At 45.1% G+C, this 72089-nt stretch overlaps 1 protein-coding gene and 1 pseudogene across 1 annotated transcript; one reads left to right on the top strand and one right to left on the bottom strand.

Moving 5' to 3' along the window:
* Positions 1–38119: 38119 nt before the first annotated feature.
* Positions 38120–45417, top strand: LOC136501055 (reticulon-like protein B21). Its single transcript, XM_066496544.1, has 13 exons — positions 38120–39212; positions 39323–39364; positions 39474–39545; positions 39664–39729; positions 39823–39894; positions 40002–40067; positions 40135–40244; positions 40294–40364; positions 40490–40564; positions 40679–40841; positions 41010–41079; positions 41348–41413; positions 44857–45417. The coding sequence occupies exons 1-13, from the start codon at positions 38534–38536 to the stop codon at positions 45237–45239; spliced, it is 1935 nt and encodes a 644-aa protein (XP_066352641.1). The 5' UTR covers positions 38120–38533; the 3' UTR covers positions 45240–45417.
* Positions 45418–46918: 1501 nt separating this feature from the next.
* LOC136501228 (protein ROOT INITIATION DEFECTIVE 3-like) lies at positions 46919–54928 on the bottom strand (annotated as a pseudogene).
* Between the last annotated feature and the right edge of the window lie 17161 nt (positions 54929–72089).

Raw genomic sequence — 72089 nt, 5'->3', positions numbered from 1 at the left:
TTCGATGACCCCGTAGAAGCTGACTCAAAGGGGTAACGGTTTTATTTGCTTATGGGCTTATAAATAGGGCTAGTGGCTGGCCTTGGCCACTCTCTTGACACTTCTAACTACTGCATACACCCTTTGAGAGCTAAGCACACCACTCCACTCACTTGCACACTTGATTTCATCATCTTGAGTGAGATTGGAGAGCCTCTAGTGCATTGCTTAGTGTTCTAGCATGTTATGGCACTAGTTGGACGATTTGGGCTGGTGTTCTTGTTACTCTTGGTGTTTGCCGACACCTAGATGACCCAGTGATTAGTGGATCATTGAGCGGCTATTGGTGATTGTTGCCGGCTCCAATCATCGATATTGTGAGGGGTTCTTGTGCCTTCCCCGTGGGCGATCACGAAAGGCAACTCTAGTGGATTGCGCGTGGCTTGTGTGATCCTTATCTTGTGTTGGTTGTGCAGCACCCTATTGAGGGTTTGGCGTATGATGCCAATTAGCGCGTGAACATCCAAGTGAGTGAATCACCACAACAAGGACTAGCTTGCTGGCAAGCAAGTGAATATCGGTAAAAAATCATTGTGTCATCATTTGATTCCGAGGTGATTGGTCTTCATTTGTATTCATTCTTGTAATTGATTAGCTCCTTTGGTGATTGGCTCATTTCTCTACACGGCGGTATAACACTCCATCCTTCCCTATGCATTTAAATGCCCTTTAGTGTAGCTAGTTTTGAGGGCAAGCAAGAGTTGTGTCTAGTGGTTAGTGAGGCTCTTTAGTTAGTCTTTGAGAGCTCACTAATTTAGTGGAGTGACATAGCCTTTGACTACTTATAGACAATAGCAACTAGAATTGTGGTAGGTGGCTTGCATTCTTAGTAGGCTAGCGCAACATTCGCTTCGCCTCATATTTGGCTAACCATTTTGCGTAGTGTTGTTGTAGAAATTTTTATAGACTATTCACCCCCTCTAGCCATTAGGACCTTTTAGCCGGTCTATCTCCTATGCTATGATGTCTATCTCGTATGCTATGGTGTCTATCTCAAGTGCTATGGTTATGTGTTGCTCCATGTCGTGTTCTGAGTCGATTCTTTGTGTGTTTGTGTTGTTGTCTGTGGACCGAGCCTTTGAGCCGGTCGAGTGATCGTACCTCATTCGAATGTTCTGGTCGTGGGTTCATCCCGCCATGGCCGTGATGCCGAGCGTAACTCGACCCCTTGTTTTTAGTTGACTTTGTAGTGCTGTGATCGTTGGCCCCTCCTATGGCTCTAGGACGTGGCCACCATGGACTCGATATCGGTGCGCTTCCTACCCGCACACGATGAGCCCATCATGACCATAGTCTAAAGGAGACGAACTAGGGGACGACCACTGTGGGACTTACGGAAGCCAACTCGTGTGGGTAAAGCTAATGGCTGCGAGTTGTCTCGCCATGACCATCGGGCTCTACCTCTTTTGCTCTTTTGCTCTCTTTTGCTCCTTGTTCTTCCTAACCATCTCATATGCTTGTGCCACATTGACTGTAGCATTTCTTTGGTTCTCGCGATGACAACCGTACTGCTATGAACCCTAGGAATAGCAAAGTGCTGATCTAATTGCACATAGGTCATGGTACCCTATAGGTGGTGTGGAGTGTTGTTGGTGAGTGTCTGTTGAGGTAACCCTCTTGTGCGTCGCTTCTTTCGATTCCCATCCATTACCATGATGGGCGGATCGAAAGGTAGTGTACTATTGAGGCATTTCTTTGGTTACCGCCTTTTGCCATGGCAAGTAAATCAAAGAGTGGTAGGCCTTGCACCCGTGCCTATCTTTTTGTTGGTCTAACTCTTTCAACCTCTGACCATTACCATGTCGAGCAGGTTGAAGGAATGTGAGACCGTTCTTTTATCTTCTCTTGTTCTCTCTTTCAATCCTCGTCGATCTAGTAAGATGTGGATTGAGCCCTCTTGTTCCAACTTCTTCGATTGATGTCTATCACCATGACATGTGGATCGAAGTATCATGGAACCAAGGTCCCTTTTCGCTTGTTTGCGTCCCTTAGTGTTCTTTTGTTGCGTTCTTGATTCCATTCCTTTGATTCCCGTCGATTGCTATGGCAAGTGGATCGAAGGAAGGTGGATCTCTCTCTTAACCCCTCCTTTGGCTCTTTCATGCCCGAGCCCCTTTTATGCTTGTACCTATTTTATACCTTAGCACCCTTAGGTTCTCGCAGTGACAACCACACCGCTAAGACCCCTAGGGATGTCTAGGTGCCATTTAGTGCACGTAGGTCTTGGTACCCTACGAGTGGATTTGGGTGTTTGTGTTATCTTGTGAGTCGTTCCTTTCCAATGCACCGTCTTTTGCCATGGCGTGTGGATTGGAAGAAGCGGGACCCTACTCCACTCTTTTCTCTTCCTGTTCCATCCTCTCTTCGGTTCTCATCAATTACGATGGCGTACGGATTGAGAGAGAGACCGGAACGGTTTCCCTTACTCCTTAGCCCGCTCTATTCGATCTCCGTCCTTAGCCATGACAATTGAATCAAAGACCAGACTATCACTTCTAGTTAGCGAGGTTAGCATCTATGTTATGTTCTTGGAACCTTGTGAGTCGACTCAATCGACCATTAGAGTGTCGTCTCTACCGAGGATGTGACATGGATGTGCCTAGCCGACTTTCTCCTTTTAAGCCCAAGGAAAACGGACTCGCTTCGTGAGGGCTAGCCTTGTTTTCCGTGATGTTTGCTTAAGTTGAGCTAGGGTCTAGGCCATTATTCTTGAAGCCGTACAGGTTGATATGATTGGCTCAGGAAGTACTAGCTAGGCTGTGACCTGAGCTTGCGCTTAGCAAATAACTACTTTTGCCTCTTTTTAGCCCAAGGGTCGGACGTCCTCCAGCGAGGGTTGAGCCCTTTTTCCTTTAGTGTTCTTCTGGTGTTATTCGATCTTTTGTTTCTTGCTGCCTTTTGGGAGTTATTGGATTTTGGTTAGGGATTGATTGCTTTTTGCCTTGTTTGTCGCTCTATCATAGTAGTTACATCGAGGATGACGTTGGTCGAACCAGAATCCGATGGAGGAGAAAGACACGAACGACAGCTGGACTATGAGAATGACTACAAGTCACTGAGGATCTCGGAGTCGATTAGTCAACAGGTGCCACGTCCCACCCAACCTCGTAGAATCCTATTAGACATGCAATAATGTAGCTGTTAGTGCTTTACTTTTTTGCAATTGAAATGTGATAGGTTGCATGGTAGATTTGCTTGAAGCCTTTACCTTGTCACAACCTTTTACCCCTGCACACTCACTGTTAGGCTAGACGTTCACTTACTACTTACTGCTTACTTCTACTACGCATTATATCTGTGATGTGATGCTTGGTGGAGGATTGTTTGTGAGTGGCTAAGGCACATGGTGCCGCTAAAACTAGTGATAACTTGGGGATATTTTGGCGTGTGTCTTGGGTGTGTGGTGAGGGTTGAGTTGACCGGATAGGATTCTACGATGAGTCATTGGACGAGTCTTGCCGGTGGGATGCGACCTAGGCATTACCTACGAGAGGTACCTATGGTGGGTACATGTGTGAGGAGTATATTCCGAGGCAACGACTCTTTGGGATGGAGGTGCCTGGCGAGGCATGGGGTGTTGGTTACCCCCTTTGAGAAGATATCATGTTCGGTCCCCCTAAGGAGTGGTATGTCGAGAGAACTGGATCATAGGACCCTACGTGCACACCACTCATTCATGAATGGGCAGGGGGTGGATGTTGACAAGCTAGGACAGTACCACTACTACTAGGTTGGAAGTGGATAGTGTAGGGAGGTATGGGCGTATGGCTCACCCTTGGGGCCCGATACTACGTCTCACAGTCTCAGTGTGCCGATGGACTCCGGGGTGGCCCAAGGCTGAGTGCTAGTGTGGCATCGCACTGATTGGAAGGTAGCCCGGTATCATCCTAGGCAGAGCACCACCGATGATGGTGATCTTGTGATTCTAGGTGTACAAGCTCTGCAGAGTTATCGATCTATACGTATAGCCAAGTCCTCGGATAGTGAGAGGGGGTCCTTTCTTCTTCCCCCCTAGGTTTGTTGGATTTTGGCTGTTTGCCGATAAGGCAAGGTACGAGAGGGAGTCGTCCTTGCCGCCTAGAGAGCGAGAGTGTGGTGAGATGTGTGTGATGGGAGGGAAAACATGTGTGGATGATATGAGTTAAAAATTGATGAATTTATTATAAAATATTGATGAACTTGCATAGGAAAACTATAGCCATATATAGGTCTTTTGCTCTACCCTTGCATTCCACTTACCACAAAGCAAACACAAACAAATGCAAAGCATAGGGTGGGAGCCAGTGGCCTGTACAAAGCGTACTGAAAGATATTTGGCAAGTTTGTATGTCATCTACGACGATGACAACAGAGGATAGAAGGATTAGGTGGTTTCATTCCTATGCTCAAGTTTGGTTGAGGAGATGAAGTCTACGCCTGTTGACTTTCTACACCGACTCTAATGATTGCCCGTGAAGGAGGAGCCTTCACCCGCCAACACGTCATGTCTACTCTGATGCTGTTCTGTGTGCATTTCCGCTAGTATACATTGTATTTAGGTGTGTTACCAAGTGTTGTATTACCTTGTAAACTTGTAATTCCGCGATGTATGAACTGTGGTATCAACTGAATAATGATAATGTGATGGCTTGGCCTTCCTGGACTATCACATTATGATGTAATATGTGGATTCCCTTCGAGGAAATCGTGGATCGTTTCAACTGGGATTTATGGAGAGCCCCAATTTGAGCTGAAGTACAAAACCTAGGAGTTGATGGAGTGGTTGAAGGATAAAGACAATGAGCAAATGCCAAGGTTGTGTGCGGGCGATTTCAATGAGATTCTCTATCATCATGAGAAGGAAGGGGGTGTTCCGAGGACACAATATTGTCTTGACCGTTTTAAAGGTGCTCTAGAGGTCTGCGAGTTGGATGATCTTGGCTTCTCTGGTGATATTTTCACTTGGAGGAACAAACAAACAACAGGCGACACACACATTAGGGAGAGGCTTGATCGGGTTGTGGCTAATGCAGGATGGCGCATGAAATTCCTGCTTATGCTTGTGAAGAATGGAGACTGCCTATCATTCAGATCATAGACCTATGGTGGTGTCAACTGAGATGTACCAAAGGAGCAGAGGAGGTGGGAGTGGTTTTAAATTCGAAGCTAATTGGATCCAGGAGGAGGGTTGTCATAAGGTGATTGAAGAAGATTGGGAGCTAAGAGATGGTGCTGGTTGTAGTTTGGGGGAGAGTCTTAGGGGAGTGGCGGCTAGTTTGAAGGATTGGAGTGTGAGTGTGTTGGGAGATTTGGAGAAAAGTTTGAAGAAGGCTTAGAAGGATATGGAGAGATGGAGAAGAGAACCGATCAGCGATGAGTCGGTTAGGAGGGAGGCGGCTTGGAGTTATAAAGTAGATAGGCTGGAGGAACAAATTGACCTATATTGGCACAGAGAGCCCATGTCAACTGGTTGTAGTTTGGTGATCGAAACACGTCTTACTTCCATAATGCTTGTTTAGCTAGAAGGAGGAAGAATAGAATTGGTAGTTTGCAGAGGGAGAATGGGAGTTGGGTGTCTGAGGAGGAGGAGAAGAAGGTGTTTATTTCTAACTATTTTTCCTAGCTTTTCAGGTCAAGTGTGGGAGGCGGCAGGGCACACTTGCAGCAACTCTTGGCTGCGGTGCAACCTGCTATCACACCAGATATGAATGCTATGCTAACCGCAGAAGTTTACTATGAAAGACATCAAGGGGGCGCTGGACACTATCGGTGATCTTAAAGTGCCTGGTCCAGATGGGATGCCGGCTGTATTTTTCAAGAAGTACTAGGATATTGTTGGTGAGCAGCTGACCAAGGAGGTGTTGACTGTCCTGACAGGGGGCCAAATGCACCAAGGCTAGAACGACACAATTATCTCGCTGATCCCAAAGGTTGAGAGGCCACAAAAGGTTACTGATCTAAGACCCATCAGTCTTTGCAATGTGGTTTACAAAGTTCTTTCAAAAGTTCTTGCCAATTGGTTATGGGGTGTTCTGCCTAATATTATTACTCCTAACCAAAGTGCTTTTGTACCGGGAAGACTGATATCCGACAATATCCTCATTGCTTATGAGCTAACCCACTTTTTGTTGAATAAAAGAGAAGGTAGTTTGGGTAATGCAGCTATCAAATTAGATATGAGCAAAGCTTATGACAGGGTTGAATGGTGTTTCCTGGTGAAAATGATGCAACGTTTGGGGTTTCATGAGCAGTGGATCTCTCTGATCATGGAGTGTGTCACTACTGTTAAGTATCGGGTTAAGGTGAATGATGATTTAACTGACAGCTTTACACCAGAGAGGCCTTCGACAGGGGGATCCCCTATCCCCCTACATATTTTTACTTTGTGCCAAAGCCTTCTCAGCTTTGCTGAAAAAAGGGGAAGCAGACAGATTGATAGCTGGAGTGATAATCTACAACAGCCACCACCACTCCGCTCATCTTCATGCCCCTTATTAGCTCGAGGAGCTCCTTCACCTATTCCATATTAGCACTGGTCAGTTTCTCCGACCATCTCCTTTGATTCTCTAGAATCTAGTCGACATCACATCGGATGGTAGGATCACTTTGCTTCATATAGAACCACTCGGTATTCCACCCCTTCAACAAGGTATTCAGCGGCACAAGAATGTATTCGCCTGCCATCCCATCGTGGAGCTATAGATACACACCGCCGACAACTTTGGAGCGGCCCCCTCCTTTCTTCTTCAACCAGAAAAAGTGTTAGAAGAGATTGAAATGGGGAAGAATGCCAAGATAAACCTTGTAGAAGTGGATAAACACATAAATGTGCAAAATAGTGTTCGGATGAAGATTACACAAGCTCACTCTCCAATACTCCAATAGATCCCACAAGAAAGGATGTACCGAAAGCCCTAATCCACGCCAGAAATAATCTTTGAATACAACGAGTTTGTCGGTGTGTGGCATCGGATAGGGCTCACCGTCGGCCAGACACCATCTAATGGTGACATGGTCAGGAAGAACGCCCGCCGCCACCATCTCATTGAGCTCTGTCTCCCCCATGAGTGATGGTACCCATTCCTTATCACGGCTCACCTCGGCAGCCGCCTTCTTCATGTTACCACCTCCCCTTTTCGGCGCCATCCCTCAGATCTGGAGTGCGTGTGAATGCAAATGGGGGAGCATGAGGACAAGCAGGAAGACAAAGTGGTAGAGTGGCAAAGGTGGGAGCACGGAGTGCGGTGATGCAGTTATAAAGACACCCTCCCTACTATTTGCATTCAAGGGTTTTTGGGAAACCACACCATGCTAATTTGCGCCCTTCCGAATTCCCCAAAGCTGGCGTGCTGGGCTATTATCTAGGCTTCTACGCAACTGCAGCCCATGTCGCCCATTTTTCGACGCAACTTGGTACTGCACACCAAATATTCACTGACCTCTCTGTAATACCATCAAGGCTCAGTAATTTCTACTGTACAGTCATTACTCTAGGTTTTTTCTCCACGATTTGAGTAATTAGCACTTCTTGATTTATCTGAGATTTTCACTTGTGGCTCGGGGACTACGTCATCATTATGATTTAGTTTCTCACCATACTGGGGACTTTTTTTGTTGCTGTTGTTTCTGACCCTGACACCACATGACCACATCACCTACTATCAGGCTCGGGTTCTAAGTGGGCACACTTCACCTTGTGGTGAATGTGCGCTTTTGATTTTAGGACTCAGCCCATGGACTAGTTTCCTGCTCGGCTAGTCTTCTGTCTTTCTTCTACTTTCTGGACCCTGGCACTATGTGACCACGTCACCTACTATCAGGCTCAGGGACTAAGTAGGGCACACTTCACCTTGCGGTGAGTGTGTTTTCTTTAATCTGGAAGACTCCGTGCCTCCTGAGGTAGAAGAAGATTATCTCCATTTCTCATGGTCGGACTCTAAGTGGGCACACTTAGTACATAGCGAGGAAATTTTCAATTTTGAACTTGAGCTCCTTACATCCTTCTGGCCCATGCTCGGCCGGACAGTTAAGCTGGTTGGTTACGGTCCACAACTGCTCCGCGACTCATTAGGTTGGTCGGACTATGAGCCTGACTACTCAGCTTTTGTTTACACCTACTTGGACAAGCTCAAGACAGCGTTGCACAATGGATACAAGGCACTCAGGGACTAGCTGTGGGGGGTATGACCCCAGATACCCATGGTAGACTACATGGGCTGCGCTGCCAGGGGTGATCCAGCCCACGAGACGAAGACTTACGGTGCACGGTGTAACAAAACCGACCAAATCATAAGAACATAAGTACAAAAACAATCACTAAAGTGATCAAATTCCTGTACTTGCTCCCATAATCCCGGTAGTCTGGAAATCACGAAGGATTTCAACCAACTTTCGACATACAAACCAAGACCGTAGTGATTCAACCCAACACATCATTCGTTACAACATTTCACAAGTAGCATTCGGATTACATCCATCAGAGTTCAAATAAAATATTACAAACCAAGTTCGAATGTGCGGAAGCAACATAGTTTAGTATATAACTTCATAGTTTTCAAATACATTGCCAAGTCTGAGTCATGTCCCACAAAAGCATCATTAGGTACGAGAACTAGTAGAGACCGTGCCCAACGGTCTAGTCTTCATCCCCAGCCGGGAGAAGGCAATACTTGTAGCAACCAAAGTAGAACTAGTCATCTGCAACAGGTGGGAGATAAACCCTGAGTACGAGAAGGTACTCAGCTAGACTTACCCATCAAAACTAGAATAAAAGACACCAAGGGTCATGCAAGGCTTATGAGGTGGGCTAGCTTGACACAATTGCATAAAAGAGCTTATGATTATAGTAACCAATTTAAACTTAGCATCAAGCTTATCATCATTTACCTGTCCACTAGATTAGCACCTGTACTAGAGCACTCACTTATTAGGAGCAAACAATATTAACCATAGCAGGTATAATAAGGTTGTCATCATCATATCATTATTTCTGAACCATTAGGTTATTTAGTGTATCTATATTGGAGATAAGCCCGTCAAGTTCTCACTAACCGGGAGAGACGGCGACTCGAATCGAATTACAACTCAGCTGAGGGGGTATTCCTAACTCTCACCCTAGCATACTTAGCAAGGGTAGCCGTGGGTCACCTTTGGAACATCTCAGGAACCAAATTCACGGGTTCGATCAGCGCCAGCACTCTCAAGGATTACCCTTCTGCTAGGACGATTGGGACTTTTAAATCACCTGCCCTTGGACTCACGCCTACGGCTCCCTTCCGAGGCGCACTTTATACTTATCGACTCCTGGCCTGAGGTGAGCTACTTAGCTTCGCAGTCGGTCTTCAGACATGGCCAACTAAGAGAGAGGCATGCGTTCAACATGAATAGGAAAGGCTCCAAGATTCAGTCCTTAATCGACACAGACGGAGTCACTACAAACCGGCAAGCCTCCGTCCGGTCTTCATTTCACATTAAAACTCGTTCTTTTCCACGATAGCAAATATAGCCAACCGTGCCATATGTATCTTCCTGTATCTCGCAGGTGACAGGAAATCACTTGACTTCTACCATGTTTAAGCAGGGCTAAGCACTACACGAGCCTAAGCTACATAGGATTCAGGGTAACAATATCTGGACAAGGATTGGATAACCAATGCAGCAAGTGTTTGCATCCAACACCTAAACTTAATGCAACAATATATATATGTAACAATAATACTTTAACTGCATTTCAGAAATTAGGAGGCTTAATATGCTCCGGGACTTGCCTTTCACAAAGTTGCACGGACGGTGATCCAGGCACTCAACGGTGACCTCGTCTGGCACTTCTCCTAAAGGCTGCACCTCCTGAACTTCCAGTGTTGGCTGCTGCTGCTCGCTCGTTTCCTCGAATTCCAGCAGTGTTACTCCCTCTGCTACACCTATTGCATGCCGATGCACAAGATAAATACCATGGATGCATAAGGAATGACATGATGCTCATGATGAATGAATCACAGTAAGTGTTTACGAAAGCATCACTGGACACTCGTTTACCGAGTAAGAATAGTTCTATTCAAATCACTTTAAAACAGGTATCTAACTTAACTTGAAAAACAAGATCAACTTACCTAACTTGCACAACCTAAGATAAAGATGCTCATCTTCAGTTAAAGGCCTAACACCTAGGAACATTACCACAAGTTTAGGAAATATTTAAGGCATACTTAAATCAAAGTTAAGGTTTTACATGCAACTGAGTGGTTCCTTAATTCAATCATAACCAGAGTTCTATAAATCCAAATGACTTGCATGAGGACATTCTGGAAAGCTTATGAAATTCTCTACAAATCATTTGTAAACATCAAAGCATGATTCTTACGTTAACCAAATCGAATTCCAGTAAACCTAGAATCTGTCCAGAATGACAGGGTTACTAACTTAATTATTTAATGATGATGCAAAAACATAATTGGACCAAACCAAGTTTACCAACATGTTTTGCATACTAGAGAAACATTAGAAAGTATAGTGCCAACTTCTAAATAAATTATTTAAAATCCTTTTCAAATTTATTTAGTTAATTAGGTGATTAAAGCAATATATAGTAAAACTATTCAAAAAAATCTACAAAAATTACAGTAGCTATGTCATGCTTCACATAGACTACCATAAAAATTTCAAAGCCATTGGGCAAGCAGAACTTGCTGTCCCCAAAATAACAAGTGGCATGTCTATTTTTAGCATAATTAGGAAACCCTATTGAAAAGTGTCAAGCAACAGATTTCCCATTTTTTCTAGCATCATTCTAGCATAAGAATAGCACTCACCAAATTTTACCCTTACTGGATCTATAGAAAAATTATGAAAATTCACACAAGATCCATCCATGCAAAAAAGATAATTTTCTATCTCCTACATACAGTGTCCAAAATATATAAAAATTTAACTACAAGCTACTCATGATATGAGCAATACACCATAAAAATTTCATGCCATTTGGAGCTACCTAGAAAAAGATATAATTACCCCTATTTCTTGCATGATTAAAAGAGATAAATAGAAACTCCCATTTTCATAACAGAACATGGCATGGATTATATTTTTAATAGAAACTAGACATTATCATGAACTCAACAAAATTGGAACCACATCATTTGGATCTACCATCTAAGAGCTACATATTTTTGAATATATACACAAATCAGTGAAAAGAATAAAACAAAACACAAATAAGAAAACCTATCTCAGCTACTGGGCCGGCCCAAAAGAACGGCGGCCCACAACACGCGCTGGCGCGGCCCAAAACGCGACGTAGCCAAGGCTGGCTCCTGCCTCCGGCCCGGTGACTGACGAGTGGACCCTACGCGACAGAGAGACAGACAGGGGAACGGAGGAACACGACGGCGCAACACGTCGCCGGTGGCTCCTTCGGCAAGGTCAGCAGTGCTACGGCGGTCACCTCACCCGTGCGCATCTAGTGGTGCCCTCAATTGAAGCTAGTGTTGCGGCTACAGGGGGTGGCGATGAGCATGGCGGCGCACGGCCACGGCATGGCCGGCTCCGGCGAGACTACAGCGTCCTGGCCCTATCGGTTGACCCTACGAGCATCAGTAGCGTCCACAGCACCTAGCGCAAGGCAGAGAAGGGATGGCAAGGGCGCGAGGACAGTTGGCCGCGTGGAGCACCAACTCCAGCGAGGTCAGCCATGGCGGCGGTGGAAGAATTGACGAACACCCGCTTACCAAGACTCGATTGAACGGTGGAGGTGGTAGAGGGGATCATGGTGAGGCTCTGGGCGAACTGGGCAACGTGTTTTTGCAACGGGGCGTGAGCTAGGCGAGGGTGAAGGCTCGGCCGGCAATGGCGGACGGCTGTGGCTCGGTGCTGCGCGCGGTGAAGGCGAGAGGGAAGCAAATGGAGCTGGCGAGTGCGTTGGGCAGGCGCTGGCCTTCTTCTAGAGCGCGGACGCGTGACGTGGTGGCGTCGGCAGAGCATGAACGCCACGCGGCGAGCAGCTCCTGCACTGGTCGGCCAAGGCAGCTCTGAACGTTCTCTGAATTTTTCGTTTCAGTGTTCAAAGACGATGACTGACAGCGCGACTTCAACGTGTTGGTACGGCTAAACGATTGATCCAATGCAAAAACTGTGTACATGAAAAATGTAGGTCTACCATCCATCTACAATTTCTTTTCAAGGACCATCATCTAATTCGCCATGGATCAGAAGTTACATCAAGCCAAAGGTGGCTCAATCAAACTGAAAATACAGTTAGGACTTAGAATCTTTTCCAAGTGTGAAATCAGCATGAAATTCTGACTTGTGGGCCATGTTTGAGCATGTTCTAGCCATTTTCATGAGATGATCATAAAACAACTTTTGTTCCTTAATAAATTAGCTACAACTTTGGTAAAGAGTGCACAGCCATGCAAAGTATCTATGTTGGTCTTTTGAATTAGTCAAACAGTGGCACTCTAGGGGTCATTTCAAGTCAAACCTCCACTCAAGGGCAATTTTGTCATTTTGACCTACATGAACAATGTCCAAACAATTACCCTAAGTGTAGTTAAGGTGTATTAGACCATGATCAACCACTTTACACAATCGTTATACCAATTTCTAATGATCACATGTGATGAAGCATAAAACAAGCAATTCACCCAAATGTTGCAATTCAATGTTTCACATGTTTCATGACTTTGTTGTTATTTTATACTTGTCACATTACTACCATGTTGCCATGTTTCAAGGTATGAGAAATCCATGTTGCATTCACATGTTGCACTACCACCATTCATAAGCAATAAAGTACGAAACAAACAGAATATGCGAATGTTGCATATGTATGTTTCGGTGATAATGGCATGGTGACATGGATGATGCATATGTTTATGAAATGAAATGCAATTATGTGGAAGCCAAACACCTAGGGTGTTATAGCCCTCCCCCCTTAGAAAAATCTCATCCTGAGATTTGGAAAACGTACCATTTAATATAGAAAGCCGGATAATTTTCCTTTAGATAATCTTCCCGCTCCCATGTTGCATCCCGTTCACTATGATTACTCCAAACTACCTTGTATAACTTAACTACTCACGTATGAGTCACTCTTTCTTGAGTATCCAGAACCTGCACTGACTTCTCCTCATAAGAAAGATCAGATTTCAAGTTGACTTTCCTTGTTGCTATTCTTTCCTCGGGAATACGGAGACACTTCTTCAGCTGGGACACATGGAATACCAGGAATATAGCTCCCATCTCACATGGTAGATCGAGTTTATATGCTAGTCTTCCACTTTTCTCGATAATGCGGTAAGGTCCAATATATCGAGGCTCAAGCTTCCTTTTAATTCCAAAATGTTTTACTCCTTTCATAGGGGATACCTTCAGATAAACATGGTCACCTACTTCAAACTCAATAGGTTTTCTTCTCTTGTCAGCGTAGCTCTTTTATCTAGCCTGAGCGGCAGTCATATTCTTCTGTATAGTTCGGACTTGCTCTTCGGCTTCTTTTACAAAATCAATACCATAGAATCTTCTTTCTCCAGGTTCCACCCAGTTCAAAGGAGTTCTACACTTGCGGCCATAAAGAGCTTCAAAAGGAGCCATTTTGATACTCTCTTGATAACTGTTGTTATAAGAGAATTCAGCGAGAGGCAACTAGTCCTCCCAAGAGCCTTTGCAAGAGATAAGACAAGCTCTAAGCATGTCTTCAAGAATTTGATTAACATGCTTAGTCTGTCCTGATGTTTGCGGATGATAGGCAGAACTGCGGATTAGATGAGTGCCAAGATTCTGATGTAAGCACTCCCAAAAGCGAGCCGTGAATTGCGGTCCTCTATCAGAAACAATGGATTTGGGTACCCCATGGAGACGTACCACTTGTTGAAAATAAATCTCAGCATAATTGTGAGGGTGATAGGTAGACTTGACCAGAATAAAGTGAGCGGATTTAGTTAGACGATCTATGATAACCCAGATGGAATCATAACCCTTTTTGGTAGTGGGTAATCCAACAATAAAATCCATGCTAATTTCTTCCTACATCCAGCCAGGAATAGAGAGTGGTTGCAATAATCCGGGCCTCATGTGAATAGCCTTAACTCTACAACAGTTATCACACCTTGCCACGTAAGCTGCGATTTCTTTCTTCATCTTGGTCCACCAATAATACAGCTTGAGATCTTGATACATTTTACTGCTACCAGGATGGATGGACAATTTAGAAGAATGGGCTTCAGCCATAATTTGATTTCTAAGTTCTTTGTCTTTGGGTACCACAAGCCTATCATTAAACCAGAGAATTCCTTTGTCATCGACCCTAAAGTGCTTGGTCCCCTGATCTTTCATCTTTCGCTTGATATGAAACACACCTACATCAGTCTTCTGGAGTTTGATAATTCGACTTCTAAGAGAGCAATCCACAGTGATATTGTGGAGTACTACAGGATGAAGGAGGTGTGCCAGATGAAAGTCTTCACTAACTAAGGAATTGCAATGGGCCTTTCTGCTTAAGGCATCAGCAACCACATTTGCCTTGCTAGGATGGTAGTGTACTTGAAGGTTGTAGTCTTTGATTAATTCTAACCATCGTCGTTGACGCATGTTCAACTTAGGTTGAGTAAAGATGTACTTGAGACTTTTATGGTCAGTATAGATGTTGCACACATTACCCAGCAAGTAATGTCTCCAAATCTTCAGGGCATGAACAACCGCGGCTAGCTCTAAGTCATGGGTAGGATAGTTGACTTCATGTTTTCAAAGCTGGCGCGAAGCATAAGCAATGACCCAGCCCTCCTGCATAAGAACACACCCCAAACCGGTGCCACATGCATCACAGTAGACATCAAAAGGCTTCTCGATGTCAGGTTGTGCCAATACAGGAGCAGAGGTTAATACAGGAGCAGAGGTTAATAAGGTCTGCAAAGTGTGGAAGGCCTCTTCACACTTCGGAGTCCACACAAACTTCTCATCCTTTTGAAGTAATCGAGTCATGGGCTTGGCAATTTTTGAGAAATTCGAGATAAAGCGACGATAGTAGCTAGCCAAACCCAGGAAACTTCAAACTTCTATGACCGTAGTAGGTGCCTTCCACTCAAGGACTTCTTGCACCTTAGTATGGTCAACCGAAATTCCATCACCAGATAACACATGACCTAGAAAAGGTATCTTGTTCAACCAGAATTCGCACTTGCTGAACTTAGCATAAAGCTGGTTGTCACGTAACCGAGTTAAAACAATTCTCAGATGTTCAGCATGCTCTTCTTCATTCTGAGAATATACAAGGATATCATCAATGAACACGACGACGAATTTGTCCAGTTCCGGCATGAATACCGAATTCATCAGGTACATAAAGTGTGTCCGGAGCATTTGTCAACCCAAAGGACATGACAAGATATTCGAACAAGCCATAACGAGTAGAGAAAGTTGTCTTAGGTATATCTTTAGGACAAATTTTGATCTGATGGTAACCAGACCTCAAATCGATCTTGGAGAATACCTTAGCTTTGGAGAGCTGATCAAACAGAATATCGATGCGAGGAAGAGGGTATTTGTTCTTGATGGTAACAGCATTAAGGGGGCGATAATCCACGCACATGCGTAGAGACTCGTCCTTCTTCTTCACAAATATAGCCGGACAACCCCAAGGAGAAGAACTAGGCTGAATCAAACCTTTCTTTAATAGCTCATTCAACTAATTCTTCAGCTCAGCCAACTCATTGGGCGGCATTCTATAGGGCCTTCGAGAAATAGGAGCCGTACCTAAAATGAGTTCTATCTTGAATTCTACATCACGGTCCGAAGGTAATCCAGGCAAGTCATCAGGGAAGACATCTGGAAACTCATCGACAACCGGTATATCTTCAATGGCTTTAGCTAGGGTAGCATTGGTTGTATTGTGGATAGAGATATCACGAGGTAACTGCACTAGAAAACCCTTCATATCCACAGGATCCCTCAACATTACCACACGGGTTGATGTATCGATCAACACTCCATTCCCGCTCATCCACTTCATTCCTAGGATTACATCGATTCCTACCCCTGGTAGAACTACAAGATCTGTAAGGAACTCTCGATCCCCAATCTCAATCTTTACATCTTTAACTACTTGGTTAGTCATGATATTATTTCCAACAGCACTAATACAATAACCACTCTTGACAATTGTAATTACATTCATCTTATGCATAGATGCAAAAGTAGAACTCACAAAGGAATGCGAAGCACCCAAATCAAAGAGCATAACTGCAGGGTGACCATTAACAAGGAACTTACCAGCGGTGACCACTTCACCAGCTAGGAATTTCCTCCACAGTAGTATAGTGAACACGCCCCTGGCTGGACGTTTCCCTGAGCATTCTGCTTGGAAGGATAGGGATACTTATTAGCCTAATGACCAGGCTGGTTACAGTTCCAGCACGGCCTGTTTGCTGGTGGAACATTGGAGCTGCCCTGCCTAGAGGTATTCTTTGGCAAGGAAATTGTGTACCCCTTGCGGAAACCAGTTTTAGCTTGATTCTTCTTCTGAGGTGGGTGGTATCGGACATTAGCATTGGGTGGACGATACTGGGTCTTGGATACCATTGGTGCTTTAGACTGAGAAGCACCTGCCTCAAAGTTTCTTTTACAGGTCTTGGAAGCAGCATATATCTTATCATTATTCTCCTGAGTCAGGGTGTCACTGATAAACTCATTGAAGGTGACACACTTGCAGTTGCCCATCGACTTCATTAGTTTAGGGGAAAGTCCCCTCTTGAAACTAGCTATTCTTTTAGCGTCAGTATCGATGAACTCGGGAGCATACCTTGCTAGGTTGTTGAATGCCTGGAGGTATTCATTAAGACTCTTGTTGCCTTGGGTTAGCTTCATAAACTTGGTATGCTTAATGGCCATGAGACTAGGAGGGATAAAGTGTCCCCAGAAAGCTGTCTAGAACTAGTCCCAAACTATCTCAACGTTTGCAGGGAAGGTGGTCCTATGATGGGTCCACCAGATGCTTGTAGGGCCTTGGAGCTAGGTGTCCTGCATACGAGGCCTTCATACCTTTAGTCAAACAGGAGCAATCCAAACCTTTGCTCTATCGTGCTCAACCATTCATCAGCTTGTAATGGCTCTTCTGCCTCACGAAAGATAGGAGGCTTTGTGTCCATGAAGTCCTTAAAGCTGCTGTACTAGTTCGGCTCGGGTCCCTGGCGGACATGTCGATCATCGTGGTTAGCCATATGGCGCATAGCCTCAGCTAGCATGCGCTGACTTTCAACAACTGTCTGCATTAGCTCAGCTGGTGTGGGCGGTGGAGGAGGTGGTTGTTCCTCATCTCCCATGCTACGACCACGACTGAAGGTTATAAGTCATCTGCAAAATGTATAGCCAATGAGCACTGACGATGTGGAAATTTTTGTAGATGAATTGTATAATTATGCCAAACTGAGTCCATTGGAGAGAATGCATTTATATAATCAATAGAGGCACAATCATTCATCACAACCACACAACTCATCAAGTGCGTCAATTGACACAGTAATGCGATGAACTTAACCAACAATGAGATCTATAGACCGTAAAGACGGAATTCATCAAAAGCTCCCATACGTGGAGCATAACACTGTTTGATAGGTTACATCCAAGCCATAGAGGTTCCAAACTGACCTCCAAAATAACCTAGGGTTCGATATTACATCCCAACGATTAACCTGATACAAAGCTACTCGTTCATGCATGAGGATCAACAAAAGACTAGCTCTAGCGCATTAGCTAAGTAGTGAGCTAAACTACACATCGTCCTTGGAGTCTATGTCAAAGATCTCTCCTCCATCTTCATCACTAGCAGGCTCTAACTCCTCATCTTCCTCCTCATCAGGTGGAACGTCCTCAGGTCCATTGACCTCAATGCCATCATCACCTTCAGCCATGATGACACCAGAGCCCATCTCATCCTCATCATCAGGCGGCAGGAGAGGGTGAAGTTGATTGTGTAACAGGTGAACCTCCTCATGGAGATGGTCATTGTACTCTTTGGCAACTGCCAACTGCTGCTCTAGCTCCACCTGTCGTGCTCTCAACACATTCTCTTCGTGCCAGGCTTCATTCTGTTGGTTCATCACAGTGAATCAACATACGTTCACAGTTGCGGTGAGCAACTGTCAACCTCTGAACCTCCAGATTCTCTTTGTCCCGTTCCTGTGTTACTTGCTCCAAATGGTGCTGAGCTGCATTCCTCTCAGCAGTCACCCGGGCCAGCTCTATCCTCAACCTTTCTGCCTCAGTAGGCTCAGGACGGGGCTCACGAGGAGCTAACCGGTGACGAGGTGCCCTGCCTCCAGCAGACTTGCGAGCAGTGAGTTTCGTGCGCACCATCTGTAGCAAAAAGTCACAACATAAGGGGAGAATCATTTAAGGGATACAAAATTTAATTAGTCGGGACCATCAATTTTAAAGGAGGGAGTAATGCAAGAAATGCCATGTATGCTTGAACATGATGCATGCACGATCTGTACGTCCTCACAAACCTAGAAAAATTTAAAGGCTAGCGAAATATACGGTGGCATACATACGTTCTCTTATATACGGTAGCTAGTCGATCTACAACGATACGTTGTTAGTGTACCTACAGAAAATTTCATTTTAGCCCAATAATTTCCCAAAATGCATGTAAAGTAAGCAGTAAACTAAATACTTTCATACATACATCCCCCGATGTATATATTCTAGTATCACAGCTACCCATCAGAGATACCCACATTTAAGTACTCTCATAGATACATGATCGAACATGTAAGTATGTGAGCAACCACAACTACTCTCCCCTAGACCGACGGTTGGACGGTCATGCTCTCACAACTCCCACTTACCAGAGCGTAGAGGTATTTTGATCCATACATTACCACCCAAGCGGATGGCATCCATACAATAGCACGCCGTATGGACGACGAAATAGAAACAAGCAGGAACCCCCAAGTTAGTACTTTAATAAGCCACCTAAGAGTCCTTATTTGGGCATAAGGGATATGACCACTGGCAATACTTAGTATTTAATTTAGGATTTTTACAAATATTTTTGTTTTAAATACACAAATGACATGTTTAGTGTCGAATCTTGCTCTGATGCCAGCTGTAACAGAACCGACCAAATCATAAGAACGTAAGTACAAAAACAATCACCGAAGTGATCAAATTCCTGTACTTAAGCTCCCATAATCCCGGTAGTCCGGAAATCACGAAGGATTTCAACCAACTTTCGGCATACAAACCAAGACCGTAGTGATTAAACCCAACACATCATTCGTTACAACATTTCACAAGTAGCATTCGGATTACATCCATCAGAGTTCAAATAAAATATTACAAACCAAGTTCGAATGTGCGGAAGCAACATAGTTTAGTATATAACTTCATAGTTTTCAAATACATTGCCAAGTCTGAGTCATGTCCCACAAAAGCATCATTAGGTACGAGAACTAGTAGAGACCGTGCCCAACGGTCTAGTCTTCATCCCCAGCCGAGAGAAGGCAATACTTGCAGCAACCAAAGTAGAACTAGTCATCTGCAACAGGTGGGAGATAAACCCTGAGTATGAGAAGGTACTCAGCTAGACTTACCCGTCAAAACTAGAATAAAAGACACCAAGGGTCATGCAAGGCTTATGAGGTGGGCTAGCTTGACACAGTTGCATAAAAGAGCTTATGATTATAGTAACCAATTTAAACTTAGCATCAAGCTTATCATCATTTACCTGTCCACTAGATTAGCACCTGTACTAGAGCACTCACTTATTAGGAGCAAACAATATTAACCATAGCAGGTATAATAAGGCTGTCATCATCATATCATCATTTCCAAACCATTAGGTTATTTAGTGTATCTACATTGGAGATAAGCCAGTCAAGTTCTCACTAACCGGGAGAGACGGCGACTCAAATCGAATTACAACTCAGCTGAGGGGGTATTCCTAACTCTCACCCTAGCATACTTAGCAAGGGTAGCCCTGGGTCACCTTTGGAACATCTCAGGAACCAAATTCGTGGGTTCGATCAGCGCCAGCACTCTCAGGGATTACCCTTCTGCCAGGATGATCAGGACTTTTAAATCACCTGCCCTTGGACTCACGCCTACGGCTCCCTTCTGAGGCGCACTTTATACTTATTAACTCCCGGCCTGAGGTGAGCTACTCGGCTTCACGGTCGGTCTTTAGACATGGCCAACTAAGAGAGAGGCATACGTTCAACATGAACAGGAAAGGCTCCAAGATTCAGTCCTTAATCGACATAGACAGAGTCACTGCATACCGGCAAGCGTCCGTCCGGTCTTCATTTCACATTAAGACTGATTCTTTTCCACGATAGCAAATATAGCCAACCTGTGCCATATGTATCTTCCTATATCTCGCAGGTGACAGGAAATCACCTGACTTCTACCATGTTTAAGCAGGGCTAAGCACTACACGAGCCTAAGCTACATAGATTCAGGGTAACAATATCTGGACAAGGATTGGATAACCAATGCAGCAAGTGTTTGCATCCAACACCTAAACTTAATGCAACAATATATATATGTAACAATAATACTTTAACTGCATTTCGGAAATTAGGAGGCTTAATATGCTCCAGGGCTTGCCTTTCACAAAGTTGCACGGACGGTGATCTGGGCACTCAACGGCGACCTCGTCTGGCACTTCTCCTGAAGGCTGCACCTCCTGAACTTCCGGTGTCGGCTGCTGCTGCTCGCTCGTTTCCTCGAATTCCAGTAGTGTTACTCCCTCTGGTACACCTATTGCATGCTGATGCACAAGATAAATACCATGGATGCATAAGGAATGACATGATGCTCATGATGAATGAATCACAGTAAGTGTTTACGAAAGCATCACTGGACACTCGTTTACCGAGTAAGAATAGTTCTATTCAAATCACTTTAAAACATGTATCTAACTTAACTTGAAAAACAAGATCAACTTACCTAACTTGCACAACCTAAGATAAAGATGCTCATCTTCAGTTAAAGGCCTAACACCTAGGAACATTACCACAAGTTTAGGAAATATTTAAGGCATACTTAAATCAAAGTTAAGGTTTTACATGCAACGAGTGGTTCCTTAATTCAATCATAACCAGAGTTCTATAAATCCAAATAACTTGCCTGAGGACATTCTAGAAAGCTTATGAAATTCTCTACAAATCATTTGTAAACATCAAAGCATGATTCTTACGTTAACCAAATCGAATTCCAGTAAACCTAGAATCTGTCCAGAATGACAGGGTTACTAACTTAATTATTTAATGATGATGCAAAAACATAATTGGACCAAACCAAGTTTACCAACATGTTTTGCATACTAGAGAAACATTAGAAAGTATAGTGCCAACTTCTAAATAAATTATTTAAAATCCTTTTCAAATTTATTTAGTTAATTAGGTGATTAAAGCAATATATAGTAAAACTATTCAAAAAAATCTACAAAAATTACAGTAGCTATGTCATGCTTCACATAGACTACCATAAAAATTTCAAAGCCATTGGGCAAGCAGAACTTGCTGTCCCCAAAATAACAAGTGGCATGTCTATTTTTAGCATAATTAGGAAACCCTATTGAAAAGTGTCAAGCAACAGATTTCCCATTTTTCCTAGCATCATTCTAGCATAAGAATAGCACTCACCAAATTTTACCCTTACTGGATCTATAGAAAAATTATGAAAATTCACACAAGATCCATCCATACAAAAAAGATAATTTTCTATCTCCTACATACAGTGTCCAAAATATATAAAAATTTAACTACAAGCTACTCATGATATGAGCAATAGACCATAAAAAATTCATGCCATTTGGAGCTACCTAGAAAAAGATATAATTACCCCTATTTCTTGCATGATTAAAAGAGATAAATAGAAACTCCCATTTTCATAACAGAACATGGCATGGATTATATTTTTAATAGAAACTAGACATTATCATGAACACAACAAAATTGGAACCACATCATTTGGATCTACCATCTAAGAGCTACATATTTTTGAATATATACACAAATCAGTGAAAAGAATAAAACAAAACACAAATAAGAAAACCTATCTCAGCTACTGGGCTGGCCCGAAAGAACGGCAGCCCACAACACGCGCTGGCGTGGCCCAAAACGCGGCACAGCCCAGGCTGGCTCCCGCCTCCGGCCCGGCGACTGACGAGTGGACCCTACGCGACAGAGAGACAGACAGGGGAACAGAGGAAGACGACGGCGCAACAAGTCGCCGGTGGCTCCTCCGGCAAGGTCAGCGGTGCTTTGGCGGTCACCTCACCCATGCGCATCTAGTGGTGCCCTCAATTGAAGCTAGTGTTGCGGCTACAGGGGGTGGCAACGAGCATGGCGGCGCACGGCCACGGCATGGCCGGCTCCGGCGAGACTACAGCGTCCTGGCCTTATCAGTTGACCCTACGAGCATCAGTAGCATGCACAGCACCTAGCGCAAGGCAGAGAAGGGATGGCAAGGGCGCGAGGACAGTTGGCCGTGTGGAGCACCAACTCCGGCGAGGTCAGCCATGGCGGCGGTGGAAGAATTGACGAACACCCGCTTACCAAGACTCGATTGAACGGTGGAGGTGGTAGAGGGGATCACGACGAGGCTCTCGGCGAACTGGGCAACGCGTTTTTGCAACAGGGTGTGAGCTAGGCAAGGGCGAAGGCTCGGCCGGCAATGGTGGACGGCTGTGGCTCGGCGCTGCACGCGGTGAAGGCGAGAGGGAAGCAAATGGAGCTAGCGAGTGCATCGGGCAGGCGCTGGCCTTCTTCTAGAGCGCGGACGTGCGACGTGGTGGCGTCGGCAGAGCATGAACGCCATGCGGCGAGCAGCCCCTGCGCCGGTCGGCCACGGCAACTCTAAACGTTCTCTGAATTTTTCGTTTCAGTGTTCAAAGACGATGACTGACAGCGCGACTTCAATGTGTTGGTACGGCTAAACGATTGATCCAATGCAAAAACTATGTACATGAAAAATGTAGGTCTACCATCCATCTACAATTTCTTTTCAAGGACCATCATCTAATTCGCCATGGATCAGAAGTTACATCAAGCCAAAGGTGGCTCAATCAAACTGAAATTCAGTTAGGACTTAGAATCTTTTCCAAGTGTGAAATCAGCATGAAATTCTGACTTGTGGGCCATGTTTGAGCATGTTCTAGCCATTTTCATGAGATGATCATAAACAACTTTTGTTCCTTGATAAATTAGTTATAACTTTGGTAAAGAGTGCATAGCCATGCAAAGTCTCTATGTTGGTCTTTTGAATCAGTCAAACAGTGGCACTCTAGGGGTCATTTCAAGTCAAACCTCCACTCAAGGGCAATTTTGTCATTTTGACCTACATGAACAATGTCCAAACAATTACCCTAAGTGTAGTTAAGGTGTATTAGACCATGATCAACCACTTTACACAATCGTTATACCAATTTCTAATGATCACATGTGATGAAGCATAAAACAAGCAATTCACCCAACTATTGCAATTCAATGTTTCACATGTTTCATGACTTTGTTGTTATTTTATACTTGTCGCATTACTACCATGTTGCCATGTTTCAAGGTATGAGAAATCCATGTTGCATTCACATGTTGCACTACCACCATTCATAAGCAATAAAGTACGAAACAAACAGAATATGCGAATGTTGCATATGTATGTTTCAGTGATAATGGCATGGTGACATGGATGATGCATATGTTTATGAAATGAAATACAATTATGTGGAAGCCAAACACCTAGGGTGTTACACATGGTACTACTCGGCATGTACCATAAGACGTCAAGGGCGATATCCTAAAGATGCTACTAGATCTGTTAGGATATGTTCAATCCCATTATTCATGTAATCTATCGTTACTTACTAGTTATCTCCTAGATCTAACCAACTTGTAACCCTACCCCCCAGCTATATAAGGCAGGTAGGGGACCATCTCAAAACACATGCAATATCATACGATAGCCAATACAAACCAACAGACCATAGGAGTAGGGTATTACGATGTGTAGACGGCCCGAACCTGTCTAACTCTTGTGTCTCTGTTGCCTTCTTGTTCTTGATTATGCGCACCACTGCTGATCAATCTACCTTCGCAGGATACCCCTCGGAGGACTGCTAACGATATTCTATTGACACTTTCTTAGGTCACATCTTATCTAAAGATGGAAGTATAAGAGGTCATGGATTGGAAGGCCCCGACTTCGGTTCTTGAAGTTCAGAGTTTTCTAGGGTTAGCATACTACTATCATCGTTTCATTCCTACTTTCTCCAAGATAGCTAAGCCCATGACCAGACTACTTCAGAAGGATGCAAAGTTCAGTTGGACACCACAGTGTGAAGCCATTTTTCACACCCTAAGAACCTTGTTAACTATAGCTCCTATTTTAGCACAACCCGACATTGAAAAGCCTTTCGATGTGTTTCGTGATGCATCGGGTATAGGTTTGGGTGTGTGCTCATGCAAGAAGGAAGAGTTATTGCCTATGCTTCTCAGCAGTTGATGAAGCATGGAGTCAATTATCCTACGCATGATTTAGAGCTTGCAGCAGTTGTTCATGCGCTAAAGATATGGAGACACTACTCGTTGGGAAATGTATGTGACATATATACTGATCACAAAAGCATCAAATACATCTTCACTCAACCTGAGCTGAACATGAGACAGCGAAGATAGTTAGAGCTAATCAAGGACTACAATTTGGAAGGCACTACCATCCAGGAAAGGCCAATGTTGTAGCAGATGCACTTAGTAAAAAATCTCATTGCAACACTTTGGAAGCCTTGTTGGAAGATGGATTTAATTTGTTACATCCTATTGTGCTGCACAATATCACTGTCAGTTGCTCACTTGAGAGCAAAATCATAGAATTGTAGAAGACAGATGTAGGTGTGATAATTGCAGTAGAGTAAAGGCCATTCATTTGAAATCTATGGGATTTCTTCAGCCATTGCCTATTCCAGGCTGGAAATGGGAGAAAATAAGTATGGATTTTATTACAGGCCTCCCTCTAACACAACAAGGTCATGATTCCATATGGGTCATTATAGACCGCCTTACTAAGTCAGCACATTTTATACCAGTTAACACAAGGTATCTAGCTGGGAAATACGCTGAGCTGTATGTTTCTCATATCGTGGGACTACATGGAGTACCAAGGACCATAATCTCAGATCGAGGACCATAGTTTATAGCTTGTTTTTTGGAACACTTGCACTAGGCCTTGGGAACTAAACTAATCCAAATTCAGCATATCATCCACAAACTTTGGAACAGACCGAGCGAGTGAACCAGATCTTAGAAGATATGTTGAGAGCTTGTGTTATATCTTCCAAGGGCTCATGGGAGATGTGGTTACCTTTAGCCGAGTTTTCCTACAACAACAGTTATCAAGCAAGCATCAAGATGGCTCCTTTTAAAGCCTTGTACGGTCAGAAATGTAGAACTCCCTTGAATTGGATTGAGCCCAGAGAAAGGAGATATTTTGGCATTGACTTTGTCACCAAAGCAGAAGAACAGGTACGTATTATCCAATAGCATATGAAAGCAGCTCAATCAAGACAAAAGAGTTATGCTAATAAAAGAAGAAGACCGCTAACTTTTGAAGTGGGAGACCATGTATACTTAAAAGTGTCAACCATGAAAGGAGTGTAGAGATTTGGAGTAAAAAGAAAGCTTGCACCTAGATATATAGAGCCATACAAGATTATTAAACGGAAAGGAAATGTTGCCTACAAGTTACAACTTCCTCTGATGCACGTGGGAGGTTGTGTTATCTTCTTTGGGTATGGCAGATGTCGGCGCCTGCTACACTATTGATACCTAGAGGCATGCAAGGGGTTTTACCATGTTCGCCTGGTACGGTAAATGTCGGCGCCCACAACGCTGTCGATGCCTAGAGGCATGTGGGGGAGCCTTACCGTATGGGAGTTAATGGCGCTCACAATACTATAGGGGAAAAAGTTGGCGCCTACAACACTACTTGGGTTCTGTCATGCCAGGGAGGTCACAGAGTACTGTTTCTACAGGTGTACAGAGTACGGTCCTCGGTATTGTGGTTTGACATGTGCGCCCTGCCTTACTTTTCTCTGTCCGTTCCCTGGTCCTTCTGATCGGAGAGGTCGTCCGAAGGCGAGCTAGAGACCGAAGCGAGTGCTTCGGTCAGAGAGGTGGGCCGAAGTCAGAAATGGGCGTGGTTCCTCCTCGGCCAGGCCTTCTGGTCGGTGATTGGATTGCCCTTCTGGCCTGTCATTTAGGTACTTGGGTCAGCCCATGAGTTGTGCATTGTTTGCAATATTGCCTGCTAGGCCGAGCCTCTGTTGGGAAGCCGGTTCATGAGGGACCCCTGGTTTATGAACCCAACAGGAGCCCCCCGAGCCCCTGGGTGATTCGGGTAGAATCATCTGGGGGATTTTTGTTTTCACGGTGGGTGCGCGTGAGCGCACCCGTGGGTGTAGCCCCCAAGCCCCCGGGTGATTCAGGTAGAATTGTCTGGGGGGGTTTGTGTTGCTAGTGGGGGAAGTATTGCTTCATCAGTGGGTGTGCGGGCAGAATCGTCTGGGGGGGTTTTGTTAGCGGGCACGTGTGCATGTTTTTTAGTTGAGATGGAGTCATTAACCAAGGTGTCACTGCGCGCCAGTGGGATCGGGCGAGTTGGAGTCATGGATCCTGTCGTCGATGCGTGCTGTGGGATTGGGTGAGTTGGAGTCGTGGATCCTGGCATCAGTGCGCGTCGTGGGATCGAGTGATTTGGAGTCATGGATCCTGCCATCGGTGCATGCCGTGGGATCGAGGCAGTTAGTTTAGGGATCAAGCGAGATGGAGCTCACAGATCCTAATGGGGCGAGTTTGGGGTCGTAGACCCAGGCATTTGGTGTGCAGTCGAGGTGTAGCCGAGGGATGGGGCGAGTTCGGGGTCGTAGACCTAGGCGTTTGGCGTGCAGTCGAGGCATAGCCGAGGGATGGGGCGAGTTCGGGGTCGTAGACCCAGGCATTTTGGGTGTCTTGAGCCCTCGAGCCCTGTTGGGCTTTGGTAGGAGTTGGTTTGAATTGTGTGCATTACCCCATCCTCGGTTTCTCACAACCGAAGGGGCTGAGCTTTGTCGCTTGCCTCGATCGCTCGAGCTTGAGTGGCGCACTCAGTGAGCTCGCTAACGGGTATGATTGAGTGGAATCTGGGTCCATCGTTCATGATGGGGTCGGCATAGCCTCTTGTGACATTCCACTGCTCCTTTACCTGCAACCCAACAGATGACTGGGTGATTCTGAAGATCGACCCAGGGTGGCCTACTAGCCTCCCCTCGATGGAGATTCTATGGGCTTGGCGAGAGGTTTAGAATCGAATGAGATGGTTGAGATGACCTTGTCTGCTTTGGGGCAGACTGGGCAAGGGCCACACGGGGCTCATCTACGTTTTCTCCTCTAGCTCTGTTTGACATGGGGTGGCCTCGAGCCCTTCGTGGGCCAGCCTTTAAACCCCGATCGGTTGCTACTCATGTTGAATGAGGCAACTGTCGCTTTGTGATGCAACACGAAGCATTGTGATGCATTTCGCTGTATGTGCGATGCTTTAGTTCTCGAGCCCCTGGGCGATTCAGGGCCCGAATCGTCTAGGTGGGCACGGGCGTATGGAATGAATGCGTGTATGAATGATTATATAAAGAAATAGCTTTACCGGGATGGAGCCATCTGCGAGGCCTTCCTCAGGATGGAGCCACACACTGGACTTCTTCTGGTGGATGTTCTCTAGGCGAGCTTTGCCTATGGGGAATCCGCCCGAGGCCACGTCAGTGGGGGGCTTTGCCCTGCAGATAAAACCGAGCATGGGGGGCTCGTATCCCGTGTACATCCCCTACGACTCCAACTGAGGGTGGCATGGGGAGTGGTTTTATATCAGGAACCCGGTGGAGGCGTCGTTCCCGGTGTTCACCTGGTGGGAGGCTGGAGAGGTGGGATAGTTGGTCGTGGAGCCCTTCCTGTCGGGAGAAGAAGAAGGTGGAGATCATCGAGAAGGAGCTCCAGAAGCTCATGTGGCATGGCCTTGATGGGGTGCGGGTGTTACACACCCTCTACCACCGCCGGTTTGCTCCATTGGCGGAGAGGGTGCGATCGATGTGGAGGTACGGCGGCCCATCGGACCCCGATCGCGCGTCGCCAGAGGAGCTACCGGATGACGTGGTCTAGATTCACCTCGATCAGGTGCTGTAGCTGAAGCCTAAAGAGAAGGTCGATGGAAAGCCCGAACCTCTCAATGCCTCGATGGTGTCCAATTTGGTATACTCCCTTCTCCTTACTCCGTGTTCTTTTCCCCTTTGCTTTTCTATTTTTTTTCTTTTGAGTCACCTATTTTGTAGGGACTTGATGCTTACAAGTCCCGGCCGCACCTCCCAAAGGGGCCAGAGGGTGCGGCTCGGCAGGTTCGCCCAGAAGGAGGCGGCAGAAGCCAAGAAGAAGAAGAAAACTGAGGTGGGTCGGTGGAAGTATGAGAAGGAGAAGGAGATCGCCCGGCGCATGAAGGCCAAGGAAAATAAGAGCGACGTCGAGTCAGAGCTCGAATCGGAGGATCCCACAGAGGTGGATGACATGATTTTCTCTGAGGAGGAGGAAAGCCAGGAGGTCGTTGTGACCTCGGCGGAGTGTCGAGACCCTACGGCGATGTCTGCTGGCGATGAGCGGGAGGCGGAGAGGTGCGCCATGGTTCCCATGCTAAGGAAGCGTGCGGCGAGTGCAGACACCACCGGTGAATGGGAGGCGAAGCGGACGCGGTCACCACGGCCCTCAGTGGCGTTGCCGATCTCATCCCTGCCTGCCACGAGCACGGCTGAGCAAGCCAGGCGGTCAGAGGAGCGGGCTTGCACCCATGCGTCACTAGAACTGGTGCCAGCGCATGACTCATAGTGGGAGGATGCCGCACCTGCTGCTTCGGTCAGGGCATCCTGAGCTGAAGGTCGCGGTGACCCACAGGCCAGGCAGGAGCCAGTTGGGACGACTCCACCCCTGGCTAAAGTGAGGGGGCGTGGGTCGCAGCCTAGGAGCAATGCTCGCCCTATAGGCCCATCGATGTCGGGTCTTGGTTTTAGAGTCATGCCGCTTACCTCCTGGTGTGTTTTTCTTTGTTTCTTTTTTATCTTGCTGTTGAGTCTTTTTAGAGTATGGCTGACCTATACTTTTTGTCAGTGGCTAGACAATGATGGGGTTGAGCATCGCCCCAACTCTCATGTAAGAGGTTTGGAGGCCCACCCTGCAGTGTGCCATGGCGAGCGATGGGGGAACAGGGTGGCGGTGATGAGCCCTTCCCTTCTAGGGGTGGTGCTCCCTAGGTCAGTTGCTAGTACGGCGGTAGCAGCGGTGACGGTGCTGGCGGCGATCCTGGTGGTGATGGCAGGGGCTTCACCGGAGGTGTCCCTTGTGGCCCCTCCTCCACCAGCTGCGGTGGAAGAGGAGAGGGAGACCGAGCTCCCTGCCTCGCTGAGCAGAGGGTTGCACGACTCACCTTCGTGGTCGGAGCTAAAGGCACTGGAGGGAGACGCAGCTAGGATGGAGTCCAAATGCCCGTCGGTGGCCAGTGAAACCGAGGTGGTGGAGATCCCTTCCAACGATGAAGTAGATGACGTGGTGGAGCTGCCAACGCCGTCGTGGGAACCGGCGGTGGTTCGATCGGTGGCTAGGCCTTTCGATAGGCTGGAGGAGGGTGACCTGGAGTGGCCCTGTCCTGAGGACCCATCAAAGGTTCGGTTCGTCCTTCGGGATTCCCAGGAGTGTCAGCTCTAGGACATCCTTGGGGGGAAAAGACTCGCCATGGAGTCCGATCTCTCCAAGCTATCAGTGAAGCTTGAAGACGCCCAGGAGCGGGTTAAATCCGCCCAGCAGTTGGTCAAGGTTGACCTATAGCTCAGTCATGGAGGTGAGTTTCCCAAGTTTGTCCTTAACCTCTTAGTCTCTTGTTTGTTGCCTCAGCATGCTTGCTTCTCGTTTTCGTAGGGTCTACAGGAGATGTCATCCCGCAAGTCTCGTTTCCTCTGGATGGAGCATTCCTAGATGGTTGAGCTTGAGCGTCAGCTAGAGTCCACCCACCGCGAGTCCCAGGACCGAGCGGCCGAGGTGACTGCAATGTGGGCGGAGGAGCAGCGTGCGGCGGAGCAGGCGACCGCCGCTAAGCGGGGGCTTAAGGCGGCAAAGGCCCACCAGGTGGAGACCAAGGTGGGGCTATAGAAATCCCTAGTAGACACCGAAGTGGCACTCCAAAAATCCCTAGAGACCCTTGAGTCAGGGGCGGAGCGCCCTAGAGTCAGAGCGAAACACCCTGGAGTCGGTGCGAAAGGCCCGGTCGGAGGCAGACCAGGAAGTGCTCGCGCTTCAGGGCTGGGTGATGGGGACAAAGGAGGCGAATGCCCAGCTGCATGAGCAGGTGGCCCGATAGGTGGAGGGACTCTCCGCCCTCGAGAACTTCCGCCTCGGTATGTAACTTTTCTGTTTTTCGTCGTGTTGGTTTCTTCCTTTGGCTAGTTTCTAAGCTTGTCGCCCTTCTTCTAGAGCTGGGTGGAAAGGTGAAGTCATTGGAGCGGGACCTAGAGATGGCCAAGGCGACTTTTGGTCAGAATGTAGAGGCGCTGGCCAAGTCACTTGAAGAGCGATGTGCTCTCGAGGGGAAACATGACCAGATCTACAATGTTGCCTAGCTTGTTGTCTCAGAGGTCTTCGGGTAGGCGCCAAGTACTAGCGCGCCTACCATCCAACTGGCGGAGGTTCCGGATGAGGTCCGGGCCCTCATCACACATGGGCTGTTCTATGGAGCGTCAGGGGTGTTGACTTCGGTGGTGACGTACCACCCGAACCTAGACTTCACTATCTATAGCGGGTATGCCGATGGCCTGAGCACGGAGGACATCTAATCGCTCGCTGTGAGGACATGGTTGGAAGCGTGCGTTAGGGGGACGTCACCCAGCCTAGCGGATGGCACGGAGCCTAGGTCAGAAGTGGACATCGCTCCTCCTTCAACTGAGCCGAATGTCATCCTAGCCGGGGAGTGAGCAGCCTGTGCCTTCGCCGGTTGCATCGACAGCAGATGCCATCGGACCGCCCCAATAGCTTGTAAAGTATAAGTAGTTTAGTAGATGCAAAAAGTTTAAGTTTATGGGGGAGCCCCCGTGTAAACATTCTTGTGTCCTCAATGACTACAATCGGTTTCGTTTTTTGTGATGGAGTCACTCCTGTTCGGGGAAGCTTGTCCCTTTTGTTCCTTAGTTTTAACTTAGCATAATTTTGTTTTTTATTCTTTCTTTTTCAAACTTGCCCGTTCGTCCCATAGGCTACAACCTTAGGAGCCTAGGGGTGGCCTGCGAGGCTCAACTGCTCGTAACCGTAAGTAGAGGCGGGGTGCGATCGGTCAGGATATTTTAAAGCAAAGCTACGTAAGGCAATTTAAAGGAATGAACTACCCTTTTGTTTGGGTAGGAAGGAGTTTCACCATATGATAGTAAACAAAAAGAGAGGTAGTAGTGCATCCCTCGTGGAGCCCCCAAGCGACCCAGGGCGAAAGTGTTCGGATCAGGGCGCTTTTATAGGAGCAAACGTTAAGTAAACAATGGTAAGACTGAATTTTAGGGGAAGAAACGACATAGCTATTCCAAGCGCTGATGAGAACATTGTCGTTGTTGTCCTTCAGTCAGTAGGCGTCCGGTCAGATCACCTCGACCTTTAGTCGTCCGGATACTTGCCCACTACGCCCCCTTTCTTGGCCGCTGCTTCTTCGCCTTTTCTTCCTTCAGCCCACCGGCCTATCGCAGAAGGCGCTTGAGGAGCTCATAGTCCTTGTAGAGGTGTTTGACGGGGTAGGCATGGTTGGTGCATGGTCTCTCCATGAGCTCGTGGAAGTGGCCTGAAAGGTCCTGCTAGGGCTGCTTGCCCGTGTGATCACCCGTGGCAACCAGCGCAGAGTTGGTCGGTCGGCTGGCAAACTTTTTTGTTCTTTTCCCCCTCTACATTGAGGGGCCCTCATCCTAATCCTGGCGCTTAGCCTTGCCTTTGCCTCGGCCTCCGTTGGAGCGCTACGGGAGTGGCGCTCTCTAGATGCGTCGGACAAAGGCCCGTGGTCTCGGGCCATCCGGGCTAGGACTTCGGGTGCTGATGACGCTATGAGCATCTGGGTTCGGCCTGAGCCACTTATGTATAGGCGATCAATGTGGAGCGGTTGCTAAATCAAGACAAGGCACAGATGAGGCCTCCTGTACTATGCTCGGCGGCTGTAGCGGTGAGCGGGTGGAGCGATTCGTCTGGTGCGTCCCCACGGATGGCGCCAACACTAGCGGGTGGAGCGATTCATCTGGTGCGTCCCCACTCCCCTAGTGGAGAGAGAGGCCACGAGTCGGTGTCATGATACGGAGCTCTCTGCCTATTGAACGGCGACGGTCTCCACTAGTGCCTGGAGGTTTCGGTGGATCACCTGTTCCCAGGGGGTCATTCGGCTCAGGAAGGCCGCACAGAAGCATCGCCGCAGCGGTGATGTTTTGATTGGCCCAAGCAAAGTATGGGGAATCGTTCCCCCAGTCCATGGTGTTGCGCTGGACCCGACGGGTGTGACCCCGGGCGTCACTCGCCGGTTTATGCGCTCGGAGTGCAGTGTGGGGTGGCGAGCGTGCTGGCGTAGTCAATGGCTGGTTCAGCCACTGTTGTCGTAGCTCCTCGCCGTGCTCCCGTGTGAGCATGGGGGTCTCTGCATGAGGGTCCAGAGGGGTGTGAGTCTGTAAGGACTCCATTACCACCGGTGGCTGTCCCAGAGCGTCCGCCATAGCGCACTCCTAGGATGGACGGTGGCTAGGCGCCACATCGCTAATGCTGGAGCCGTCAGTCTCAACATCGTCATCTATGAGGTCGAGGAAATAGGTGGGAGCATAGCTCGCCATCCCTAGAAATTTGGACATGACAGGGGGCAGCGCCGGCATCCTTCAGAGCCCCTGGGCATACGCGTCCGCTGGAGACACGAGGCCATAGGGGAACCGATCGCATGGCGGTCGTGGCGGGGACAACGGGGTCCCTTCGGATAATCGATGGAAGATAGAGAATAGCAAGTAAATAACAGCATGTACATTACTTATTGCTGGGGTTTGAGTAGAGAGTTTGCTCGGAATGAAGCGTAGATGCCTCATCATTGAAGTCATCGTGCGTCCCGGAGCTAATGGAGGGTGCCCCTCTAACGGGTGCCAGAACGAGTGCCTCCTCACGGAGTGTAGTATGCCGAGCCGGTCGACGGTGAAGTCCAGGCTTCCAAAGAGGAAGGCCTAGGACAGCTCGGAGACGGGTGGAACCCACATCCCAATAGGTGGGAGTGTGGGAAACTCCAGTGAACTGAAACGAGTCGTATCGCCTGAGCCCGCCATGGTGAAGGTGGTAGAAAAGTGGGTCATCTGATGACCAAAAAGTATTGAACGTACATCGTCCTCCCCACGGACGGTGCCAACTGTCGGTGCAGAAAGTGACCAACACGTAAATATTTGTAGTTTTGCCGTACGTTGTGATCGGAGGTAGCCTAGCACTAAATGACACAGGGTTTATACTAGTTTAGGCAACGTGCTCTACGTCCAATTTGAGTCGGTCGGTGACTTTATTCCTGAGCCTAGGTGCTCGAAGTTTGTAGTGGGGTTACAAACGAGAAGGAGAAAGATGGGGGTACAGAGGTCCGGTCAGACTTCGGTCGGAAGGGCCAAGAGCGACAGGAGCTCCGCTATGAGCTAAGTGTACGAGCGTGTGCTCGTGGTTTGAACCTAGTGGTTCTGTTGTTGTATACTAGAGAACTTGATCGATCTAATGAACTTATTTGTTGGGAGAGAGCGCATCCCCTTTTATAGATGAAGGGGATGGCCTTACAAGTGAGAGGGAGAGAGTACGTATGCTACTAAACCTTGTTGCCCATGCCAACGGGTATAGGACGATGATAGGCGCCCACAATACTGTTGAATGTCAGATGCACATGGGAGATTGTGTTGTCTTCTTTGGGTATGGCAGACGTCGGTGCCTACTACACTATTGATACCTAGAGGTATGCAAGGGGTTTTACCATGTTTGTCTGGTACGATAAATGTCAGCGCCCACAACACGGTCGATGCCCAGAGGCATGTGGGGGAGCCTTACCGTATGGGAGTTAATGGCGCCCACAGTACTATAGGGGAAAAAGTCAGCGCCTACAACACTGCTTGGGTTCTGTCGTGCCAGGGAGGTCATAAAGTACTATTTTTGTAGGTGTACAAAGTACGGTCTCGGTATTATGGTTTGACTTGTGCGTCATGCCTTACTTTTCTCCGTTCGTTCCCTGATCCTTACCGAGCGAGCGTCCCCGGTCGGTTAGTCCCAGTCGGCTCTGAATGCGTCAGTTGGAGAAGAGCAGTGAGCAGGGGTTTGGTGCATCCCCAGTCGGAGACGTGGGTCAGAGTCGGAAGTAGTGCTTTGGCCAGGCCTTCCGATCGGAGAGGCCGTCCAGAGGTGGACTGGAGACCGAAGCGAGCGCTCCGGTCGGAGAGGTGGGTCGGAGTCAAAAATGGGCGTCGTTCCTCCTCGGCCAGGCCATCTGGTCGGTGATTGGATCGCCCTTCTGGCCTATCGTTTAGGTACTTGGGCTGGCCCATGAGTTACGCGTTGTTTGCAACGTTGCCTGCTGGGCCGATTCTCTGTTGAGAAGCCGATTCGTGAGGGACCCTGGGTTTATAAACCCGACACTAACTATACTAAATCACTAACTATTCTAACTATCCTAAATCACTAACTATCCTAAATCAATAACAATCATAAAACCCTAACTATCCTAAATCACTAACTATCCTAAATCACTAACCTAACTATCCTAAATCAATAACAATCATAATAACATGAAATCGAGAGGGAGCTACCTTGATATGAGTGGGCGGGCAGCGGCCGTGACGCATCGGCGTTCGTGGCGCGTCCGGCGTGGACGCTACACGGCGGGAGTGGGCGGGCGCGGTGGGCGCTACATAGCGGAAGAGATTGTTTCATACGTTCTTTTTACTTTCCACAAGACCCTTGTATATCTCACTCAGGATCTCATCTAAGACCTGGACTTATGGCACATGCTCATCATATGAGTAACAACCACCCGCATTTGTGTGTCCAATGATGGTATTAAATCTGAATCCAATACATATTAGAACACGATCCTTATGTAAATCTTCGAGCCACAAGTCTTCAAGCGATCACGCACCAAGGTGTATGGTTTGTTGCAACGCACGAACATATTTACTATAATATATAAATATGTAATAAAGTATGCTCTAGTGCGAGTGAGCGAGTCATGAGTCCGAGGCAATTCCCTAATCCCCATATAATGTATAACATTTGTGGATGACGAAAAATCATAAAAATAACATATAATAAATATTTCAATAATTAAATATATCAAGAATCAATTAAACTATAAATAATATTTATCAATAAATAGTTTTAAATATATAAAATAATTTCATTAATACATGAATGAATTACAAAAGTCCTTAGGCCTCCTTTGGAACATAGGAATTTTAGAGGATTTAAATCCTATAGGAAAGTTTTCTATACACCTCTTTGGAACAAAGGATTGGTATGAAATTCCTTAGGATTGCTATAGGATGCATGAAAACATAGAAATTTTGGAGGAAAACTAACGTGAGGATGGACCTCATGGAAAATTTTCTTTGTCTATCTCTTTCTTCTTGTTCCTATATTTTTCTTGTGTTCTATCCAAAGGCTACATTAAAAAATTTCCAGCATTATAAATTCCTATAGGATTGCAAGTTTCGTGCATCTCTAATCCTGTGTGTTTTCCTATTCATGTGTTTTGAGAATCATGTGTTTCAAAGGAGGCCTTAAAATTAGTATGATTAGCCATATTAAAACTAACCTTTATATGCGGTTAATAATTAGAATAATAACTCACAATAATAATAATAATAAATAATAATATATAATGTTATTAGCAACTTAGATAAGTTTTAAACAGTTTAAATGATGCATGTCACTTGCTATATTAAAATTGATATCATTTACATTGTTAATATTTAATCAATCATAGACTTAAAATTTAGATGGTTCTACAAGCTACTTTGTTATTTGTGGATACGAATAATATTGCATATTCTAAATTTTTTTCAAGAACGCGGATAGAAAGAAATTATAGAAAAAGAATACAGATACATCCACACATAGTATCTTTATTAAAATCGAATATAGATATGGATATCTATATTGACACTAAAACGAATACCGCCATATTAAAACTAACCTTTATATGCGGTTAATAATAATAATAATAATAATAATAATAATAATAATAATAATAATAATAATAATAATAATAATAATAATAATAATAATAATAATAATAATAATATTAATAAAATCATATATAATGTTATTAGCAACATAGATAAGTTGATGCATATCATTTGCTATATTAAAATTAATATCATTTACATTGTTAATATTTAATCAATCATAGATTTAAATTTTAGATGGTTCTACACGCTACTTTGTTACTTGTGGATACGAATAATATTGCATATTCTAAAAAAAATTCGAGTACGCAGATAGAAAGAAATGATAGAAAACGAATGCAGATACATCCACCCATAGTATCTTTATTAAAATCGAATACAGATATGGATATCAATATTGACACAAACGAATACCCATCCTTAAGATGTTTTAACATCCACATCCAACCATAGCTGCTGGGCGAGTGCATCGGCAGTTCGGCACGCACGACATACCTGCCCCAACTGACTGACGGCCGCGATCCCTGCCTGCATCTGCAGCCGCAGCGGCTGATGGAAGGCTACTGGGTGCCTGGCTGCTAGGCCGCTGGCTGCTGGCTCCTGGCTGCCAGAGTCCGGAAAGGCGCGCACAGGGGCATCTCCGCTGCGCTCCCAGCCGCGGCGTGACTGGTGTCACACCACACGCCGAGACTCAGGCAGGACGCTGGAACTAGAAAGCAGCGCACGTAAACAAACGCAGCCACCGCCAATAGCGCGTGACTGTTTCTCATATCAGCCTGCGCACATTTTCACCGAAAACCAAAAACCGAAGACCGAAACCGAAACCGACCCGTCGGTTTTTCGGTTCGGTTTCGGTTTTCTGCTTGATGAACTTCGGTCTTCGGCTTCGGCTTCGGTTCTTAGCTCCAACCAAACCTATCCACCGAAGAACCAATGTTTAGTTCGCAAGGTGAAGAAGTCCTGCAGTCAGCAGCGTCGCAAGCCGGCCCACCAGTTACGGCCCACCAATACACCTAGTCCCCGCCGGCCTCACGCATGTATGCACCACTCCCAGGTCCCAGCCGCACCCTAACCCTATCCTTCGCCCTTCGGAGTTCGAGGCGGCACCGCCGAGGCAGGCCAGCAGCGGCGGGCCGGCGCGGCCACGCGGGTGTTCGAGAGGACGCCAGTTGGAGGCAGCAAGGCGGCTGTGTGCGGCGCGGTGGCGCGTCTACAGATCCGTCCAGGGAGCGGCTGCAGCGGATGAACGCGCTCGTAGACTTATGTGAATGCTTGCTACTCTCTCTGCTTGCTTGCTTCTTCCTGGTGTGAATGCTTGTTGCCTGATAAAGTGAACTGTTCATGCGCCGATTTGCTCATTTGCTTCTCCCTGTCGTCAACTCTGATTCGCTGATTCACATGTTTCTCAAGTTGTGTCATCTTCCATCGGTTTATTCGGTTATAACCGAAAAAAAAAAACGAAACCGAACTCGTCGGTTCTTGAGTTTTTGGCCAACCGATCGGTTGCTAGTTTCTACAAACCGAAGTTTTTGACAACCGAATTAACCGAACCTAAACGTCGGTTAAAACCGATTGCCCAGGCTGACTGACATACCAAGGTCCGAGGGGCGAAGGGAGGCGGCAAGGCCGGTCTGTTCGCTTGCTCGTAAATGATCGTAAATTTTCAGTCGGAAACCGTGTTTTTCTCTCACACCAAATCAGCCAGCAGTAAATAATCCACGATACGATACGGGCTCCCGAACATGCTAATACCAAGGGAGGCCAGCCAAAGATCCCGAAGCGACACCTGCCCCGAGTCGCTGTTCCAGGTACCACCCCAGCACCGGACGTCCAGAGTCCAGATCAGATCAGATCAGAGAAGGAGCCTGCGCTCAGCTCTGCGCGCCGATCCACCAAACCAAAAGCGCCCAAAGCTTACCTATCCTCCGGTTCTCCCTCGGTCCCTCCTTCCCCTCCATCCCCACCCTCCCTCCTCCACCTCCACCTCCACCTCCACCTCCTCCTCCGCAAAGAGAAAATAAAGGGTAAAGGACCCCCTCGGATTCACAACGGTAAAGCCTGCGGCACCCTGCTCTCCCACTCACTCACTCTCGCCCCAACTCCGAGATTGAGTGCAGCAGAAGGCAGAGCAGGGAAGGAATTTCAGGAGGGGACAGCCCGCAGCGCCACCAGAAGGGAAGGAGCACCCGGACCAGGAGCCTCCAAGCGCAAGCAACCAAGCGCAGAGCACAACCACGGCGCCCAGCAGCAAGGCCAAGGCATAAAGCAATGCAGACGGGGGGCACGGTTTCCAGTACCGCCACTGGTGGACGGAGGCGCGTGTCGGTGCAGTCCACCAGGAGCGCCGCCGGCGCCACATTGGCGTCGTCGGTGTGGGAGGCGCGGATGAAGATGGACGAGGTCAAGGGCGGCGTCAAGGTCTTCAGCGCCGGCGCCGCCGACGAGCCAGCGGACGAGGAGGGCATGCGGGTCTACCGCCGCCTGCGCCGCAACCAGAGCGAGGGCAACGGCGCCGGTGCCGCGGCAGCCGCCACCGCCGCGGCCGCCAAGAAGAGGCGCAGCTGGAAGGCTTCTGAGCCGGTCACCGCGATCGGGGACCTCCGCAAGTCACGCTCCGACGCTGCCGCCGCAGCCGCCTCCGTGACGACGGCCACCACCACCACTGCGGTGGTTGCCAGGCGGGCCGTGGCGCGGGTATCCACGCCCGAGAAGAAGGTGGCGCCCGCGGCGGCCACCGGCGAGGTCAAGGAGGTGGTGGTCGTGGAAGTGCACAAGGCCGCGGCGGCAGACGCCAAGAACGTGGTGCAACAACCAGATGAGGAGTTGGACGACGACGAGGAGGAGGATGAATTATTGGACGATGAGTTGGAGACAGAGGAGGAGGAGAAGGAGATGCTGGATCAGGATCACATGGCCATTGACGACGAACAAACTGCTCTGGACCAAGGCAAGAATCCTTAGTTACTTCCCCCACTGTCGTAGTGTCTTTGCCAGATTCACTTGTCGATGAACTCACTAATAATGTCACTGTGCTCTTCAATTGCTGCCGTATTGCAGTGGAGGACGACGACGAGCAAGATCTTGAGCCACCGACAAAAGGTGCCTCTGCCAATTTTGTCCCTATTTTCTCCTCCACATTTTCTTTGCTTTTCTTTTCATTTCCTGACTGTTGTGTTCTTGCCTCCCAACTGCATCACCGCGAATGTAGCAGGTATTAAGCCCACGCCGTCGGTAGAAGAAGAGAGAGCGACCAACTCAGAGCCGGTGAAACCGCCTCCAGGTGAATTTTAGTCCTTCGATCACTTCGCCCTTTTTTGCGTTTTTGGCTGAGATGGATTCGATCCATATATGAACGACCCGCGAATGCGGTCTTAATTTTCTATTCGTGGATGGTCCAGGGAAGAAATTAGCCTCGGCGGTCGATCTCCGAGCAATCAACCCGGAACCCATGACCCCTCCACCAGGTGAATTTCTATTCCACCAAATGCAAAACTCACGCTAATTCAGTTCAATCTCTGTCTCACATCACTCGCTGCTCCGATCCACCCGGAATGCAGTCGAGAAGAAGGCGACACCGATAGTCGTTCACCGCATGACCAACTTCGAGCCGGCAAAACCTGCTTCTCCAGGTAACTTTGATTCTGAAAAGTCAGCCTAGATGTAATTTTAGCATCACCTAGTTTGTGGGCTCTCCAGTTATGCAATCTATTTATATTACTTATATATATATATCCAGAGAAGAAAGCTTTGCCGGCGGTTGGCCGCAGGATTCCGAAGACAGAGCCTGCCAGCAGTCCTCCTGGTGAATAGCATTTACCTGTTTGTCGTCAAGTTTTATTATTTTTTCGATTAATTGTCTTGGTTTGAAGTTGAAGAGTATGAGGAGATTCAAGGAAGACCATCTCAACCCAGCAGAAGTCAAGCAAGAATGCAGAATATTGGTAATGTCAGCCTCCATGACACCAATCGATATGCTTTTGTTCCCAACAACACAAAGAATCTGATATGCTAGTTCAAGAATCAGTCAGGGTCTGATGGCTCTTGTTCCATTTCCTTTCTTGCTCATCTCTTCCTCCTACGCCAAAGACCTAAATTTCAAGTAACTCGCTGTTCAACATTTGCTGCACCTGTAACTCTGAAGTTACCAGAATCTAAAAGCGTTGACAGTAACAAAACTGACAGCAATTACCTAACCTTCCCCGCCAAACTTTGTGCATTCTGCAGCACAATCACGGCAGCGTCATATGCAGGCCTAATCTACCTTGGTCTACGGTTCTTGCGGAAGTCCATACTGAACAGGTAAAAGGCTAATCTCCTCAGAGGACCAGCATAATCACGCGCAAGCAAATTCAAAGTAAATCGCTTGTTGTGTCATTAACCATGGTAACTTTTCACTGCTGGGTAAAAATGCAGGGGTGAAAATGTGGAGTGTGACGATGAAGGCATTGGCGAGAGGTGCTACCTGGTTGGGGAGGAGGAGGCCATCTGGCTGCTGAGGCTGGTGCTGCCATACATCAATGAGGTGCTCCTGAATCTGAGGTCTCTCTTCTCCGGTGAGCCTGCGACCACCATGAAGGTAGGTAAAAACAGAGAAAAGTGCTGTGTGTTCATGTGAATATTAGGCAAAAAGAAGAAGAAAACACTGTACTATCTGGTAGTATCTGGCATAGATGCCTGCAATGCATAGACGACGCGCATCTCTGGATTTGTACTGACAAGTAGACACATGTGCTCTGGTCTGCAGCTGGCACTGCTACTGTTTGCGATGGCCCGGTGTGGCAATTTTGTCACCCTCTGGACACTGGCTAAACTGGGTAAGTAGTAGTACCTCCTACATCTGATAATACATGCATTTCAACAAGAAACCGAAAGATCCGAACTCAGAGCCAAGCCATGGGACGGGTATTTTTAGCCTTTCAGGAAGAGTTTTGTTACAGTCATGATGCAGTAACTTTAGCTTTAACCATAGGAAATGTATGTTGGAACCAGGAGCGTGAGCAACTTTACATGTACAGATAAAGGTACAGGGAGAGGTACTGCAGTCACTGACTTTTCGTGCCTTTGTTCTGGCTGCGTTTGCAGTGTTCTTTGGGGTCTTCATCATCCCGAAGGTGTGCTCCTCTTACTCCACGCAGTTGGCACGATACGGTAAGTACTCCTTTGTCCATGAAACAATGAAATTATAGGATCCGTGCCGACGAAATTAACTCGAGTTTGATCAAAGGTTACAATAAATAATATTAATATTTATATTTCTGAATAAATTTATTTTAAAATATATTCACTAGTTTGATCAAAGGTATCAAGAATCTTAGTAATTTTGTATATAACTTAAGTCAAAGTCTAAATTGTTTAACTCCTCGAAATACGAGAATTGCATTCTTTTAAGGACGAAGGTAGTAAGTGATAAAGCTCTCAACTTCTGCCACATAGTATGGATTTAAATTTGACACAAGATTCAAGAGAGTTGTCATATGCAATAAAACTAGGGCAGGAAACAGAAGATCAAGATAAAATTTTATTGTTAGTACACTAGAATATTGGCCCTGTTTGGATATTGTAGTATTAAGAAATCATAGTATCAAAAAACTGTGGTTTTAAAACCATTGATGTGTGAAACCGTGGTTTTTAAAAAAAAGTCTAGAGTAGAGTTTTTAAAACTTCAAAAAGACTACTGTTTCAGCAATACCATAAAGTTTATTGCACCCAAACACTTTATGGCACTTTAAAAACAAAGTATTTCATAAAATTATGGTATTTTTCTAAAACTCCAAAAATGCTTCGTATCCAAACCAGGCCTTATCCTCATGCAGACAACAAGATGATGTATAAACGAAGAATGATTTTGGAGCTACACTTTAATGTTTACCATCTCCAAAGAGAATCATTACTTGTTTGCATTCTTCAACCTAGGTTAGCTAATAAACTAGTAGAAGTGACAGTGTAGGCGTGTTGTTGGTAAGAGTAAATGATCACTTATTCGGATTCGAGGCAAAGCAAAAGTTATATTAGCCCAAGTAACTTCCCGTAGTAGGAGGGGGGGGGGGGGGGGGGGGGGGGGGGGCGTGCTCGGTTATTCCTCCTACCTTTTGCACATGCGAGCGTTTTTCGACTGGTAAGGAGAGGTTGATTGTCATTTTACGCTGTGGCCCATGCTCGAACGGTATGAAACTGATGGATGCTGTCCCTAGTGAGCCCACACCTCCTTGTGTCCTTTCCTTTTCGTATTCTTTCGTTCAATGGGGGCAAAAAAGGAAGAGAATCTTTCCAAACGACTACAGTAGTATTACTTTCATTCTCATCTCATCGCTGGTGTCATGCACTACAAACCTTGTTTACTCTTTGGATTAGTTTAGTAACCAAACCATGTTAGGTTAGTTTTAAAATTACTTTTCACCTTATTTGGATGCGCATATATTCATCCTCAATCCGCGTGTCTTGAAATGGATTGAAGTAGAATTAAACTAAATTCCATTCTAATCCACTTCAACACATGTGGATTAAAATAGATACACGTGCATCAAACAAGGCCTTATGTGGATAGCACAATATTAGCTACATGTAAAACAGGTGTGGGTTACATTTAAGATTAAATTTAAGATTGATTGATTACAATCTTCTTGGTTGGTTAGGAGTAGCTAAGAAAATTTAACTTATTTAATCAGACACTCGCATCACTAAGGGCAACTACAATATATGTGGACTTAGTTCATATACATAAGACCCACGTGAACAGTAGTGTAGGTTCCCTCAGATAAATAAAAACTCTTCCACCCTTCCAGCCAGGGAGAGAGAGGAGTAGCAAACAATAATATTTTTTATTGCTTAAGGGTAGTTTTTGTTATGCACTACTCTGTTGGTAAGGAATATTTTAGTCGTATGAACTGTTATTATTGCTACAATATTTTAGTCGTATGAACTGTTATTATTGGCTGAAACTGGCTGAAAAATACTGTTCTGGCTAAATTGTTGTGAGAGAAAAATACTGTTTTGGCTGAAAAAACAAGTCGAACAGACCGTTTCTGGTTAAGCCGAACGGGGAGTTCAGGATTCTTTCACCCACAGGGCATGATATTTACTGCCAGTGCTGATCCTTCCTAGCTTTGCCCTTTTGAAGTTGTAGCGCAGTCTCCAGGAAACACACTACTAGTCATTTCACATCCTAGATCTGGTCTCCCATCCTTGCTAGCTGTCCCCTCTGTTTGTAGGGTCATCTGTTTTGGTGTTTGCTCACCAACCCATCAGCATTTGGGCCTTATTTAGTTTGCAAATTTTTTAGCGAAATAGGACTGTAGCATTTTTGTTGTTATTTGACAATTAGTGTCCAATCATAGTCTAATTAGGCTTAAAAGATTCGTCTCGTGAATTTCGTCTAAACTGTGTAATTAATTTTATTTTTTATTTATATTTAATGCTTCATACATGCGTCCAAAGATTCGATTTGATGGGGAATCTTGAAATTTTTTGCAAAATGAAGTGGAACTAAACGGTACCTTGTCCACAAAAAGATATAAACAACAATTAGGCTCGTGAGTCGTGCGTGACATACTTGTTGCCTGCCATCTCAACAACCACATGTCTAGATGTTTCCCCGTTCCCGTGTGATGTTGTTGGGCTACCATGTCTGCCACTTGCCCACTTCGATTCTTTATTTAGCGTCTGGCGATGCCCTTTAATTTGAGCGATAATTTTGAGGAAAACCTTGAGTCATCTTTACTAATTAGATCAGCCATGATCAGCCATAATAAAGTGGAAGCATCAACATGTGATTAAGAACGAAGCTGATTGTGACAAAGAATTCCGTTAAGTCCGCCACTAGTCATCTATCAGAGTCATCAATCGCGTCAGTGAGTGAAGATGGTAGATGGCTCGTCACTGTCCAAAGACTTACAGCGCGTTCGGCTGGGCTGGCCAGCGCACTCAAAAATCACTGTTCACATGAATTTTTCCTCACAATAATTAGCCGGAACAATATTTTGGCTTATTTTTCAGCCCCTGCCGAATAGCCTTTTAACTTGTTTTTTTTCACAAATCCCACTTCTATATATTGAACCGAATCCTTTGAAATTCTTAAGGATTCCCTCTTTCCCCATCAAAGTTGTTTAAAAGTTGATGATAATGTAGCTTATAGAAGTACTGCCTACATTCTTGTGCCATATTATCGGTGTTACTGATGATTGTAGAAAGAGGACAAGTTCAGTAAAAGAAATGATGCAGTGAACTTTATGCTTGGTTCCCTTCCATGCATGTATGTAAACTTTTTCATGATACCAGGGCACTAGCACTTAAACTAGACCCTACTGCTTTCACATGTCCGGACTTAATAATCTAGCTGCATGATAGCATGTGCAAAGGCGAAAAGCACATATGGCACCTCACCTGACCATCCATGAAAGGGAAAAATGCCACCATAATGGCTCGTCTAGTACTCAATTTCTCTAAAAAGTACAGCAATGTTTTCCGCTAAGAAAAAAAATAGAGTAACGTAAACGTGGGAGGACATATATACGGACATATTTTTTTCCCCGGCCCGTTTCAAACTAGGCACTGATTTCGACTGCTTATTGGTTGATGATTTCCTTGTCGTGCAGGCAAGTTTTGGCTAGAGAGGGTGAGGGACGCCTGGGAGTCGTGCTCCCACAAGAAGGCTGTGGTGGCAGCCGTCTTCACCCTGGTCTGGAACGTCTCGTCCACGGTGGCGCGCGGCTGGGCGGTGTTCATGCTGGTGGTGGCCATGAAGTGCTATCAGCAGCGCATGGTGGAGTTCGGCTGGAGCAGCAGCACGGTGGAGGACGCACAGGAATCAGCAGCCGACGAAGCAATTGGCGAGGAGCCGCCGGCGAAACATAGGGCCCAGGACGAACCGCAGCAGGAGTTTGGGGCGCCGGTGGTGCCGCGACACAGGCGAGCGCCGGTCTCCGGCGAGTTCGCCAGGGAAAGGCTGAGGGTCAGGGGCGGCATCCAGCCTAGGTGACGGGTACGGATTGGATTTAGGGGCTAGCTGAGGGTGACTGGCTTTGTTCTCCTGTTTTCCTGTTGCCGGTGATCACGTCCTGCGATTGGCAGGCAATAACAAGGGAACACATAGCGTGCTCATGCAGAGCTCCGGATCCCTTGAATTTACCATAAATAGCTTTAGGCCTTCTTTGGCATGCTTCAAATGGCTTTGGCTTTGGCTTTGGCTTTGGCGGATGCTACACATGGAGGGTTAGAGCCATTGAAGCAAAAAAATATAATTATAACATTGGCGTAGTCTATTTTGGAAGAAAAGTGTCCAGAGGCAGTAAAGCAAAAAAAAAGTGACTTTAACATAGTTTATTTTAGGAGAAAAGAGAAACATCTTGCTACAGTGCGCAAGAACCCATAGTAGAAGCTACCCGGTGCTCTATTAAACGCCTCAACCAAACCACTTAAGCCAGGTTGATTTTGTGTAGCGGGGAAGGCTGATGATTTTTTTAATACAAACCTAAACCATCCACCGCTAACTTGGGTGTGCTCTTAATATTGAGCCACAGATTAAGTTGATCGATTAACTTGGGTGTTCTAATGGACTTGCGATCGGCCAATTGAGGTTCCACCAGGCATACGAATGCTAGCAGGTCGCATAATTCGCACTGTACAGTATTATTTCAGTGTGTTTGGTTGGAGAACGAGTAAAAAAATGGAATGTTTGCATCTTTGCTTTTAGGACGGAATGGTTCAAGAATGAAGTGATTCTATTTTCATGTTTGTCTAGGGATGGTATAGACGAGATAGCAGATGACCCGTTAACTATGCGACTTGTCATACAAACATGTGTTTTTTGCCCTTTAACTATGGGGCCCACATATATATCATATAATAAATCGTGGACACGCTCGCATCCGCGTGCTGGCCCGTGACCACGTCACGTCCGTGACACTGCCATGGCAGATGCTCACACTACCACAGTACCACCGCCCATCCCTGCCGTGCCCTCGACCTGCCCGCCACCGCCCAGCCATACTACTCACTTGTCCAAGCCCGTCTCTGCAGCCCACCTGTGCCCATGCCATACGCTCACCACCCCCCTGCCGCGGCCCCGCTTGCCGCAGACCGCGCCACTGGTCGTGTGTCCTTGCCAGCTCTAACCCCACTCGCTAGGTTGGGGAATTTTTGCCATCGTTCGGGACGATGTCATCGCAAGTGGCAACGATGACAAATATTTAAATTTCCCACGAGGAAGATGGCATTAGGTACGAGACGAGCTCGTTCGATTTGTTTTTTTTTTTGAGCAATCTCGTCCTAAAATCTTGAGGAATATTCCACTCAGGACCGCTGTAACCTCTTGCTCCTCAACCAAACAGCACCTAAGGTTATTGTACTTCATAATTGGCCACTCTCTGCACCATTTCACTGTTCCAGTTTATACTCTACCACATCTCAGCATTTTATACTTTAGCATGGTTCCAAATTCTCGTAGAAACATTTCAAATCCATATTCTCATAGAAAAGTTTCAAATCACTTGAGAACTAGAATCAAAATCACATTATTTAGCTAGCTCGCTAGGTTGTTGAAATTAGAACTACAATAAAAAGAAACCAGGTTTTTGGTGTTTCTCTAGACTAGTACAAAACTAAGAATCAGTTAAGTGATTTTTGGCAGCGATTCTAGTGATTTTACTGAAAATCTGAAACTGAAACATTCCTCGCAGCCAGCCAAAGGCACCCTCAATTACACCCCACAGCCACCACTTGAATTGAAATCACTATTTTGATACCACAAATTATCCTACACAACATGTTAAAAACATATGTCTCCATGGCTGAACAAAAACACAGCATGCATAGAACTGCAATATGCTTCTGGCGCTAACTTGATTATGCTACCATAAACTATTGAGACTAGAATAATTGAAATGTAATGCAAAAAAAAAAGGATTTTCCAGGTTAAGTTATTGTGTTGACAAAAATCTCTGCCATTTTTTAATGATCTCTACTATTAATTGACAATAGCATGCGTATCATGGGTTCCTCAAGGATGGCATCTGATGGAGGACCTCGTGTACAAAGAGATCCTGCAACTCCAAGTATCTCTCTCTCCATTCTGTTCCCTGTTGGTTTGGAGTGCCATTCTGAGCATTCAGCCCAAAATCAAATAACCTGGAGGAACCACCATGCTTATGGACCCCATATAAAAAAAACATAAGATGCAACAGAAAGAAATATGTAAATGAAACTTGTAAGATGTATGGCACCAAATGAAAACAACAACAACAAAGCCTTTAAGTCCCAAACAAGTTGGGGTAGGCTTATGGCACCAAATGAAAGACAAAGCAAAATCACCCAACCTGAAGCTCATCCAAGTAGCGCTCCATAAAAATGGAGGTTTTCTTTCCAAGAATTGGAACATCATTTTCAGGCCGAGGAAGAATTACTGCCCCCCGTTCAGCCTCCCCATTTGCTGAGCAAACTTTGTGTAATGGTTGTAGCGGTGGCAGATTTACTCGTTTTGGCGTTACTATCAGAACATTGGTTACTGGACCTGAAAAACAATTACATTATCAAAGCTCAGTGGTACTGCAGATTCGGGGGGAAAAGGAAACAAGAACATGATTCATAAACTATATACAAAAGGTGCATTGTGATATATTAAAAAACGCATGGCCATACAATAGTCTTAGCCTCAGCTTTAGAGATATAGCTTATGGCGAAGATTACTAACAAAAAAAGTACCATGTGTCACGGAAGTTGACTGTGTAAACTCACGGATACATACTTTAGAAATCCAGAGTTCATGTTTCAATTATAATAAGACTTCCCATAGAACTTCCCTAAAAAATGGAATTCCCATAGAACTAAGAGTGATTTAGGATTGATTGACGGAACTCAGCCTAGGTAAATTATCACCATTCACCTAACATAAGGAAATGTATATAATAATGCCTTTAATAACAGTAAAAAAATAAAAAGAAACATTTTTTGCCAATTAAGTGTCCCAGGAAAATATGTGATCCTTAGGTTTCTCTGGGAAGAAAGTTCTACTTGTCAATGGAGTAGGCACGCAACCCAGCCACATATTCAACGCATAAGAGTGTCCAATGTAAGAATTAAGTTCAAATATTGCACTAAGTTCAGCAAAGTCAAGGCAGGTTTTCAGTACGAATATAGCCTTTTTAATATAAAATAAGAGTATAACCTTGGGAGTGTTTGAATTTTCGGGTCACTTGCTGACATCTAGTATCCCACACCCGAACATTACCATCCTCAGATCCAGAGACAAGTAGAAGTCCATCTTTGCTTGATGCTAAGCTTGTTACTGCCTTGCTGGATCAGTCAAAAGAAATACCAGAATCAACTTAATAGATATCACCACACAAATGTTAGGAATTTCACATTGAAGCAGCCTATATTAAACAGAGAAAGTAGTGAAAACAAATTTATTTAGATAACGGCATTGAATAACCTGCACTGCTAACAATGCAGATCAATGAATAATAATTACCAAAAAAAATAAGCCTATCATCCAGCCTATCTGTAGTTTCTAAGCAGCGAATAACAGAGAAACAAATAAAAAAAGAGGATGAGAATTCCTTTAGATTGAAGTTAATTAGGGTGCGTTTGGCAGCACTCCTTGGAGCAGCTTCTTCATGAGAATAACTCCAGCTCTGCCAAACGCCAAAATTTGGCACAGCTTCTTAGGGGAATCTAGTGAATCGCTCCCTCATTTTTCTATACCAACCACGGAGCCAAAAAAACTGCTCCCACAGATTCACGCCTGCTCCCCACCCTTCTGATTATAGACCTCCTCACCAAGTCAAAGGTCATTGATCCACAATTGCCACGGGTATAAAAGGCCCGCACTTCCCCATCCTGCACCCGTTTCTCCCAAAGCGCCACTCAGATGGGTCCGAGCTTTTCTCTCCACGCATGGTCAACTGCAGCACTGCCAGCAGGACTGGTCCGATGCCAGCCGTCCAAACAGGGGAGCTCTGCACCCAGGTCCCTCCCAGGACACCTGCACACGGCACCACCCCCCCCCCCCCCCCCCCCCCTGTTTGCTGGCTATACAGGTGCACCCACTCCCTGCGGTTCGAGCTCCAACTTCCACAGGCTGTCTCCAACTCTCCATAGAGGCCAGTATCGTCTTCCTCTAGGTCAGAACCACCGACCTCGAGGCTGCCACTGGTTGTCCCTCATCCAGACCGAAGGCCCTGGCAACACAACTTTGTTTAATGTTCTGTTGATCAAAGCATAGGATGAGCCCTAGTTAATTTTGATTTGTTCTGCCAGCATGTAAATCAGGTATACATTTATTTGTTGGTGGTTATATACTACTTTTTCCATAGGATGAACAACAATGGCTTTCGTAGTTTATTAAACAATTGGGAAGATTGACAGGGGCAAGCTAGACGTCTGGACCCTGTAAGAAAATGTCTGATTATTTTTGTTCTCTTTTGCGCACTTTGTAATCTATTGGACCTAATCGGTTTGGACTTTGAAATATGATGATTGTACCATGCAAGTTGTGGTGTCAACAATTAATTATTAGCGTATTGGGTGAAGAATTTCTATAGTCAATTTGTGGTTACACATAAATTTAACCAGCATGTATCAAACAATGCATGCCTATTCATGATATGTATTACAGACTTTAGTTCAGACAGTCAGGGTTACTATGGACAATTGCAGCTTAATCCGCTCTTTCAAGAATAACTTCAGTCACAGCTTGCCAAACGATTTTATCTGACATAATAACTTCCAAGTTCCAATGAATCAGGGAGTGGGGCTGGAGAATCAAGGAGTGGAGCTAAACAAGCCCTTAAAGTGTTATACAGTGTACATTTATGGAACACTTAAGTGTAAGGAATTGTATTAATATTTATTAATTATTTAATTTCATCATTAGTTATTATTGTCAGGATAAAATAATTCTTTAAATCGTATTCAATTTCCAGTAAGAAAATATGTGAAAACTCTAATCCAAACCACCCCTTTATGAAGCACTGCAAATAATATCCTTGCAAATGCAGTTACCCTAAGGCTGTGCAGAATGTACATGTCGCCTGTTCGATCCCCAGCTACATTCCTAATGTGTTGAGAAAGAAAAGAATTTCCATGTTGCCAACTAAGTTCCAAGGTGGATTATCATTATTATTTTAATGTAATGTCACTAGATAAATATCTATGATTTCCATTATTCCTTTTTGCAACTTACTCCATCCCTCTGCCCATCAATCAGAGTAGATGCAACATGGATGTCCTAGCAATTCAATTTTTATTCATTCAAGTCTGAAGTAATTTCGACATCGATGGCAAGAGTATTTCGACAAATTGTTCAATGGTGAGAATACGGACACAACCTTTCAGTTGGATGACTCTTTTGATGACACCAATAGGCGCTTTGTGCGGAGAATCCAAGAATCTAAGGTCAGAGAGGCGTTGAAAAGGATGAAAGGAGGTAAGGCGATGGGACCGGATGGTATCCCTATCGAGGTGTGGAGATGCCTCGGGGACATAGCTATAGTATGGCTAACCAAGCTGTTCAACCATATTTTTCGATCGAACAAGATGCCTGACGAGTGGAGGAGAAGTATATTGGTACCGATCTACAAGAATAAAGGGGATATTCAAAGTTGTACTAATTACCGAGGAATTAAGTTGATGAGCCATACTATGAAGCTATGGGAGAGAGTTATCGAGCATCGCTTGAGAGCAATAACGTGGGTTTCTATAAACCAATTTGGTTTCATGCCCGGAAGGTCAACCATGGAAACCATTTTCTTAATAAGACAAGTTATGGAGCGGTATAGGGAGAAGAAGAAGGACCTACACATGGTTTTTATTGACTTGGAGAAGGCTTATGATTGGACAAATATAAAGTCCCAACGAAGTACATCGGGCTCATTAAGGACATATACAACAATGTTGTGACTAGTGTTCAAACAAGTGATGGAGACACGGATGACTTCCCGATTAGGATAGGACTACATCAAGGATCAGCTTTGAGCCCTTATCTGTTTGCCTTAGTGATGGATGAGGCCACAAGGGACATACAAGGGGACATCCCTTGGTGTATGCTTTTCGCGGACGATGTAATGTTAGTTGATGAAAATCGGACAGGAGTGAATCAGAAACTGGAGTTATGGCAGGAGACTTTGGAGTCCTATATGAGATGTGACTTCGGCACTACTACTCGGGAGGAGAAGGATATTAGTTTGGAAGGTCAAGTAGTGCCTAGGAAGGATACCTTTCGATATTTAGGATCAATGCTACAGAGAGACGGGGATATTGATGAAGATGTTAACCATAGAATCAAAGCAGGGTGGATGAAGTGGCGCCAAGCATCTGGTGTCCTGTGACAAAAGGGTACCACAGAAGCTAAAAGGCAAGTTTTATAGGACGGCGATTAGACCTGCTATGTTGTATGGTGCAGAATGTTGGCCTACAAAAAGACGACATGTTCAACAGATAAGTGCCGCGGAAATACGTATGTTGCGTTGGATTTGCGGTCATACAAGAAGGGATCGAGTTCGGAACGATGATATACGTGATAAGATTAGGAGTAGCACCAATTGAAAAAAAGCTTGTCCAACACCGGTTGAGATGGTTTGGACATGTCCAACGGAGATCTCCAGAGGCACAGGTGCGTAGTGGAATCCTAAGCCAGGATAGTATCGTGAAGAGAGGGAGAGGAAGACCGAAGTTGACTTTGGTAGAGGCAATAAAAAAAGACTTGAAAGGATGGAATATACCCAAAGACTTAGCCTTAGATAGGAGTGCTTGGAAAACAGCTATTCACGTGCCTGAACCTTAATTGCTTCTGCTGGGTTTCAACTCTAGCCTACCCCAACTTGTTTGGGACTTAAAGGCTTTGTTGTTGTTGTTGTTGTTGTTGTTGTTGTTGTAAGTCTAAAGTAAAGGTTGAAGAGCTGAAAACATGCCCATATTGTAAGCACTTCCTATGGGTAAATATAGCGGGTCATGCTCTTTTAAGTGATGAACAATTATCTCAGGGAATTTCATGATAAGAGATAATCCACCGCAGTAATTTTCAAGAACAAGACGAAAAGCTAGGTCAGGCAAACCTGTGGTCATCCAATGTGCCCAGAATAGATGACTCGTCACTACCATGAAAACTGAGATCAACACCCATAGCAGTAACATATATCTTTCCATCTCTACCACCAGCATAGAAAATATGACTTCTTGGGTCTAGTGCTACAGAACCAATGCTAGTAGGAAATGAAATGCTTCTTAGCATCCTACCCTCGGATAAACTCCAAATCTGCAGATAAGAACAAATGCCATTAGAATATGTAGCCCAAGATGCTACTTCCTTCGATTCCAAATGTAGATCGTTTAGGAAACAATCTCCAATATGACACTTTTCCTTGTAATGTTCGTTAAAATATACCATTTATATAGCGAAATATATATTATGGAAGTATTTTTCCATGATAAATATAGTAACATCAATCATATGTTGTCAATCTACATAACTTTTCATGCTTATAATCCAAGTTAATAAAGTTTGACCAGATACGATCTTAAAATGACCTACATTTGGAATCGGTGTTAGTACTAGTTAAGATATAAACAAGAATGGCTAACAAGAAATAGAACAAATAAATAACTGCATATCAAAACATTCAATTCAAAAAAGAACAAGAGTTGAGTTGCACACACACTTTGCAGGTTCGATCCTCTGAAGAAGATATAGCAATTGCTCCAAGAAAACAAGCAATATCAGTTACAGGCAGTGCATGCTGACTGAAACTATACAAATATGGTTTCTGAGCCTCCAGCCTTGACTGCTCATCAAGCACCCTGCAACCAATACAACCAAACCCAATGAACACTATAAAAAAATAGTTTGACCAATTTTACCACACAAAACAAACATACGTGATGAGATCCCAAACTTTGATACTCCCATCCTCTGATCCTGAGACAAGCAAATAGTCATACAGCGCGAGGCACCTAACAGCACGATAGTGCGCATGCCATGTGTGGAGAAGCTCTCCACTAGACACCTATAAACCAGCATAAAATCCGATGGGTCAGATAAATAGCTTAGACAATGTTCAAATTTAACCAAAAAAGTGCTGGATGGATCAGGGCCCGTTTGGGAGAGCTCCACTCCCTGATTCTTCAGCTCCGCTCCTTGATTCTCCAATGGAGTGATTCCACCAGATTCCTAGGAGGGAGCAGGATTCTCTACTGATCCCCACCAAAATATAACAGGGAGCTAGGGAGAATCCGGGGATGCAGGTTTTTTCAGCTCCCTCGCTTGTATACAAACTGGAGGAGTGATTCACTTGGATTCCCTGAAGAAGCTGGGTCGTTTTTTGGCGTTTGGCAGCTGGGGAGTGATTCTCTTCGAGAATCTGCTCCGTGGAGCTCTCCCAAACGGTCCCCTCAGATATATAGCATAAACTAAAGACAGAAACCAAACTCATAGGCACATAAGACACCAGCAAACAGAGGAAAGACATAATTAGTTACCTAATATTATACCTGTGAAAATACACCTGAGTAAACATGTCAAATATTGACACAACTTTGAGAGAAAACTGAGGATTACAATGTGTTTCTGCTTAAGTAAAGGTAAAACACCAATGCTCAAGTAGAAAAATGGAAGGGAAAAAAACACATCATGACGTTACAGGAAAGTCTTCAGGCGCTAAATGGACATATGAGTAAAAATTAGAAGACACCCGGTGGCATTTGATCATGGAACTTTAAACTGGTGTATACACAAATGCCGACAGCATAGTTTTCTAATGGTCACAGTGAGCTTCTAGCGTGAAACGCACAAATTGTGAACCTATGGCATAGTAATCAGCTTCTAGAACTGCCAAGTTATTAAGTGCTAAAGAGAACACTAACGCAAAATAAGCACCGCCTTCAAAATTTTAGCACCTAAAACACACATTCGTTCACCACCCCATACAGTGCAGCACACAAGCCCACGGAAAAAAAATGTTCTACTGCAAGAAATCTAACAAAGTTTATTGTAAACATATTTCATTTCAGAACTAAATAACCCCAACTATTCTTTTCCAAAACAACTGGAAACAAATGAAGTCCCTGGTCCAATTTTGATTAGTCACCACCAGGGGCATCCACTTCACACCACCTAGAGCTCACTAATAACCAAGCAAAGACTCTGGAAACATTCCACATCAACCTCAAACGATAGCACACCAATCATCCAACAACACATACTAACAGTTTCACCCCATCACAAAAAAAAAAAAAAAGCACAATGCCCTCACCTCCCAAAGGAACATATTGCCATTGCTGCCACCACCGATGAGGTAGCTCCCCTCCTGATCGGCGATAAGTGCGCGGATCGGCTCAGCAGGAAAGCTCTTGACGGCCACTTGCGGCTGCAATCGAAACCAAGAAACGACTAAGGGTCATGGTTCGGAGTTCAAGAGCGCCGTTCGGGGTTTTATGTAGGGCGTGCTTACCTTGTCCAAGTAGTAGAAGTGGATGATCCCGGAGTTGCCGCCAGCGGGAAGAGCCTGAGCGGAGGCGAGGAAGCGGTCAGCGACCGAGGCGAGCGACCGAGGGCGGGAGGCGCAGGGGCGGAAGCGGATGTCCTCCGCGCCGGTGCGGAGGTCCCAGGCGGCCACGCTCGCAGTCCGCAGATGATGCGGCGAGCACCAGCTGTTTTGGTTGTGGCGGCGGCGCCATGAGCAGCGGAGAGGGGTTTAGGGTTTTAGAATTTTTCACTATTCCGGGGAGACCGCTACACCAGCGAGCAAATATGTCGGAGAGGCCGACGGATAAGGAGAAAATTACAGTACGTCAGCCACACCAGGTTGCAGCCGTTTCTTTAAAGCCTATACACCCGGTTCGTTTACGCTGAAATTTAACTTATGCTAAAATGTTTATATCGAATTTTGTTTTTACTACATGTCCAATCAAGAAGATGAAATAGGTGGAGACAAGAAAGCAGCACGGTGGTGGTGGTGACCGGACGGGGAGATGCCTCCGGTGCCTGGCGGGAAGCCGGGAGAAGAGAACGACGCCCCTATACGAGGAAGATGCGGGAAAGAAGGCGGCTTTCGGGTGCGTGTCTCGGGCTTCGAGTGAAGAAGTCGTCGACAAGGAGGAGGGAGGAGCATGTGGCTGGGGAAGGAAGTTGGGGTACGAGATGGACGACGAGGAACTGAGGCAGCGCTGATAAAGCAGCACCGCACAATTGGGGTGCATCAGTGGCTTCTGCCAGGATAGACGAGACACGACGCATGTGGGCACCGTACATGCTAACTGATGTCGCACCAAGCTGACCAAGGTCACGGATTTCAAGGCCGTCCTCCGTGATTCAAGGCAGCACAACTTGACCACAACAGAGCTTAGGTGCACTTTCTGAGTTGGCAAAATCGTGAACCTGAGACGAGGAAGGCTTTTATGTGATCGGGTGATGTTTTTCCTTCCTTCATGCTAATAGTGCAACATTGCAGAAGTTATGGTGCCTTGCAAAAAGTTCCCAAGTTAATAAATTTGTTAACTTCTTTAATCCTTCTAATCATCAGAATTAATGTCCTCTCCAAATAAGGAGAAAATTGCAATCCGTCAGCCACAACAGGATGCAACCGCTTCTTTAAAATCTAGATGAATAGAGCTTATTGCTGCAACGCATCCAGCCGAAGGGGCCAAAATTTGGCTCTGCTACATGTCCAATCGTGAAGGCGAAATCGGTGGAGACGAGAAGGCGGTGCGGTGGTGGAGGTGGCTGGGCAGGGACAAGCCTCCAGCGCCTGGCAAAAAGCCGGGAGGAGAGAACGACGCCCCTAGGTGAGGAAGATGCGGGAGAGAAGGCAACTCTAGGGTGCGTGTCTCAGGCTTTCAAACGATCCCGATTTCCACGAAGGAAAATCCATAGATTCAAACCATAACGTGATAGTCCCAAATGATCATTCTATTACATTATCAAATAACGGTCGATATCACAGTCATACATCGAATACCTATCTTACGGAGAGTACAAATAGCAAGGTTTACTCATTATTACATCGCCACTTAGCGGAATCACTCAGAGCACGCAACATCTAGAACAGCATCAAATAGAACAGCAGCGGACGATGACACCATCTTCACGAACCAAACTCGAGCGAAGAACAAGACCTCTAATCCTCCCAATCATCTCCCTGAAAGTCGTACCCAGGCTCGGGACCTGCCAATCAATTATCAGTACGATTTGTACTGGCCACTGGCTCCCACCCTATGCTTTTGCGTTTGCTTTGTGGTAGTGGAATGCAAGGGTAGAGCAAAAGACCTACTTTAGGTTGTAGTTTTTCCGATGTGAGTGTAATCAAATTTTATAATAATTTGTCAAGTTTTAATCCATCTCTTCCACACATTCACCCATCCCATCACACACATCTCACCACGCTCTCACTCTCTAGGTGGCAAAGACGACTCCCTCTCGTGCCTTGCCTCAACGGCCAAAGCCAGAAACTAACACCAAACCCAGGGGGGAAGAAGAAGAAAGGACACCTCTCGCTAGTCAAGTAAAGCGGTAACATAGGAAAGGTCCATAGCCGAAAGGACGGCGTATGTATCGATCGATCAACCAAACACTCTACAGATGTTTACACTATCCACAAGATCACCATCATCGATGATATGGCTCATCTAGGTTGATTTTAGGCTGCCTTCCAGCTAGCACAATACCACCCTACCACTTAGCCTTGGGCCACCCCGGAGTTCACCGGCATGCTGAGACTGTGAGACATAGTACTAGGCCCCTAGAGGTCACTACGTTTGTCTTATGAGGGTGTGGGTCCCATGCCTATACCTCCCTATATTATCCACTAACAACCTAGTAGTAATGGCACTGCCCTAGCTAGTCAGTAATCCGTCTCCCTCACGTGAGAGCGAGTGGGGTGCAAGAATTCCTATGAACCAGTTATCAGAACGTAAAAGTCCTTAAGATGATCGAATAAGACATCTTCTCATGGGGCCAACCAACGCTCCGTGCCTCGACAGCACCTCCATCTTGGGGCTTCATCCTACGAAGACACTCCATTCTGGGACCTTCTCATCTCACATGTACTTGCCACAGGTACCTCTCATAGGGAATGCCCAAGTCGCATCCCCCTGGCAAGACTTGTCCAAAGACTCATCGTAGAATCCTGCTCGGTCGACTCGACCCTCACCACACACCCAAGACGCATGCCAAGATCTCTCCAAGTTGTTACCACATTAACAGCATTACATGCCATAGCCACTCATAGATAATCCTCCACCAAGCATCACATCACAGATATAATGCATAGTAGAAGCAGTAGTAAGTAAAAGCGAGCATCTATCCTAACAGCGGGTGTGTAGGGGTAAAGGTTGCGCCAAGGTAAAGGCTTCAAACAATTCTACCATGCAACCTATCATAGTTCAATTGCATAAAAATAAAGCGCTAGCAGCTACATTATTGCATGTCTAATAGGATTCTATGAGGTTGGGTGGGATATGGCACTGCGGTTAGGTCATCTCCTAGCTCTTCAGTGTAGTCATAGTCCGCTTCCTTAGGCTGCTCCTCCTCTGGATCTGCCAAACGAGACATAACACCGCGATAAGCGACTCCTATAGATGTTCACAAAGAAACAACAGAAATTCAAAAGATCCAAATGCACTCAAACACAAGCCTATGACATAGAGATTGTTTTTAGAAAAAATTGGACACTGGTTTCATATTTTTCGGAGGTCGGATAAATTTTGTATGAATTTTCTAAGTTTAAATCATTTTCTAAAAAAAGAGCTGAAAATTCTAGGGCTTGACACGTGGCGCGCACTGATTGGATAGGGCGTCGCGGGTCACCGACAGGTGGGGTCAGTTAACGTCAACGTTGACCGTGACTGGGCTCGGACTGGTCCTAGCGGGCCGGGTTATGGGCCAAGTTGGGCCGGTGTAGGGTCGAGATGGCGGATTAGAGGGGGTGAATAGTCCTTTTTCTAAAATTAAATGCGTTGACTAATCGAAATAAATGAGGAATTAAAACTAACGGTCTTGCCAAGACTATACCCCTCTATCTAAGTTAATAAACACCTTACCAAGGTTCTAATTAGGCAACAAAGGTGCCGAGCTAGCTAGAGCTCACCTAACTAATTCTAAAAGCAATGTCACATAAACCTATGCAACTAGTACTCAAGCAACCAAAGGGAGCTCCTACACAATCTAGTAAGCAAAAGCACAAAGCTCGTAAGCTCACTAGCAATGCTCAATAATAAGGCTACATAAGCCAAATTAGAGAGCACAAACTACTTAGCTACAGAAACTAAATAATGTGACTAACAAGACTACTCAAACCAATTAGTCACGCAAGAGAGCAACTAATTTACTACCAAAGTAAACTAGCTACACAAGGGAGCTATTTCTATGCTACACAAGCAAGAAAGGTAATTACCAAGCTACACAAACTAACTAATTATAAGAGCAACTACACAAGCACATTATATGAAAGAGTAAATACAAGCTTGTGTAAAGGGATTGCAAACCAACGGGATGAACAAGGTTGACACAATGATTTTTATCTCAAGATTCACTTATTTGCCAACAAGCTAGTCTCCATTGAGACAAGCTCTAAGGTTGCCACTGGTCCTCTTACTAGTGGTGACCTGCAAGTCACACTCTCCCACGTGGAGTGCTTACCACAAGCTCTAGCACTTTGACATGCTCGGACTACTTATCGCTCTTCATGTCTCGCTCTACTAAACTTGCTCTTCGTGGCTCCCATGGGGCGAGCACAACACCCCTCAGAAGCTCTTCTCCGGAACACCGCACAATCACCACGCAAGCTTCACAACGGAGAACTCACCACCCAACCGTCTAGGAGGTGACAAACTCCAAGAATAACAAGAAATCTCCAATCACAAATATTACCTATTGCCACCAAATACAAATCACAAATGCACACACACTAGGTTCTTCAATCCCTCACTCAAATTAGCACCAAGCTTAAGAGGGAGAGGAAGGGGAAGAGGTGGATCTTCAATCTCTCATACACACCCACATAGGGCACTCAATTTCTCACTAGGATCTTGCTCAAAGGATGGGAGAGAAAGAGGAGAGAAGGAAGAACAAGAACCCTAGCTCTAAGGATCCCCAATTCCAAAGAGTAAGCTAAGGGATGAGAGAAGAGGAAAAGGGGGGAGACACACTTAGCCAGCCGGTCACCTAGGGTGTGTTTGGTTGCCCGCATAAGGGCAAATCAGGCTCCTAGGATGCAGCTTGCTCATGTTTGGTTCCCTAGCCACCCTCCTGAGCCAGGCTCTGCTCGTGCAAAAGCCCCCTCCTGGCCTGGCTCGTAAGGAACGCCCAAATCGGCCATTTTTCTTCAGCCTGGCTCGCTCCGTGCTCCCACGAGCTCACACGCCTGGCGATTCCGTGCGCGGGGAGATGGCGCGAAGATCCTAGGGTTACCTCCCCTGTTCCCTCCATTCACCGCCTATATATCTTCCCTCCCACCGCCTCCCTCTCTTCTTCTTCTTGTCACTCCCCGTCTGCGCCGCCGGTAAGCTCCATCTCCTCTTCCTCCTCCCCCCCGGTGTTCTTGATGGATTTGTGGCCTCCTAATGCCTACCCTCTCTCTCAATTTGTTGCAGGTGCCATGGATTTGCGTCCTCTCGAAGCAAGTGAGTTTTTCTCCTTCTCTTTCTCCATTTTTTCTGTGTGATTTGAAACCCTAGGTCACCATTGTTTGTTGATCTCGCTGCAGGCACACCAGATCTGATTTCTTGGCTGTTATTGCGGTATGGATCCTTGTTCTTAGGTCTCATTTTTTTTCTTGTTTTTTTCAAGTAAAAATCCTATTTTGTGTATGCTAATCCTCTTTTCTTTGCTTGTGTGCTTACAGATCTGAGCTCCCTCACCTACTGGGTTGGGCTTTTGCTGGTGCTGCTGCTTGTTGACATGGGTATTTTGTATATCTACTCCCCCTCTCGCCTCCCCCCTAATCTATACCGTGCGATAGTGAGTCCTACGTTCTTGGATTCGGATGCATGTCCTACTTTGTGAGATTATGAGCAAGTATATGAAGTTGCCATTTTGTCTGAGCTATTGTCCAAGTCTGTGATGATTCCTTTTGTCCTGAGCTATTGCCTTAGTTTATGATGATGCCTTTTTCTGAGCTATTGCCCTAGTCTGTGATGATGAAAGTCTTATTTTTAGCATGTTCTAGTATATGATGAATCCTTGATATGAGCTTTTGTCCAAGTCCATGATGATGACATTGTCATTCTGAGCATTTGTCCTTAAATTCCATTCATTTTTTCTAGATGGACTTGGAAGAGAAGAGACACATTCTTTTTGCTCGTGCTGCTGCTCTTATCACTGCTATGTATGCCCTGCTATTTGCTAGACTTAGAATGCTTCAAAGTCAGTGGCCTCAGATCAGTTATGGTCTAATGAGCATTAGGGATGAGGAGCGCCAAAGGAACTTGAACTTAATTTACAACTACAATGATATAGAGTGTGTGAACATGCTTAGAATGAGAAGGGCGCTCTTTTTTAGTTTGTGCAACTTGCTTAGGGACAAGAAGCTACTTGCTGACAACATAAATTCTTGTGTTGAAGAGCAAGTTGCAATGTTTCTCCATATTGTTGGTCATAACCAACGATTTAGAGTTGTAAAGCAAAACTGGAGAAGGTCTATAGAGATAGTCCACCGCCATTTTAAAGATGTATTGTATGCTATTGGTGAACTTAGACAAGAGATGATTAGACCTCCAAGCAATGAGACACCAGTAAAGATTAGCAACAGCCATAGATGGTATCCTTTAAGGTAAAAAAACCTGTCATATAGCTGCTAGGATATTGTTGCATTAGCTCATGTCAATTTACTATGCAATTTTGGATGCCATGTAGGACTGCATTGGAGCCATTGATGGGACTCATGTATTTGCCAAAGTTCCAGCCAAGATGCAAGCTGCATTTAGGGGTAGAAAGAATGCCCCCACACAAAATGTGCTAGCAGCAGCTAGCTTTGACTTGAAATTTACCTATGTGCTGGCTGGTTGGGAGGGATCAGCTCATGATGCCACAATTCTTGCTGATGCATTACAAAGAGAGGATGGGTTGAGGGTTCCACCAGGTAATTAAATCAACTATGATAATAAGAAGCAAATGTAACTGCAAAATGATGAATCTAATTGAACTCCACATTTGTTTTAGGCAAATTCTTCTTAGTAGATGCTGGATATGCTTGTCGACCTGGATTTCTTCCTCCTTATCGAGGTTGTAGGTACCATCTTAAAGAATATGGGAATAAGAACTACCCAACCAACCCAAAAGAGTTATATAATTTGAGGCACTCTAGTTTTAGAGTAACTATAGAAAGGGCATTTGGGGCTCTGAAGAACTGTTTTCGCATCATTGACACCAACAAACCATTCCATCGCTTGAGGACACAAATCAAGCTTGTGCTTGCATGTTGTATAATGCATAACTGGATCCTTAGTTTTGGGGTTGATGAGGTTATTCCAGAAGAGTTCTCTTAGGTACCAAATGACACAAACAGTCAGCCCCATCCTACTCATATGGATGACAATGCTGCCTGGGCACTTCAGAGGGATGAATGGGCTAATCACATGTGAGCTAATAGGGGTCTTTCTAGAATCTAGAGTTCTATTATGTATCATTAAGTTGCCTGTAATTCATTTTATTCATGGACAAATGCTATTTTTTCCTGTGATTCTTCACTTGATCTGAGACTTTGGGCAATAGCAATAATGTTTTTTTCTGTGATACTACACTTGATCTGAGACTTTGGGCAATAGCAATGATGTTTTTTTCTGTGATACTACACTTGATCTGAGACTTTAGGCATGTGCAATGATGATAAATTTTCTATGATACTACACTTATGCTGAGGCTTTGGGCATGTGCAATGATGATAAATTTTCTGTGATACTACACTTATGCTGAGGCTTTGGGCATGTGCAATGATGATAAATTTTTTGTGATACTACACTTATGCTGAGGCTTTGGGCATGTGCAATGATGTTTTTTTCTTGACATAATACACCTGTGCTAAGGCTCTAGGCATGTGCAATGATGAATTAGGCTATGGCTGAGGAGATGATGCCTGCTGATGAGCTTGTGTTCCCTGGAATGGATGGTGGTCTTTTGGCTGGTGACAATGTGGTTGCTGGGGATGATGTGACTGGTTTCATACCAGCATCACAGGAACTTGCTCAGCAAAGGACCTCTCTAAGGTGGATTGAGCCCATGTCTGCCTTTGTGCTGAAGCAGATATGCCAGCTCATTACCACTAGAGTGAGGACTGATAAGGGCTTTAAAGAAGTGCACCTGAACAAGGTGGCAAAGGCCCTGCAAGAGTTCTATGGTCATGAAGTTAGTGGTACCCAGGTGTACAACCACCTGAGGAAGTGGAGGCAGAGGTGGGTGAAACTGTCCAAGCTGAGGGACCTTAGTGGAGCTCAGTGGGATGAGGACAACTGCATGATTGTTCTTGAGGAGGAACACTACAATGGTCATACCAAGGTGAGCAAGAACCTGTGACACTACAACTTGATTTGTTAGATGACTCTTTGAAACATTTTGTCATTATGGCTAACAAGGGATAGTTCATTATGCAGGACCACCCCAATGATGCTCCACTGCTCAACAAGCCCATACAATACTACAAGCAGATGATGGTCATCTTTGGCAATGGTCAGGCAATAGGCAAGTGGGCTATGGGCTCCTAATGAGCCACTTGGCACACCATCTGACTATGCTGAGAGCTCACTAAAGACTGAGATCCTGAACAGTGGCAAGACTGTGACTCCTGAGGATACCAAGAGTGAGGGAGGAGTTGGTAACAAGAAGAAGAGATCCATGCTGGCAGAAGAGGATGTTGTTCTATTCACTAACATGGCAGAGGCAGTGAAGGATGTTGCTAATGCTATTAGGTCGACCAAGGTTGAGGATTCCCACCCTGAGCTATATGGTGCTGTTATGTTTGTGCCAGGCTTCACTGAAGAAGCATTGATGTGTGCTTATGGCCTATCCGCTGGACAACAAGGCCTTGGGTTCAGCTTTTGTCAAGATGTCTGACTCCCACCGTGAGCTGTGGCTAAGGACCTACTTGGCCAAGCACTACTACATGTGAAGGCTTCATAGCTTGGGGTTGATCCTTTTGTGCAGTGCCTGCATTATCATGGTGGTCTTCTGATGCAGTGCCTGTCCCTGTGCAGCGGTGGTCTCTTTTGTGCATACCTAAGTACAGCTGATAAAATGTGTAGTGGGTTGACCTTCTCTTTTGTGCAGTTGATCTGATCCTGCATAGCTTACTTACTAACACTAACATATAGTTAGTGTCTTAGATAACCCTACACCTACAACCTAGATCAACATAGTGGTGGCAATCTGACCATGAGTCCATTGCCAATGATGTGAACCTTGTGGTTCTGAACTTGATATGGGCACCAGCCTGTGCCTGTGATTTGCACAATTTCATTCCGAGCACTTGCCTTATTGCATGTGATGTTTGTTTTCTTATATCTGAGCACATGTCCATTGCCTGTGATGCTTTATGACTGAACTGAGCACTTATCCATTGCCTGTGATGTTTTTGGATTGATCTGAGCACATATTCATTGGCTGTGATGTTTTTTGATTGGTCTGAGCACATGCCCATTGCCTGTGATGTTATTTTGATTAATTTGAGCACATGTCCATTGCCTATGATGTTTTTTTGATTGATCTGAGAACATGTTCAGCTATGGCTTGGTATGTTGTTCATGTTGGGAAGGAGCCTAGGGTCTACTCTAGTTGGGCCAAAGCACATGCTCAAGTAGATAGTTTCAAGAGAAACTGCTACAAAAAATACAAAACAAGAAATGAAGCTTTGCTAGCTTTCTATAGTGATCAACCTAAAAATCCACCTCTCCTCCAACCTGTTAGTGCACCTCTACTAGAAAATGATGAAAATGGCAACTTTCGCTTATGCCACAGTTCATTTATACTTGTAATAGCAGTAGTTATTGCCTTGCTAGTAGGTTTTTTCATTTGAAAATTGATGTAATATCTAATGTCAACTAGTGGGTGGTAATGTTACCACTACATGCAAGAGGTGACTAGAACTTGTTGTATGCAGCCAACCAAACAATGATCCATGCATGGGCTTTTTAAATCTGCAAACACATGCATGCAACCAAACACTGTCTCAGCCCAGCCTGGTTCCACAGATGCATGCAACCAAACAACCCTTGTTGTATGCATTTGGCCTGAACAAATATAGCCTGCCTGCCTGGAGCTGATCTGACTGGGCTGAGAAGGGTACCAAACACGCCCCTAGCGCATGGCCTGGTCTAGGCATTCCACCCCGTAGCCCAACAATGGCTATAGAGCGGCCAGCCACCGGCGCGTGTCTCTGACGCGTAGGCCAGCTACAGTAGCTCCCCAACGGTCACACGCGTTTCCTCCCTCTGATCCATGGAGCGGCAGCAAGCTATGCCTCTCTAGCACAGGCGCAGACAGGCGGCCCCATGTGATGGAACGGTCGATGCCCCCTCCTCTCTACCAAGTCAACGGAGCGGACACTCCCCTCATGGTTCACGCGCCCACGCGCGAAAAGGGAAACGGCGACGCGCCCCCCCCGTTCCCTCTGCCCTGCACTCGCCTACGTGCACATGTCCGTACGGTGCCCTGCTCCTCTCTCACAGCCAGAATGAGCGAGCCTAGGAAGCTTCCAGGAAGTTGCTGCATCTGGACAACCTGCGAGCGGCCACGCACTTAGGGTGTGTTTGGTTCTTTAGGCGCTCCTAAAATTTATGTCACATCAAATATTTAGATACTAATAAAGAGTATTAAATATAGATTAATTACAAAACCAATTACATAGACAGAGGCTAATTTGTGAGACGATTTTTTAAAGCCTAATTAATCTATCATTAGCACATGTTTACTGTAGCACCACGTTGTCAAATCATGGACTGATTAGGCTTAAAAGATTCGTCTTGCAAATTAGTCGCAAGTTATGCAATTAGTTTAGTAATTAGTCTATATTTAATACTCCATACATATGTCTAAACATTTGATGTGACAAAAATTTTAGGAGGGCACAGTAGAAAACAAACACCCCTTTATTACATCCCCGCCTTTTCTCTTGCCAACAGCGGGCCCCGCACATGCACAGACCAGCTGCAGGCGCTCCCTCTCTCTGCTGCAACAACATGCGCGGTCCCCACCTGCTCCTCTCAACTAGAATTTCTTGCTCAGGAGGGAGAATTGTCGGTTGAGGCCCAAAATTTTTTCCCAAAAAATACTACAGTAGCTATTACATCGAATCTTGCGATACGTGTATAGAGCATTAAATATAGACGAAAAAAACTAATTGCACAGTTTGGTTGGAAATCGCGAGACGAACGTTTTGAGCCTAATTAGTCCATGATTGAATACTAATTGCCAAATAAAAATAAAAGTGCTATAGTAGCCAAAATCCCAAACTTCATCCAACTAAACAAGGCCTGAGCAAACTTTTCAACAGAGCACCCTGGCCGGCAATTTTGCTGGGTGAGCAAGAAATTCTTGTAGCAGTACTTTACATCCCAATTTTCTTCTCTAATTTCACCATTTTCAAGTACTAACTATTTCCAAGATGCTAAAACAAATTAAGCACCTAAGTTAGCTTTACTCAACCATATTTTCTAGGGTTTTCTCATGCACCTCGCCATGTCACTAAGCGCAATGCATATGCAAATGAAACTCACGCTTAGTTGCACTAGATAACCGTTACAACTAAAAGATTTTCTCTCTTTATAGTACGGCTATATATCATAAACCTGGTCGAGCACTTCTTTACTCAACTTAGACCGATGAAATGAAATGTCCTACAAATATCCCTTTGCCTTGCACATTTCATTTCATCTCCTCCAATGTTGATGCCATACAAGCACCAACCATCATCACCAAATGATATGATCAACTTCATATCATCATGTGACCTTTGGTTCATCGATCACAACCTTGCTAGCTCTTCACCATTGCCCTTGTCCATCGGTGCCAAGTCATTGCTCAAGCTTTTCCGCCATGTGCGGTGCATCGCTCCAAAGCCTCTGACTTGCTCTTCATACTTGCAACCGGTCTATCGACGCTAAGCCTTGTCTTGATCTTCTCTATCTAGCCACATGACTCTATGTCATGTCACATAAGCTCCTTCATCACATCTATACCTATGGACTAATTTTTTGTATATCTCACATAAACACATATTAGTCCACCTAGGATGTCAGTCAATTACCAAAACCAAATAAGGACCTTTTAATCTCCCCTTTTTGGTAATTGATGACAACTTTACAAAGATATAGAAATTAAGCTGATTTCAAGATAGCACTTCACACAAGTGTAAATTGCTAACTTGATTTGGATTTTATGCTACTTATCCGACATTTAGGTTCTATGTTAAGATTTGGATAAGTACCATAAAACCCGACTTGGTAGTGATAACTCCCCCTATATGTGTGCTCAAATAGTTTGGTTTCAAGCTTGCACACATGCATACATATAAAATTTGTGGGAGTGTTTGTAACAAAACCGACCAATTTATAAGAGCACAAGTATAATGGTAGCCCGCAAGCGGTCGCACTGTCATACTTGAGCCCATATAAACTCGGTAGTCCATTGAGTACCACGAAGGGTCTCGATTAACCATCAACATACAACCAAGATCATACATGATTCAACATATATGTCACACGTTACATAAAGTTTACAAATACAGTTCATCCATCAGAGTACGAATTAAGGTTATTACAAACCGAGTTTAAGTAAAATAGTAGCGGAAGCAAATTAAAGTTTGAAACTAACATCTACCATCATAGTTCAATTATAGTGCCAGCTCATGATCACATCCACAAAAGCATATGAGAAGTGTTAATAAGAGATGCCTGCCCAGGGCTCACTCCTCGTCCACGACGGGACAGAAGCAGTTCTTGCAATAGCTATGATAAACTATACCATCTGCAACAATGGGAATAAAACCTGAGTATGAGAAGGTACTCAGCTAGACTTACCCATTATAAACCAAAAATAAGGTGACTCCAAGGATCATACAAGGCTGTATAAGTGGAGCTAGCTTGACATATTTTGCATAAAAAGCGACTAATTCTGTTGTACAATTATAATTCGATTATCAAGTTAATTATAGCTATTCATCTCTAGATTATCAACTAACCCATGCCAAACATATGGTATATCATTTCGTAGCATACAGTAGTAACCATAACTGGTGTAGTAATTCCATTTCCATAACACAGTTACTACGATGTTGGAGCTAGCCAAGTTTCTCACTGTTCGGGAGAGACGGCGATTCAAATCGATTTCAACTAGCTGAAAATTTATTCCTAACATAAAACTAGGCAGACCAGATCAACGGTCACCTTAGGTCACCTTTAGTACAACTCATGTACACATTTCATGGGTTCGACCAGTGCTGCACAATCAGGGACAATCAGCTACCAGGACGTTCAGGACTATCCTGTCCTTGGGCTCATGTCTGGCTCCCTACACATCCTTACTACCATCCAGAGTGCACACTTTTATAGAATAGGACCCAGCCTGAGTTGAGCTACTCGACTTCACGGTCGGAACGAGTTATCCAGCCAGCTAAGTGAGAGACATGCGTTCAATCTTGTTAGAAGTGCCAACAACGGTACGGTCCTTAACCGGCACAGACGGAATCACATGAGTCAACCTACACATAAACTCCACCTAGCCTCCATTTACATTACCCCATGGTTCTTTTTCACGATAGCAAATATAGCCAACCGTGTTTCGGTATCCACCTATATCTCGCAGGTGATAGGAAATCACCCAACTTCTACCTACCTAAGCATGGCTAAGCATATATTCGATCATGGACCTACACAGGGTTAAAGGTATATATAACTAGACAAGGTAGTTCTATGGATCAAGTGTTTCTAATCAACTCTTATAACCTAATGCATCAAACATAAAGGACTCAAGTGATATTTGGTAAAATATGGGAGACTTAGAATGCTCCCGGGCTTGCCTTTGAGGAAAGAGGTTGGCCGATGATTTGGGCACTTAGGGAGATCCTCAAGAGTTTGTTCCTCTTCTCCTAGTGCTACGGCCTGAGGCGTCTCCTACTGATCCTCCTCTTCTTCCTCGTTGAACTCTAAAAGAGTTATCTCTTCAGACGATCCTATATGCATGAGCATGATATAAGATATCACGAATGCATATATGATGACATGTATAATATGATATGGTGTGATGAATGCATCTTCATAAGTGTTTTCAATAGCATTGCATTAAAGTAATAACAAGTTGTATTTTATTTTACTGAGTAGGTGCATATCTCTTCTCTAGTAACTTAAGCAAACACTTATGTAAATCATTTTCTGGACTACAAGACAACAACCACTTATTTTGACCATAACTAGAGTTATACACATTAAAATAATATGGTTGTGGACATTTTGGAAAGCTTATGAAATTATCTACAACTTTATTTTAATCATCTTAATGTGATTCAGCAGTTATATAGGTCAAACAAATCAATCCTTCAGATCTATCCAAAGAGCAAGCATTTCTGACAACAGACTTCTAACAGCCATAATTTTTAAAACATAAGGCCTATGACTATGAAAATTTAACACAAGGTAGATTAGTAAGTTATCTACAACTTTGTTATTAACCATCTTTACAGAAAATACCATTATCATCACAACCGAAACTATACATGCAGCCATTTAGTTGAATTATAAAGCAATAATTAACTAGTTGCATACAACCAATTACTTCTAAGCTTAACGAAGAACATCAACATATCATATGCATCTCAAGCACCATAGAAAATATCATGGTTAAACATAACTAATTCATTTATTAATTTCCCTAGATAATAAGGTGATTTAAAGGATAAATATTCCTAGAGCTTAATAAATTCTAAGAAAATTACAGTAGCCTACAAATGACCTTAATAGTCTACTATACAAATTTTATGTCATCTGGATAAGTATATCTACCTTTACAAAAATGACAAGTTACATATGCTTATTTTAGCAAAAATAGTTTGGCATAGTGAAAGTGTCAATCAATAGATTTAATATTTTTTTTACTTTTCTCCTAGCATAATAATACAATATAAAAGTTTGCATGATCATATGTTATGTATTTTTACCCTAATTAATTTCACTAGAAACTAGCAATTAATTAGGATTAAATAGGAAGACCATATCCAAAGTATGACCACTGCAAGTTTAGTATTTTTCCTAGCTAGAGCATGTTGACACAAGATCATCAAAATTGGAATCACAATTTTATCACCTTTCTAGCTCAAGTTATGTATTTTACAAGATATAAACTACTTTAAAAGCACTTATCTTGCTCAATTTAATTCTCCTAGAAAAATACCCTTAATAGTTTATTTCATATTTTTATCAAATAATACACTTCAAGATGAAACCAACAAAATTTGGTTCACACCATTTGGACACTCCTAGCTCAAAATATGAATTTTTGAAACATGCATTCAAATCTGTGAAATAAATCCAGAAAATCAAAACAAAATCCGACTAACAGCTAGGACCCGCGATCAATGGGACCCACAAGACAGTGGACGGCGCTGACTAGCGAGAACTCACCGATCACGAGGTCTCCGGTGGTAGCGTCTTCACCGTTGCACTCTTCTCACCCCTGTGCATCAACTGGTAGGCTTAGTTGGCTCGGTGGCTCGCCAGAGCAAGCGCAACGGCGGTCATGATGGACGGTGGAGGTCTGGTGTCGATACGCCGGCCATCTCTAGCTATGGCACACTTAGGCGAGGACGGCTACTCCATCCTAGTGACCTAGCGAAGCTACACGGTGCAGGTGAGGGCTTGAGGTGGCGTCGGTGAGCTTGACCGCGTGCATGGCCGTGCGGCGGTGCATGGAGCACAGTGGTGCTCACCCTGTTCTGGCTAGACGGCGACAAAAGGTGGGTCTCTGTCATGCCACTAGCTAGGTCTAGGGTTACTCAACCTAAGGCATGGGAGAAAGGAGGGAGATGGTGAACCAACTCGGCGGTGGCGAGCTCGAGTGCCGTGGGCCATGACAGACGTGGGCAGAGCGGCGACTCGTTCCAGTGCCATCAAGCGGTGGCATCATCCCTAGATCTGGCCTAAGCATCTAGACTCTAGCATGGTGCTGGACCAAAAAAGATGGAGGCATGTGGTGCTATGGAATGGTCGGGCCATGGCAAGCTGTGAGCGCGGCGGTGCTCCGGTGACGACGGCGACAATGACAAGGCTAAATGTCGCTGTACCTAGGGTCGATAGGTGATGCTGGTGGCTCGAGGAGGTGGAGGTGATGGTGGAGTAGCTGTAGCCAAGACGAATCGATCGGCGAGGCTACGTTGGCGGTGAGCAGTTGCGGCGGTGCACAGCGAGCTCGGCATAGAGCTTTAGCAAGGCAGAGCGAGAGGGAGGAAGTGAGAGCGGGCGAGTGGAGTGAGCATCATGGGCACGACGCTTAAGTGCTCGCCCAGGCCTGAATGGCCTAGCCAACGTCGGCATATGGTCGCCATGTGGTGGCTGCAGCCTGTGGCCAATCGACCACGACGCGCACATGAACACGGGTTCAGACGCCGCGAACGAAGCTTGACAACGCGTTTTCAACCCCATGTATCTCCTAATCCGTTCGTCCATTGCAAAAACTCCATTGATGAAAATTCTAGAGCTACATGCCATCTATAATTTTGCTTTAGGAAGATCCACTAATTCACAATGGTTATCCAGTTACAATGCTCCCAAGTGGGGTACATCGAAACTAAAAACAACATCATGACAAAATTTTACAAGTTCCAAAACAACATTTTGTTGATACTTGTGAGCTATTTTTGGGCATGCTATGCACTGAATTGGGCCTTGACCCAAAAATAAAAGTTGTTACCCTTGCCAAGTACTACAACTTTTATTTAGGTCACATAGCTATGCAAACACTCTAAGCTATTGTTCAACTTTAGTCAAACTAGTATCATGAAAATGGCATCTCAAATGAAACCAACACTTAGAAGCAAAATTAGCCTAGGTCATGAATATAAACATTATTCCATTTACCATCCTAGATGTGTCTAAGGTGTTTTCATGACCTCACAACCATCTCATACATTGGTCATACATGATTGCAAGCATAAACACATATATAAATCAACATTTCATGTGATAATGTATAAGAATGAGATGAAATTTCATATGCTCATGTTCATGAATGCTTGGATGATGCTTGTGCTCATAAAATGCAGATGTCAAATGCAAAGCTTAACACTAGGGTGTTACAGTGTTAGCACTACTAAGTGATGCTAAGGCATATAGAATAATGTTTGAAGCATGATACCAATCGGAGTTGCACTTTAACACCATCCTTAACACCATGGTTAGCTAGATACCACTTGGAAAAAAATACTAGATACCCCGTGAGATCAACATGAGAAGCAAGGTACTAGTAATACTTGAAAATAAACCAAGTGTCTAGCTATCATCTTATGCATGCTAGTTTTCATTTCATCAATTAAATTCTACAATTAGCATACACCACACAAGCATGCATATCAAATTTAAAACTTATGCAATGCAAGCAAGCACATGAATATGCACATATCAAATGCAACTGATCAAGTTCATAAGCTTGCTCCCCCTACTTGTGTGGTTCTCATGTCCAAGAATTTTGATCCTTCTCCATTCTTCAATGTTACTGCCTCTTTGTCCATGTCCAACTTCTACTTCTCCCCATGATGCATTTACATATCTTTGTTCCAAATTCTCCCCTTTTGTCATCAATTTTCTATAAAAGGTGTGCTTCTTATTGATACAAAGGATTGCATTGGGGTAGATGGTGTAGCAGAATCGA

Source organism: Miscanthus floridulus, chromosome 13 (assembly GCF_019320115.1).
Source record: "Miscanthus floridulus cultivar M001 chromosome 13, ASM1932011v1, whole genome shotgun sequence".
In the NCBI taxonomy this organism is placed as follows: Eukaryota; Viridiplantae; Streptophyta; class Magnoliopsida; order Poales; family Poaceae; genus Miscanthus; species Miscanthus floridulus.
Note: the sequence above shows the minus strand (reverse complement) of the source record. Positions and strands in the feature narration are given on the sequence as shown.

Coding starts and splice junctions, on each gene's coding strand:
- LOC136501055 (XM_066496544.1), top strand. CDS start 38,534: ATGCAGACGGGGGGCACGGTTTCCAGTACCGCCACTGGTGGACGGAGG. Junction 39,213..39,322: donor ACAAACTGCTCTGGACCAAG/GCAAGAATCCTT, acceptor GCCGTATTGCAG/TGGAGGACGACGACGAGCAA. Junction 41,414..44,856: donor CACGCAGTTGGCACGATACG/GTAAGTACTCCT, acceptor CTTGTCGTGCAG/GCAAGTTTTGGCTAGAGAGG.